At 38.6% G+C, this 72,089-nt stretch overlaps 2 pseudogenes; both read right to left on the bottom strand.

Moving 5' to 3' along the window:
• Window positions 1-5,121, bottom strand: part of LOC114091965 (transcription factor Sp2-like) — an 18,743-nt pseudogene extending 13,622 nt beyond the window's left edge.
• Window positions 5,122-26,139: 21,018 nt separating this feature from the next.
• LOC114091964 (small ribosomal subunit protein uS2-like) lies at window positions 26,140-52,416 on the bottom strand (annotated as a pseudogene).
• Between the last annotated feature and the right edge of the window lie 19,673 nt (window positions 52,417-72,089).

Raw genomic sequence — 72,089 nt, forward strand, 5'->3', positions numbered from 1 at the left:
CCTTTTCACTTCCAACTGCTTCAACTTCAGCCTCTTCCTCAGTTTCTACAAAACTCCATTCACGCAAAGCTTCAGTGAAATTTTAAGATTTGGGGAAGTAACTTCCAATTTACATGTCACACCCTGCTTTGCTTAAAACTCTATTTTCCCAAATTATCACCAGAGATTTCCCATTAGCCCTTTACTCAATGCATAACCAGCCTTGTCCTTGTCCCCTTGGCTTGTCTTTCCTATCCCCTCCTTGTTTGGCCTATCTCTTCTCAACACTCTATCTTCCTCTCTCTCAAGGCAAAAGATAAATTCCTCTCATATTCTCATGCAACGCAGTTTTTCTTGTGTTGCTAGGGCTTCTGCTCATAATCAATATTTTCATGGTCTCAATTGACACCCAAAACAAATTATGAGTGTATTTTTCCAAAAAGAACAGTTTTCTGCCCCCGAGGAATCCTGGTACTATTTATTTACTGAATTTCTTCCTAATGATACTCAATAGTGCATGCTTACTTATGCATAATTGTAAGCATTTACAAACTAATTTGTATTCTACTTTTCTCATGTTGTTTCACATGTATTTCCCCATTTATTAGTGTAACCCATTTTTGCTACTTTAATGTGTATCCTCCCAATAATTAGGTATCCTAGTAGTTTCCAGTTTTATTTTGTTTTTCATTATAAATAGTGTTGCTGGGGTTGGGGATGTGGCTCAAGTAGTAGCGTGCTCACCTGGCATGCATGAGGCACTGGGTCGATCCTCAGCACCACATAAAAATAAAATAAAGATATTGTGTCCACCTAAAAAAACTTAAAAAAAAGTCAATATTAAAAAAAATAGTGTTGCAATAAATAATGAATGAAAATTGATTTTCTAATTTGTATTATTTTGAGGGACTGTATTGTATTCTATATATAGATGATTGGATGAAAAGAAATGATTTCATAGATCTTGTACTTTGCTACAGCACTCTTGAAAATAGTTATTCTGTGAAACAATTTTATCAACTTATGGATTTAGCTATTTTTCCTAGCTCTATCAAGATTCTCTTTTGTAATTTTCAACTAGCATTGCAGCAAAGTCAATGATTTTTCCAAGATTTACTTTCTTGTATTTCTTCTTGTATGGACTATTTGCTTATATACTTTAACTCTTATCCAGTGAAGTCTGGGTATTCATTTTGTTTTAATTGAGATATAATTCATGTATACACAATTCCTCCATTATTATATACTTCAATGAATTTGAGTCTATTCACAGAGTTGTGTGACTATCACCACAATTTTAGAACATTTTAACACCCTCAAAGAAATTCTGTGCCCAAGCATCAATCTGGCCCCCAATTCCCAGCTCTGTGCAACCACTAATCTCCTTTTATGTTTCTATAGATTGACCTCTTGTCTATTTCATAGAAATGGAATTATATAGTATGTGATCCTTACTGACTGGCTTATTTGACTTAGCATAATGTTCTCAAGGTTCATTCATTTGAAGCATATCAGTACTTTGTTCCTTTTTATTGTGGAATAGTATTCCATTATATAGAATGGATATATATCTACATAATGACTATATCCCATTGCTTTATCCATTCATCAGTTGATAATCTTATAAGTTGTCACCACTTTTTGTCCATTATGAATAACATTGCTATGAATATTCAGTTTTTGTATGGGCACGATTCACTTCTCTTTAGTATGTGTGCAAGAATGCAATTGTTTGGTGTTATGGTTTAGATTTGAGATATCCCCCCAAAAGCTTATGTGTAAGACATTGCAAGGAAATTTAAAGGTGAAATGATTGGGTTATGAGAGCTTTAACCTAATCATTGCATTAATTCACTGATAGGGATTAGCCATAGGCAGGTAGGGTGTGGTTGGAGGAGGTGGGTCACTGGAGGTGTGCCTCTGGGGTATATATTTTGTACCTAGTAAGCCTAGCTTAGTCTCTCTCTGCTTCCTGATTGGCATGTCCTGAGCTGCTTTCCTATGCCACACCCTTCTTCTCTGATGTTGTACCTCATCTTGGGCCCAGAGCAATGGGGTTGGTCCTTTATGGCTGACACCTCTGAAACTGTGAGCCCCAAATAAACTTTTTCTCCGCTCTGTGTTATTCTTGTCAGTTCCTTTGGTCATAGCAATGAAAAACCTGACTGAAACAATGGATCAGATTATAACTCTTTGTTTAACTGTATGAATAACTACTGGACTGTCTTCCAAAGTGGCTGTACTATTTTACTTTTACAACAATAGTTTCTCTACATCCTTTCTGTATTAGTATTTTAGGGATACCAAAACAAAATACCCTAGACTCGGAGACTCAAACACCAGAAATTTCTTTTCTTATAGTTCTAGAGACTATAAGTTCAAGATCAAGGTGTTAGCAGGTTTGGTTTATCCCAAGATCTTCTTGGCTTACCAATGGATGTCTTTACCCTGGGCCGCTAGGCTGCTGGGCTGCTGTCTGTGTGCACACACCTCCTACAAGGACACCAGTCATATTGGATTAGGGCCTCAAGTAGAGTCGCACTTATGATCTCATTTAACCTTTATTACTGCTCTAAAGGGCCTATCACCAAATACATTCATATTGGGCACTAAAGTTTCCACATATGAATTGTAGGGGATGCAATTTGGTCCATGACACTCACAAACATTCGTTATTATCTTTTTGATTGTATATATTACATGTGATATATATTGTTATTATCTTTTTTTCTATATAAATATGTATTGGATTATATATAATCAAAGTACATATAAAAATATATATGCCTTTTTTATAATATCCATCTTGAAGTGGATATTATGAAGTGGAATCTCATTGTGGTTTTGATTTTCACTTCCTTGATGGCAATTAATGTTAAATATCTTTTCATGTGCTTATTGGCCTTTGTATATCATCTTTGGAGAACTATTTATTAATATCCTTTACCCTAATTTATTTCTTTGTCATAACATATATTATTCCTATTGTGGATTATCTGCATTATTGAACAACATATAGATATAAAACATACTAGGAGCAGTCACAGGAGAATTTTTCTAAATCTTTTATTAATCTAAAGAAAGATTAGAAACATTTAAAAATCAATTAAAATGTGTTTATATGAAAAATAAAAAAAATCATTGCAAAAAATACCATAAACATAGCCAAAAGACAGGTGGGTAAAAGATAAACTATTTATGGTGGATTAATTTACATATACGAAAATATTCCACAGCTTTCAAAAAGACCAACTAAATAGAAAAACAGACAAAGGGTATGAGCAGACCATTCACAGAAAAGGAAATTAAAAAATTAAGTTTGATAGCATGCTGTATAGAGATATGTGCTGAAACAGGCACTCTGAGACATTGCCATAGGAACATAACCTGAAACAAACTGTATGGAGAGGAATTTGGGAACATTCATCAGAATTTTAAACGTCCCCACCTTAAGATCTAGCATTTAACACCCAGATATTTACTCTAAACATACGTAGGCTCATATGCCAAGTAGCTATAGATAGGAGTATTGACGGTATTGCAGTACTTACTGACTGCAGTATTGTTTGTGTTGGGAAAAGTATAAGGGCAGCCGCACCCAGAAAAAAAACCCAACATGGCGCCTAAGGACCTTCTCTTCCTACTTTCCCCCCCCTTTTTTTTCACTGGCACAAAAAGTTCCCGCCGGCGCCAATTTCAAATCTCGCTGGCGGGGAACCTTAGCCCCAATAAGAACTAATTCCTGGGCTCCGGAGCTGATATCTGGAAGAACTTGCCAATAAATGGGTGGCCTGCCATTTATCTAAGCCCTGCCATCTCTCCTTAGATCTATATAAGCACACAGCCTTTTGCAATAAAATTGGAATTCTCCCCGACCAGTTGTCTTGCGTGGAGGATTCTTTCAGTTTGTAATAGCAAAAGCATAGAAACAAGTAGAAATAATTTGATGAAATACTAGGCCATCAATATAATGAATGAAAGGCATGGAGATACATTGTACGTATATAAAAGAAAAGTGGAAAACGGTATGTGTGTATGGCGGGGGACTGATTGGGGGAGAAGTATTGTGTGTGTGTGTATTTTTAACGGAGACTGTCTTTGAAGGAACATGCAAGAAATTTGATGGTAGCTTAAAAGAAAAGATTTCCAATCTGGGTGGGGGGCAATAGGCAGAGGCAGCGGAGGATGAAAACGCATTTCATTGAATAGATTTTTTCACATGATTGAAAATTTTAACCATATCACACATTGCCTAGTTGTAAGAAAAAATCAACGACGACGTGGTGTGGGTTGTTCTCCACTGTGAACCAAGGCCACTGGAATTTCAGAATTGGGTTTTCTTCCTGGCAAAAATCTCACCCTCCCCATATCAAAACTTGACTTTTGATATTGGATTGCGCCTTCTGTGGGCTCCTGCAAGTCCCTGTTTCCTGTATTTGCACACCCATCCTACGGATTACGAGATCCGAAAGTAAGGCTGTGGCTGGCCCGCAGAAGGTGTTCGGTAAGAAGCGAGCAAAGAAATACTTGTCTAAAACAGGAAAGAATCTGCAAAATCAGAAGCGTGTCCCTAACGTCTTAGACTGTTACAGAATGTGCTTCCCCCAATCTGGAAGCGTAGCTGGGCAGCTGCTGGGCAGCAGAGACACTTGGGCGGTTCAGCCTGCTCCGCCCCGCCCCCGGCTTCCCGCGCTCTGCGCCCATTGGCTGGCCTCGCCGGTGGGCGGGCCCCTCCGCGTGAAGCCGGGCGCCCCGGGGCTGATGCGGCGGCGTGCGAGGCGCGCGGGGAGCTGCGCGGGTGCTGCGCGCGCGCCGCCGGCGATGCCCCGGGACCGCGTTTCTGCCGGGACTGCACCCCGGCCGGCAGCCGGGGCTGCGACGGCTGGGTCGGTCTCGGCTACCGCCGGAGCGCCGCAAGTTTCGGACCCGTTGAAGCGGTGAGCGCTTCCTTTTCCCCTTATGCTCCCCGCCCTCGCCCGTGCCAAGGGGCAGTTGGCCGCGGGTGTGCAGGAAGGGGCGGGCCGACTGGGTGCTGCGCACCGGCGTCCCCGGGACCAGGTCCAGATTCACCCCGTGACTGTCAGTCCCTAAGATGCCTGTCGCGCTTAGTAAGTGGTGTGTGCAGATGTGCCAACTGGTCATCGAGCCGCCGCGGGCACTTGTCTTCGGCCTTTGGTCCAAGCAACTCTTATGTGGATCTGGATGGGTTCGGTGAACTAGACACGCAGTGCGAGGTCCAGAGAATACCTGGGTTAAGTGAAAGCCCCCCTCGCACTTAACGGTACCTGAGAGGCCGGGCTGAGGGGTCGCAGCTGCTTAGCTTCTGTGTGGGTGAAATAGCTCGGATGAGCTTGAGCTCTTTTAAGAAAAATTACATTGTAGAATTGCATAATTTGCTCTGTCTCATCCAAAAATAGCTTTTGATGCCAGGATAGTAATTTGAATGCAAAATTGACTCTTCCTCCCCATAGGAAGAAAGTTTTGAGTTTTTTTTTTTTTAAATAACAATAGATTTCTTGAAGGAAATTCTCGGAAAACAGAAAAATAAAAGGAGCCATACATAATGTTCTAAATGATCAATCTTGAAGAATTAGTTTTGTTTTCTCATTTTGCTTAGGTGTGCTTTCACCCACCTCTACATAGACAGGTTCCAGAGTTTGGAACGATGTAAATTGCATCCCCCAGCCCCATCCTACTTAGCCGAGGGCATATGTGCTGCACCTGGCAGCCGTGTTTGGCCGTGTTTGGCCGAGGACTCAGGGCTGACCCCAAGATCCGGAGAGGCTGTCCTGCTGGCCAGGTTGTTTATTGCAGCGATTTGGAGTCATAAGGGACACTGTTCTCGCTCCCGCCTTAGGGGCGTTTGATAGCAGCATCAGCTCTTTCTTTTCGCCCTTCTTGGCCTGAGGCTTCTCCAGTCCTCTGGATGGATCAGGCTGGATGGAGGCTTGAAGTAAATAAGTGAATTGTTCTTACTCAATACAATGGATATTAGTTCTATACACCCCCCTCCCAATCTTTGTGGTGTTTGTGGGAGTTGTTTGGAGCCGAAAGTGCAGAGATTGATAAGACGTTTTGGAAAAACGGAATGCTTTGGTATTGTCATCTTGGCACTTGAACCAAGTTCTGGTAGCATTTGTCTCAGCCTGTTTTGCCCCTTTCCAGCCCTCTGGATTGATTTGAGTTGAAAAGGGATGCCTGTTTCCTATCCTGTAAGGATTAGGGAAAGAGACTGCTGACTTTACAAAAAAAAAAAAAAAAAAAAAAGCTGCAATTTATTCCACTTTCTATGGACTAAATTACAATTTTTTTTTTTTAAAGGAGAGCATATGGAAGGTTGTGGAATACTGTAATTGTTCTTCACTAGGGGACTAGAAAGTACAAATTTTGCTTTGATTCACTAAGTAGGAAAAACTTAAATGCTTTGAATGCACCTTTTACAATTGCCAATGCTACCATTAATTTACTTGTAAAATCAGAAAGTATCCCTGATTTATCTTTTCTATAAATCTCCTTGGAATAAATTTAAAGAACTCATGTGTTATTTTGCTGTTCCTAGTTGTCATGATTCTTAGTGTTTTCTTTAAATTTTAAGTGTATTTTAGTGAGAGGGATAATAAAGTATAGTATTTCCTTACCTTTTGCCTCTAGGGACAGTTTATACTCGTAAGGAAAACTTAGTAACAATTTATAAAATAGAATGATTTGAAGAATATGTTGAAGATTGCTCTTTTTAAAAAATATGTGTGTTGTGATTTCTAGAATTATTTTTCTGCAAATTTTTTGATGTGGTATAATCATTTGAATGCAACATTGGTATTTTTGTTTACTAAATAGTCATGAGCTCTTTTTTATATTTATTTTTTAGTTGTAGTTGGACACAATACCTTTATTTTACTTATTTTTATGTGGTGCTGAAGATCAAACCCAGGGCCTCAAACGTGCTAGGCGAACAGTCTACCACTGAGTCACAACCCTAACCCATTCTTTTATGGGAATACATCATCTTCCATTAAATAAATTTTGCAAGATACAGAAAAAAAAAAAAAAAACATACCTAGTGTTTTCTGGCATCAATTTTGAAGGATTAGTTTTTCCAGTTAGTTTAGATCAGATACTACATGCCAATCTTCCAAATTTGAAATTGTGTCAGTAGTGTTGAATATGCAATTTTTGTGATGAGGGGGTGGGAAGACTTATAGTTTATATTAAAATTTAAATTTTTTCCATTGACATATCAGCAACATCAGACTATTATGACTTTTTCTCCTTTAAGAAATGAATGGGATAATAAAATGCTTTAGTAACTGACTATTAGGACTGCTAATGTTAAATGCTGTGGGTTTTTTTTTTTTTTTTTTTGGTACTAGGTATAGCTCAGCTAACCACTGAGCAACATTTCCAGCCCTTTTTATTTTTTATTATGAGACAGGGTATCTCTAAGTTGCTTACGAACTTTCAACCTGAGATCCTCCTGCCTCAGCCTCCTGAGCTGCTGGAATTAGAGGCTTTGATTGTTTTTAATGACATTAAGTTGAAAGGTTTTTGAGAACTCATTTCTCAGTGACTTTTTTACTAAAAGTTTTCTTCTTTTCTTTTTCTCTGAAACTTCAATCATTTCCTTGCAGCATTCATGTAAGATCTGTGGTTTTGTTATCAAGGTTCAATCCCCTCTTTTTTTATCTTACACATGTGAAATTTTGCAGTTTGAGATCCGTACCAAGATTCATTGGGGTAGCTGAGGACTCAAGAGCAATTCAGTAAAATATCCTATGTCATTTCCCCTAAGTACCTCATATTTACTTTTCTATTAAGAATTAATCAGGAGACCATTTGCCCATACCTGTTAAAATCCTTGAATTTTTAGAAGACATTTGACTCAGCAATTCCACTTTCAGAAATTTATACTAAGGAAAACAGAGTTTGTTACTAGAATGTTTGTTGCATTGTTCTTTATGATGATGAAGCTTTGAAAAACATTCTCTCTAAATAAAGAAATGAAAAAATAATTTATATAATAGAATATATATTATGTAATGGTTCCTATATTAATATAATGTAAAATTATGCAGCCATTAAAAATCATATTATGAAAGAAATGAGTAAAATGAAAAGATATTCACAATAACAAGATTAAAAAATAAATTCTTAAGACATATGAATGTTATATTATTTTTTATTAAAAAGAAATATGTGTAAAAGATTCTGAAATATAGTAAAGATTATACTTGTATAATATTCAGGCTTACTATTTTGAGAGAAATTCTCTTGCATAGTAACATTTAAAAGCCTTTGAGATTGGGAGGCTGAGGCAGGAGGATTGTAATTTTGAGGCCAGTACTGAGGGAAAATAAAAATCTGATATCGTTAAGTTTCTTGTTCCTTTAGATATGGATTGTTTTTCCTTCCTGAAAGATTTTCTGCATCTTTTCTGAGATTGTATGATAGTGTGCTCTTCCAGTGGTTCTTTTTTTTTTTTTTTCTCCATAAGGCCCTTTTAACCTGAGATCCCCTCTTTTTCCCTATTTGGTAAAATTTTGGTAATTTCTTCCTTTCCATCAATTCTGTTCTCCTTTTCTTAGTTGGACTTCTGCCGCAGTCTGGGTGGGCACAAAAATCACGAGCCACTCAAACAGGAACAAATTTTATTTTTGAAACTCCCGCCAATGCCCTGTAAGCTCCGGGGAAATATGCCGACCCACACATGTGGAGTTCTCCCCGACACCAACAGGAAATCCCTCCTCCGGAATTCCCTCCTACCGCACTTCCCCAACCAATGGGAACTCTCCAGGAGTCCCTTGGCAGACCGAGGTGGACAGCAGGGGTCTAATATCCATATGAATGCAGATCTTAACATAATCATATCATCTCAATGGCTTGCTGGGTCACCTTTCAACCAAAAATGCCATGCATCATACTACTTGGCTATGGCTCTTAGCAGACTTCAGACCTTCTGGTTCAAACTTTAAATTTATTATAATCTTTCTTATATTTTTTATATCTTCCTTTCTATTTTTTTCCAAATTCTCCAGGCAAAAATTTCAACTATATCTTCTAGTCCTTCTATTTAGTATTTTATTTTAATCATCATACTTTCAATTTTGTAGAGCTCTTTCATATTCTCTGATTGCTTCTTTTCATAATATCCTATTCTTATTTTAGGAGGGCAATGAGTTTTCTTTAAAAATAAGGATATTAAGTATGGGTTTTGCATTTAGAGTTTTCTTTTGCTTTCTTCATTGTTTCTGCCTTTGGAAGTTCTTTTTTTTTTTTTTCTCTTTGTGTGGCTTTTCCATTTCTTCAGGGAGAAGCTTTCAGTTCTTTGCAGTATAGGATGTAATTTGAGGAGCAGGCCCAGTGAAGGAGAGGGTGTCACAAGTCCCCAAGAACAACTCTAGGTTGAGTGATTAACTAGGAGGACTTCAGAATTCTGCATATACTTGTACTCACAGTTAAGATTTTATAGCAGCAAAAGGATACAAAGCAAAATTGGCAACGGGAAAATGTGTGTGGGGTGAAATCTGGAGAAAAAGAGGTGCAAGCTTCCAAGATTCCTTGTCCCAATGGTGTTCCATAGGATTGCTTGTTAGTTATGACTGCAGGGTGAAATGTTGTCTACCAGAGAAGCTCACTAGAGACTCAGAACCTGTGGTTTTCTTGGGGACTGGTCATGTAGGCACCTTCTGTCTAGCATGTACTGAAATTCTGGATTCCCAGAAGGAAAGCAGGTGTTCAGCATAAACTACATTGTACAATCAATATTTAGGTGCAACAAACCACTCATATCAGTTAGGAAACTGTGGGAGCCTTCCTGAAATCAAAGTTCCTAAGCATCAGCCAAGGGAAGACCTTGTAAGCAGGCCTTTCAAAGGTTAGCAATGTCAGGCCTGCTATATGAATTCTTCTGCATGGGGACCAAGGGTCTCATAGTTTCATATATAGTCTGACTCACTGTACTGCTTTCTGCTCCATACTTTATCCTTGCCCTCTATTGGTAACCTGGAGGTCAGTACCTCTTTCCTATGGAGCTGACAAAGTCACTAGGTTGCAAGAGAATGGGAGAATGGCCCTGGGAAAGGGTGCATTTAAACATTATGCATTGTAAACTATGATTAGATGAGGAGTTCACAAAGTAAAAGAGAATAGAATCAGAGACCACAAGGATTTCAATTAACTTTTAGATTATTGTATGTTGTCTTAGGACAGTGATTCCTGAGGCTTGGTAGAAGACTGTTAAGCTTCTACCAAATTCTGGATTCCCAGAAGGAAAGAAATGGGGAAGTGGGTGGGTTGTGTGAAAAGACTACTGTTTGCTTTACTTATTTTCTAAGAATATAGTTGGATGTTGGACTTAAATCTCAAGATGGATATTGAGTGGGAAGAGAGGGGAAGACATCTTAAGTTAATGGTCTGTGGACCATTTGTTTGACTCTCTCAGTATTTTACATGGTTTTGAATTAACTGTTAATACTTTAAAATAAAGCAGACACACACACACACACAGCCTGCCTGCATTTCCAGGGTTTAAAGATATGAGAACTCTGGGAAAGCTGAGACTGCTTTAGTTCATGGCTGCAATAGCTGGAGTTGGGGGCAGGTCTGTCCCCCTCTCCTTTTTTTTTTAAATGGTGCTGGAGATGCAACCCAGGGCTTGTCACATGCTACACAAGCTGTCTACCATTGAGCTACATTCCCCAGTCCACACCTGTCCCTTTTGGAGAGGATGTGCTTCCCATTTGCTCATGACACCAATTTGTGGGCTAAGTGTCAGTAAAAACTTATCCTTTATATTTGTGCTGTTATTTTACTGCTATAGCTTTAAGAAGGAAAGACAGTATATTTTGGGTCCTTTTTTCTTTCAAATATAGAAAAACAAAAAGGTCCTTTCATTAAAAAAAAAGGTAGGGGAAGAAAGAACATTTTTTTAATGTGTAGAAGTGAAGAGAATTCCTATACTTTAATATGTAAACAAAGAGTATTTGTGTCAAGAAAAGATGCCATTGCTGGATGTGATGCCACATGTCTGTTATCCCAGTGATTCTAGAGGCTGAGGCAGGAGGATTTCAAATTCAAGGTCAGCCTAAGCCATTTAGTGAGGCCCTAAGCAATTTAGCAAGACCCTATCTCAAAATCAAAAATAAAAAGGGCTGGGGATGTGGTTCAGCAGTTAAATATCCCTGGGTTCAATTGCTGGTACAAAAGAGAAAGAGAGAGAGGAGGTAGGGGAGAGGGAAGAAGGGAGGGAGGGAGAGAGAAGAAAAGATGTCATTATTTAGCAGTCAACCTTGGGGCTGGGAATGTAGCTTAGCAGTAGAGTGCTCACCCAGCACGCACAAGGCCTTGAGATCAATCCCAAGAATTGCTAAAAAATAAAATAAAATAAAAAATACAAATCAACCATACATAGTAAGCATGATACCTACTACAGTAGTTCCCCTTTTTTTGCTGGGGACATGTTCTAAGACCCCCCAGTGGAGTCCTGAAACTGCAGATAGTACTGAACCCTACATACAACCACTGCAGTGCCACCAATTGATCTGGTAACCAAGATGGACACTAAGTTACTGCCGGGTTTCTGTTTTCGCGACTAAAAGGCTCAGGGGTCACTCTAGTTAAACTGGGCTAACTGGGCTGCACGAAATAACCACACAAGAGACACAAATACCTTTTTCTTTGGGGTTGCTGTGACGGCTCCTCTGACCTTAAGGGTCCGCAGAAAGAGAGAGAGAGAGCATGCAGCGCTGACCCCTTTTATTGAGGAGAAGCTATTCAAATGAGGCAAGGGGTCAGGTTTCAGGGGGCTGAGTCTATCTTCATGATGTCCACTGTCAGCAGGTTGACTGACACCTGGGTAGGCCACACCCAAGGGCACAGTAAGAGGAGGAGACACACACAAGGCACTTCCATGGAAGATTCTATCCTAAACAGGGCAAGGGGTTAATTACAAAGGAACAGGTGAGCATAGCTTCACCCATGGGGCTGTAGCAAGACACACCCATTTCTGTGACTGAGCGCCTCAGCACCCAGCTGGGGAGTGTAACTCAGTCACCGGTAAGGTTGGCCTCCCACAAGTTACAAACAGGTGGGTGGCATATGCCATGTGACTATGTTGGACAGGTCCTGGGCAGGATAGAGCAGAAAAGTGCTCTTTTTATTTTTATTTTATGCTATTCAGAATGGTGTACAATTTTAAAACTTATGAATTGTTTATGTCTGGAATTTTTTATTTAATATTTATGGACTACTGGTAACCAAAACCACAGATAAGGAGGGAATATTGTATACAGAAGAGATATAAAAGTGTTGTTTTTGAATTGGTAATTAAATAAGGGAGATATATATATATAATTATGAGCCTGTGGGCATCAATACCTTATATAGATGATCGATTCCTAAAGCAGTGCCTTTTTTTTTGGCACTACTGGGGATTGAACCCAGGGGTGCTTTACCACTGAGCTATATTTCCAGCCCATTAATTTTGAGAGAGTCTCATTAAGTTGCCTGGGCTGGCCTGGCACTTGTGATCCTCCCACCTCAGACTCCTGAGTTGCTGGGATTATAGGTATTGCTCACCAGCCCAGTAGCAGAGCCATTTTTGGAGCAGAAATTTTGTTTCTCAAATAAATAAACATATAAAAATAAATATAATTAGAAATACTATTTCATAGCATATTGAAGACATTGCGAGGATTTAAAAGGCAAGCTACAAAATTAAATTATTTATATCATTTTTAATTTAAGCTCATGCAAACATATTTAGATAATGTCACACACTTAGCAATATTTGTGATATCTGAAGATTTTAATGGTTGACAAATTTTTGAACTTTTTTGCCCATGAGAATACCAGTATCAGAAGACTCACTGGGCCTGTTTGAAAAGTCTGTCAAAATTTAATGAAAATATGTAAAAATTTATTAGCTTATTAATTATATGTAGTGCTCCTGGGATAGTAAATAGTTGAGATTAACATTGGACATGCTGGTGACAACTTGTTTAAAGGAAATAGACACAAATTTAATTCTACGCAGATTTTACAAGGAATAATTTTTAGGCCAAAAGTTTAAAATTGGAACTAGTAGCTGAGTGTGGTGTAATCCCAGTAACTAGAAGCCTGAGGCAAGAAGATTGTGAATTCCACACCAGCCTCAGCAATTTACTGAGGCCCTAAGCAACTTAGAAATACCCTGTCTCAAAATAAAAACCAAAAGGGCTGGGGTGCCCCTGGGGGTTCGATTCCTAGTACTAAAACAAAAACAAAAAACCCAACCTGTGTAGTCATTAACACCATGAACTTGATACTGATACTTGAACTTCAGGTAGTTCAAGGCTTTACAGCACTAATAGTATGAACAATATATTAGTTTCCTATATGTAGTTTAGGACCAAAAATACTATTTGAACTGTTAAATCATACACATCATATAAGGTAAAATGTGTGCCTCAGTTTACCTATGAAGAATGGCTCAAAGATTTGGCTTGTTTGGTTGACATTATAGTCTTTCTAAATACTGCAGATATTTCTTTATAGGGACATTCACAAGGAGTACCATTATTTATTTGATCCAGTTTTCTCATTTTTAGTTAATTCTTTGTTGCTACCAGAAATTGAACCTAAGGGCCCTTAACCACTGAGTCACATACATAGCCCTTTTTTACTTATTTATTTTCAGACAGGATCTCACAAGTTGCTGAGGCTGACCTTGAACTGTTGATCTTCCTGTCGCAGCCACATGACAGGGGTTACAGGTGTGCGTCGCCATGCCCAGCAATAAATGTTTTTGGAAATTTTTTTCACTAAGGAATATTCTGGGTCACTTCAATATGTGCTGAACCTGGTTTCCAGAAATGAAAATTATGTCCTAAACTTCATTCTCAGAATTATAGAATTTAAGAGTGAATTCCAAGGCAGGCTCTTTGATTTTACACTTTATGGAAATGAACTCTCATTTCTGAGTAACATCATATAAATGGATAGCCACAAATCAAAGTATCAAAAAGGAAACAGAGGGGCTGGAGTTGTGGCTCAGTGGTAGAGTGCTCATCTAGCACATGCGAGGCCCTGGATTCGATCTTCAGTACCACATAAAAATAAATAAATACAATAGGTATACATATATAAAAAAGTAAACAGCATCAAATTTCTACAAATGTCTTTAATTCCCTAAGTTAAAAAAATCACTATGCCAAAATTTCATCTTTTAGTTCAACTTAGTCTGTTTTTCAGTTATTATTTTTTTTTTAAAGAGAGAGAGAGAGAAAATTTCAATATTTATTTTTTAATTTTCGGTGGACACAACATCTTTGTTTGTATGTGGTGCTGAGGATCGAACCTGGGCCGCACACATGCCAGGCGAGCGCGCTACCGCTTGAGCCACATCCCCAGCCCTCAGTTATTTAATTAGTGATTTTAAGTGTGTGAAAGATTGTGAAGTTTGTAGATTATAAAGATTGAGAAGTTCAGATTCATAAATGCAGAGTTGTGTGCAGTAAGCATGATTAATAATTTTAACATAAAAACTGTTAATTCTGGGATCTGGGATTGTGGCTCAGCTGTAGAGCGCTCACCTAGCACTGGTGGATTGCAGGTTCGATTCTCAGCACCACATAAAAATAAAGGCATTGTGTTAAAAAAAAAAAAAAAAAAAAAAAAACCCTGTTAATTCTGAATAAGCCAATTATAATAATAGGTGTTTCTGTGTAGGTAGAATGCACAGAGTATCTTAGCAAATCTCTGAACTATACACATAAAATTCATCTTTGTTTGAAAAAGAGCCTGTATTTCGGAGTTCTTTTATGATACTTAATTAAAAAAAAAAAGACTACTATTCACAAATACAGAGCAGAACTCCATATTACTCAATGGTCTATCTGGGTGGTAACTATAGACAGGTGAGGCACGGCTAGAGGAGGTGGGTCACTGGGGGCATGCCCTACTGTCTCTTTACCCTTTTTCCTCTCTCTGCTTCTTGGCTGCCATGATTGGAGCAGTCTCCTCCACTGTGTCCATCTGCCTCGATTTGCTATTTCATTTTGGGCCTTTTGGACCCGTTCACAATGGACCTGTTGGCCATGGACTAAACCTCTGGAACCATTAGCCAGAATGGACCTTTCCTCATGAAGTTGTTCTTGGTCATAGTGATGCAAAGCTGACTATCAGGGAAATGGTTCCATGTTTTTGGTTTTAAATCAAAGGTGTTTTGAGCTATATGAAAAACTTCATAATTAAATGTTCCTGTTTTTTAATTTGTATTTTTTTCAGTTGCAGATTTTATAGTCTTAAATAATAAAAGCTTGGGTCACGTTACATGCCTAAATCATAGTTTGTTAACAGTAATGTTTGATTCTTTTTCTGGCATTTGAATTTTTTTTATTATTTTGATCATTTCAATTATTTATGCTACCAAAATTTGTATGTGACCATTATTATCAGTGGGAGGTAAAAATCTCAGCTATGTAGTTGGACATGCTGCCTGTGAAAATATGGGTATGACATTATTTTAATTCATTTTTCATTGCTATCATTTTTTCCTTACATAGGCACCAAATGTACTTTTTGTGATGGTTTGTTTCACAGTGGTAGTTTTAGGAATTGAACATGGAAAATTCCTGCTCATTTATTTTAACATTGTAAATACATGTTTGACAATCTATGATACAGTGTGAGTTTCTTCACCCTTCTCTTACCCCCTGCTGAATCTTAAATGAGAATTCCTGGTAAAGCTTCAGGGCAAAATATTTAAAAATAATACCTATAACTTTGGTGGGATTGAGGTTCCACCCAAACTCCATTAACATATGTATTTTCTTTAGACATGGAGAGTTCAGGTGAGGTGTGAGATTCTGTATTGTATTTTGTAATAATGCCTGAGTTTCTGTTGTTACATCATTGAAATTCTTGGTTTTGAGACAGATGTCTGCGGCCTGTGAGAAGCTGCCTTGTCTCCCTCTTCCTGGCAGTGCTACCCTCACCCTGGCTCGGATGCAGATAGAGCACTGCCTTCTCAATTGCTTGCTGTGTGTTGCCTTTTCATAGAATTATAGACTTGAAAGACTTTAGTAAAGCTTTTGAACAGAGAGGAAATTCTTTTTTCTAAAGTTCTCAAACTAGCCCAAGAAAATAGAAAAAAAGAGGGACAATGGGAAATATTTTCCTAAATCTTCAGTTTGTAGATACTGAATTGGCACTGTTAATACATTTGCATTTCTCCTTGCTCCCATTTGGTCTTCCTTTGGGATCAGATGGGGGAGTGGGAGTTATGTTTCTGAATACTTTCTTCAGTGGTTCCCAAGTTTGGTCCCTGGGCCAGCAGCCATCTCCTGAGAACTTGCTGGAAATGCATGATCATGTTCTTATATTCTAGACCTACCAGATGAAAAACTCTATTGGGGAGTAGGGTGGATGACAACCTGTGTTTTAACAAACCTTCAGGTGATTCTGATATGTGCTGAAGTTTGAGAATCACTGTCCTATATAGCTTGACTGGTACCTATGTCGGAATTGCATGTAGAAACCTATATGAGTTCCCGAACTCCTTCAGCATCTTCTTGCTTTCTCCCACTGCTTTGGATTCTAGGATAAAGTATATATTATGTGGTAAATAAAGTATATATTAAGTGGTAAATTGTGGACATTTAAAAAATTATTTTTAGTTTTAGATGGACATAATACCTTTATTTTATTCATTCATTTTTATGGGGTGCTGAGAATTGAACCCAGTGCCTCACACATGCTAGGCAAGTGCTCTACCACCAAGCCACATCCCTAGCTCAAATTGTAAACTTTATCTCAGCTGACTGGGACTTTGTGATAGTTACAGTTAACTACTTCAAGTGACAGTTAATTGCCTCAATTAATTATTGAGGTAATGGATGAGACAGAGATGCCTTAAGCATTTCCAAAGAGAGTCAGTTAGCTCTGGCACCCTAGGAACTATTGATCAAACCGGAACCTAGGTTTTGAGATATGGCCAAGAGCAATTATTCTCATTTTGGTAACTTAAAGTGATCAATGGGAGAAAAGATGAATGTGTACCATTCAGGTCCAATTTTTAATTGTAAAATATACATAACATAAAAATTTACCACTTTAATTTTTTTTTTTTTAAATTTTGGCCAAGGCCACATGGGGCCAGTTAGATACCTTTCTCTCTTTCAGTTACAGTTAGATACCTTTCTCTCTCTCTGTCATTTGAACCACTTTAAAATATACAATTCAGGGGGACTAAGTACATTCATATTATTGTGCAACCATAGCCACTATACATTTCCAGAAATTTTATATCAATCAAAACTGAAGCTCGGTATTCATTAAATAATAACTTCCCATTCCCCATTTCCTCCAGCCTGGGAACCACAATTCTACTATATTTATGAATTTAATTATTCTAGATACTTCATATAACAGGAGTCAAATAAAGTTTGTGTCTGTCTTGTTTCATTTAGCACAATGCTTTCAAGGTTCATTCATACTATAACATGTATTAGAATTTTCTCCTTTTTTTTTTTTTTTGAGGTACTGGGGATTGAATACATGACATTATGCATGCGAGGCAAGTACTGTACCACTGAGCTAAGTCTCCAACTCTAGAATTTCATTTTTAAGGCTAAATAATATCTTATTGAATATTTTGACCACATTTTGCTTATTATCTTTCCATCAATGGACATTTGCGTTGTTTCTGCCTTTTGGCTGTTGTGAATGATGCTGCTGTGAACAGTGGTGTAACTATATCTGTTCAAATTCCTGCTTTCAACTCTTTTGGGTATATATCTAGAAGAGCAATTGCTAAATTATATGGTAATTCTACGTTTAGATTTTTACTAACTGCCATATTATTTTCCCACAGTGGCTATACCATTTTACATTCCCAACAGTAATGCATAATGTTCCACTTTTTCTTATACCCTTACCAACAGTTGTTATTTTCTATTTCTGAATTTTAAAAAAATAGCCATCCTAATGGGTATTAAGTGGTATTTCATTGTGGTTTTTATTTGCATTTTCCTAGTGATTGGTGATACTGAGCATCCTTTTCTGTGCTTGTTGGTCATCTGTATCTTCTGTGGGGAAATTTTCATTGAAATCCTTTGCTCATATTTAAAAGTTGGGGTGTTTTTTATTTTTGAGGGGTTCTATATATTTTTTTGGTATTAATCCATTATCAGATGTATTGTTTGCAAGTATTTTCTGCCATTTCATGAGTTGCCTTTTCACTGTCCTTTGAAGCTCAAAAATTTTAAATTTTGATGAAGTCTATTTATGTGTATTTTCTTTAGTTGCCTGGTAACTATTGAATATGATACTACTTTGGTGTTATATTTAAGAAATCATTGTCAAATCCAATGTTGAGAAACTTTCACACTATGTTTGCTTCTAAGAGTTTTATAGTCTTAACTCTTTTTTTCTGGGGATTGAAACCAGGGTAACTTACCATTGAGTTACATCCCTATCCTTTTCCATTTTTTTTTAATTGAGAGAGGGTCTCACTAAATTATTTGGGACCTCACGAAGTTGCTGAAGCTGACCTTAAACTTGTGATCCTTCTTGCCTCTATCTCTAGAGTTATTGGAATTACATGCATGTGCCCGCATGCCTGGCTTATAGTTTTGACTCTTAAATTGAATTAGCTTTTGTATATGACATAAGGTAAGGGTCCAACTTCGTTCTTTTGCATGTTGATATCCAGTTTTTCCAGCACCATTTGTTGAAAAGACTGTCCTTTTCCCATTGAATGATCTTTGTACCCTTGCTAAAAAGCATTTGAACATATATGTGAAGGTTTATTTCTGGGCTTTCTTGTCTATTTCATTGTTATTTATGTCTGTCTTTATGCCAATATCACATTCTTTTTACTGTACTTTGTAGTAGGTTTTGAAATCAGGAAGTGTCAATTCTTCAGCTTTGTTATTTTTTAAAAAACATTTATTTTTTTAGAAGTAGTTGGACACAGTTTATTTTTATGTGGTGCTGAGGATCGAACCCAGAGCCTTGCACGTGCTAGACGAGGGTCTATCGCTGAGCCACAATCCCAGTCCCCAACTTTGTTCTTTTTCAAAATTGTTTTAGCATTTCAGGATCCTTTGAGATTCCATATGAATTTTATACGGATTTTTTCTGTTTCTGCAAAGGTATGTTTTTTATTTTGATAGGGATTGCATTGAATCTGTAGATTGCTTTGGGTATTATTGCCATTGTAACATTATTAAATCTTCCAATTCATGAATATGGATGTCTCATTATTTTTTTTCCTCCTCCTCCTCCTCTTCCCTCCTCCTCCCTCCTCCTCCTCCTCCTCTTCCCTCTCCCTCCCTCCCTCCTCCTCCTCCTCCTCCTCCTCCTCCTCCTCCTCCATGGTGCTGGGAATCAAACACAGGGCAAGCACTCTACCAATCAAGCTACATCCCCAGCCCATTATTTGCCTTCTTTAATTTCTTTTAGCAGTATTTTGTAATTTTTAGTATATGTCTTTTACCTCCTTGGTTAGGTTTATTCCTGTAAAGTATTTTATTCTTTTATACTATTATAGGTGAAATAATTTTATTTTCATTGTTAGTATATAGAAACAATTAATTTTGTGTTTTGATTTTTTTCTTATAACTTTGCTGAATTTGCTTTTTTGATTCTGGTGTGTGCATGTGTGTGTGTGTATGTGTGTGTGTGTGTGTGTGTGTGTATTTAAAATTATTCAACAGAGGCAAGGGACTACCATTGTGCTTTTTTCCATTTTGTGTGTGGTTTGTCCTAAAACAGTCTAGGAAATAGTGTTTCAATAATTTTAAGGGTTTTTCTGACCACTTATAAAGAAGAATTGTGCATAATTGAGGAGGCCAGATAAGTGAATAGTATTGGATTTCTGACTGTGCAGAACAATTAAGACAGGGTCATACACATTGCAGAATTTTTATTTTGTATGGCCCTTGACCCTTAAATACCAGTAGCTCCTAGATTGTGGGTTCAGCCAAAGGATAGCCTCTACAGATTTTCATAAATCAGTGGGTAGGTAGGGTTTAGGAACATACTGACTTAGATTGAGAACATTAGAGAAAAATATATTCTTTTAAAGAATATAGGGTCATCAGGAAAGCTAAGTTGCTGGTCAAAGTGGTGCATACCTGAAATCCCAGTGACTGGAGACTGATGCAGGGGAATCATAAGTTCAAGGCCAGCCTCAGCAACTCAGCGAGGCCCAAAGCAATTTAGTGAGAGCCTGTCTCAAAATAAAAAATAAAAAGGGCTAGGGATATGGCTCAGGGGTAGAAAATCCCTGTGTTCAATCCCCAGTTTAAAAAAGAAAAGAAAGCTAAGTGAAAAATTAGAGGAAGAGACAAACTAGTCTTTAGAATGGGTTGCATAGAACTGTATATGCTATAGCTAAATAAGGAATTTAAGGTATATTTTCAAGGATTATTTTGATCAAAATCAAGGCAAAAACAGATTTCATTTAAGTTCTATCTGGAATTTGAATTCTTAGTTGCCAATACCAGGAAGCTACCAGCAAGTAGATCTGTACTTGAAAGACTCATAATTCTCAGCCTGTAGTATTGGCTTGGTATTGCAGTATACCCCAGTGCCAGCCTGTTCCTCCTTCCTCCCAAGGGAAGGGAAGAGACCCTTGAGAGGGGAGACCAGCCCTGCAGTGAGGAAATAAGATAGTGACTAACATAAGAATTATAATTTGATGTAATGTATTACTGGTTTAAGCTAAGGGAACCCAGAATGGATTCAGCATAGAGAACTGTCTTGAGGCTGGTCATGGTGGCATATGCCTATAATCCCAGTGGCTCAGAAGGCTGAGGCAGGAGGATCGAGAGTTCAAAGCCAGCCTCAGCAAAAGTGAGGTACTAATCAACTCAGTGAGACCCTATCTCTAAATAAAATACAAAGTAGGACTGGGGATGTGGCTCAGTGGTTGAGTGCCCCCAAGTTCAAACTCCAGTACCCAAAGCAAAGAACTATCTTGAGACTTGTAACTATAAAAAGTGACACAGTCTTCCCCTCAGGAGGGCTCAATGAGATGGTTTTCCTTAATTGTAAAGGTTTGGGGCATAGCTAGTCTGAATCTGGCATTAAATTAATAGACTGGATTGTGCCCAATTTTGGTTAATATGCTTTAAAAATGATGTAGATAGGCAGAAATTGTGGCACATGCCTGTAATCCCACCTACTTGGGAGGCTGAGGCAGGAAGATTAAAGTTCAAGTCCAGCCTGAGTGATTTACTGGGATGTAACTCAGTGATAGAGTGCTTTACTAAAATGTGCCAGGCCCTGGGATCAATTCCCAGTACCACACACAAAAAAAGTGGTGTAGATAAATTCAGAAGCCCAGGGTAGGTAATCAGAATTATCAAAAGCAGGCAAAGTAGCAGCCCTAAAATTGGTTTAAGCATTTTTCTTGGAGCCCAGTCCAGATTAAAGGTTTTTAGTAGCAATACTACAAAACACCACAAGATGGTGACAGAACTCTATTTTTTTTTTTTTTAAACACCAAAATTGGAAGAGATCAGGTATTCCTTGATGGAAATGAGGAAAAGAAAGATTAAAAATGTTTATATTTCAAAACTTTTGGAATGATTAGAATGCTTGTTCTGGCAAGATTTTACAATGCTTGCCCATGATTTATTTGAAGTATTTCATACATGTTGAAAAGCAATATTGATCCGTGTATTAGGCACCTTGCCTCTTGGGCTCTTGCAGACACTGGTATTGCCTCCTTAGCATTCTGTTCTCCTTTCCTCTTTTTTCTGACCTCTGTCCCACTGTCCTTTTCTACTAATACTTTGTAATATAAGGATTCTCCAGGACTGTTCCTGGGTTCAAATAGAGACTCCCAGTTATTAACCGTGTAACATTCAGCAAATCCCGTAACTTTGTGCCTCAGTTCTTTTTTTTCTACAAAACAGAGATAGCAATAGTGCCCACTTTGCAGGATTATTTTCAGGGTTAAATGAATTAATAAGTGTAAAAGCACTTAGAACAATGATGGCACATATAATGTTAAAATTATGTGGAATTAAAGTTTAAATTTCTGCTATTCATTGAGTTAATTTATCTGTCATTAGACAGATGAGTGAACTTCTTGAGGATTTTCCCTGATTAAAAAAAAAAAAAAAAAGAAAGAAAAATATGTCAAAATACATTCTACCATCAACTAACTAAAAAGAAAAAAAAAATCAAGGGCTGGAGATGTCCCCAGCACTGCAAAGTAAAAAAAAAAATAAATAAATAAATAAAAAATTAAAAAAAGAAAAGTCTAAGTCAGATTTACCAGTTTAGGTAGGATTTAATAGCTTTTCTTCCCCCTCCCCATCAGTCATCTTTCCCAATTTTACCTGTTTGTTTATTTTTTAAACTTTATTATTTATTTCTTTTTATTTTATTATTTTTATGTGTATTGGCTTGGTATTGCTTAGGATTGAACCCAGTGCCTCACACATGCTAAGCAAGCAGCTTTATCAATGAGCCATAACCCCAGCCTAATTTTACCTCTTTAAATTAGTCACTGAAGAGAAAATTACAGGCATTTTATTTATTTATATGAAGGATTTTTTATTAAAGGGTTGTGTTCTCAGAAAGTGAAACAAGGAAATATTAATGCAAGTTAGATTTTTGTTCTATAGATATTTTTTAATCTATTCAGAGGAAAAATCTTTGCAATAATCAAGATTTTTAAATGATACTCTGCCTTACTTTAGGATTATATTAAGATATGTGCTAGTGAAGTTAAAATTTGTACGTTCATTTTTAAAGAACTTTTAAAATGAAGCACTTTTAAAATGAAGTATCAAAAATATGAAATTGTTTTCTACAATAATCCCCCAAAGACCCGTACCATAATTAAGCTTTTCCAGCAACCCCACTACCATGATTAAGGTTCTTGTCAGCAAGATCTTACAGAGCTTTGACAGGATTTCGCAGGATTTCTGCAGAGAGCTCATTGTGATTTGAGGCTTCCTCTTTCATGTAAATGCCAGGTTTTCAGACAAAGGGTCTGATAGAGGCTGTCTGAAGAGAGCTCACTGTTATTATCTCTGTTTTCCGTGGTAAAAACTAGTGAAACCTCTGTTTGTCCTAAAATATGGGACAAAGAGTACCTGCTATGTAACCACTCCACTGAGTGTAAATCTAAAAGAATTTCCCCACCAAAGTTCCAGAGATTTTTAGGCATCAGCCCCTCTAGACCATTACAACTTAACCCTGCTGCCTGAAAATTCCTCAGGTGTCCAGTCTCATCTGTCCTATATCATTTCCACATTTTTTTAAATCAGTACATTATAGTTTTACATAATGGTGGGATTTGTTGTTACATATTGGTTATAGTTTTACATAATGGTAGGATTTGTTGTTACATATTGGTAGATGCACACAATGTAACAATATAATTTAGCCAGTATCATTCCCCAGTAAAAATATGAGATATTTAAAGATAAAATCTTAAAAATAATGCCCTGTACTTACCACTCATTTAAACAAATAGAATGTTAATAATATATTTGAAACTTTATGTACCCCTACTGATTCCACATTCCTTCCTGCACATCCCCCAGTCTGGCTGTGTGTGTGTGTGTGTGTGTGTGTGTGTGTGTTTGGGATTGAACCCCAAGGCCTTGCACATGGTAGGCAAGTGCTCTACACCCTCAGCCCTTTAGTTTTTTGATTTCTTATTTTCTTACCTTAAAATGAAACTTACCCACTTATGGATACATTTATAAACAATGTAGTGCTTAGATTTGTATTTTTAAAACTTTACACCAATGGATACATATTATAGGTATTCTTTTGCAAGTTACTTTAAAAAAAAAAGAGTCAACGTTTTGTTTCTGACACTCATTCAAGTAGATACATTTAGCTGGTGCATTTTTACTGCTGTATGGTATTCTGTTTTGTGAATATACCATTTATTTTGCTATTTATCTATTCAATGAAGAGAAGTATTTAATTCAAGAAAGCTTTAAACTTTGCTGTTAAACATTTTGTGAACATTTTGTGACATTCAAGCGTTTTTCTAGGCCACTCATCTAGGAGGGCTATGCTGGGAAACGGCACATAGTTTTCTACAGTGATGGTTGTCATGCACCTTCCTGTCAACAGTGTTAAGAGTTGGCATTACTCCCATCCTCACCAACATTTGGCTATTTGGTTTTAGCCTGGTGTGTGCAATATGGTCTGCTCCAGTCCCTCTAGACTCCTGAGTTTTCCTCATGACCTTTTCACATACTCTTTTCTCTGCCTAGAATGTTCTTTTCCCTGTGATTTGCACAGTTTGCTCTTTTACCTCCCTCAGGGTTTTACTCTCTTTTCCTGTTGTCTGTGAGGTCTTCCTGGCCAGCTGTGTGAAACCTGACATTCCTCTCCCTTCTTCCCAATCCTTTTGCTGCTTTATTTTTCTCTGAGCACTTATTACCATTGCTTTTCCCTTCTGGCAAGGGGAGGGAGTTTCTATGTCTTTGTGTGTGTGTGTGATAAATTAATAAAGTATTTTTTTGTGTGTGTGCGATTTGCTAAACTATTTATTTATTTATTTTCGTATGTCTTGTTCTCTCTTGTAGCCCTAGAGCAGTGCCTTGCCTGTAGTAGACTTTAATAATTATTTGTTGGCTGAATTGAATGAATTTCATTTGCATTGTCTTGGTTATTAATGAAGTAGAGCATATTTTTGTGGCCATTTGTGTTTCTTCATCTGGAAAATGCCTATTCAAACATTTTGTTCATTTTTCTTTTCTTTTTTTTTTTAAAGAGAGAGTGAGAGAGGGAGAGAGAGAAAGAAAGAATTTTAATGTTTATTTTTTAGTTATTGGCGGACACAACATCTTTGTACGTGGTGCTGAGGATTGAACCTGGGCCGCATGCATGCCAGGCAAGCGCGCTACCGCTTGAGCCACATCCTAGCCCTATTTTGTTCATTTTTCTATTGTGTTGTTTAATACTTTCTTATTGATTTTAAGGAGTTCTTTATAAATTCAGATTATAAAATCCTTCATTGAATCTGCTGGGGTCTTGTCAGAGTGCCGCAGCTCCTTCCTGGAGGCAGGAGGTACGCTGTGGCCTGCAGAGCCTAGAGCCACAGGAGCAGTGCCCAGATGAGGCCAGTGGTGCCCAGTGGCCCCAAGACCTGGGCATCCTCTGCCTTCTCTCCACTTCTTGCTTCTGCACAGCAGTGTCTCCTGGGAACCTAGGGCGCCGACATGGATCGCTCTTGCTGCAGAGGTGAGCCTGCCTTCACGACTGGGGGATCTGGGGCATGGAATCCAAAGGTGCGCTGAACACAGGAAATGGTGGCGAAAAACCCCAGCCCACTTTGGAGGAATTCCTGGATGTGGAAAATCAATGGTGTTGCCACATAAAAGCTTCCACAAGTGTTTTGAAAAATCTCTATTATAATGGAGTGGATATCATTGATTTGTCCAAGAAACACAAATCAGAGATACTTATCATGGGTTAGGGGGCTGCTGGAGATTGTGAATCCAGGACCTTGCACATACCAAGCAAGTACTCTACACTGAGCACAGGAGCTACACCTCCATCCAGGTTGAATGGCTTTCTAAATTTTCACAGTGCAATATGTACTATTTTTCCCCCAAAATAAAGCAAAGCTGTTCTCACTCTCTAGAGCGGGATCTATGACTTTTGGGGTCATGTTAGAAACATGACCAACATAAGAGAATTATGAGTCCCCCAAACAAAGTCACTAGTGGGAGATCAAGCAGAAAGGACAAAGCTTATTTGAAGATCATTTGCAGGACTTGGATTTAAGTGCTCATTTGGGCAAGGAATACTGAAATATGATATTTAATTAGATGTAAGACTGAACTTAACGTACCAGGTGGTTTCTGTCAGAGTCACCTTGGTGGCTGGCGGTGACAATATCAGAAAGTTTCCTGTCTCTGTTTTTTTTTTTTTCCAGAGTAGAAATTAGAAGTTTATTAAAGGACAGCAGAAAAGACGTCTCCCGGAGGAAGAAGGGGACACAAGAGGGGATAGGGGTATAGGCTTATGAAGAGCATTCTGAATCTGGAGGAACTCTTTGTTGTCCCTGGTAGGAGAGACACCCCTAGTCTGGCCTCCATGCCATCTCCCTTGGTCATCTTCACTTGCTGTGCGAATTTGCGCCTGTTTCAGGAGCATCATGTCTACCTGGATGAGCCCATCAGAATCCACCACTCAATGGCATGTTGTCAACCAGCACAGAATAATGCCATCTTTGATTGCAAAGTGCTGACAAGGAACCATGCTTTCCTCTGGTTGGATCACAAGACAGGCAAGGTCAGACTCCTGCAACGTCTCCCCACCTTGCTGCACTTGATACTGGCAGTCGGACATAATCAGTGGAATCAGGTCTTGCTCCACTTCGTAACTGATAACATGCAGGGAAGATGCAGGTGTGAGGGATACCACCTGGAATCAGGGAGAAGCTGCGAGCCCATCCTACCATCAGAGCAGTCTCGAGGCTGGAGGCCTGCACTCAAGCATGGCTTTGCCCACTGCATCACAAAGTGCCTTGTATTCATCCCCATGCACCAGGTATTGGTCCATCTGGCCTGTGTGGTCCTTCTGCAGCCCAGGAGAAGAGGGTTAGTCATGGTGGGGCAGGGTAGGGTGTTCTGCAAACTCCCTTCTCCATAGGCAAAGAAAGATAGCAGACACTGTTGGAGGTGAGAAGCAACTCAGCTGGAACTCCCTGCGAGGTCCAGCTATGACAATCCTGGAGGTATTCAGGAGCATGGCCTCCACAGGGATGGAGAGCCTGGGGAGAAGGGAGGCTGAACCTGGAGCTTCTTGCTTTCTCTATACACGGCAACACACCAAGCAAAGTGACAAAAACATGTCATCTTTGAGTCCCAGATAGTCATCTTAAAGATGCCAGGAGTTTCAGTGCCATTTTTTAACCCCAAGACAGTAAGAATTTGACAATTTCTGAGCACTGGGAATGGAGAAGCCGGAAAGCCAAACTCATTGCACCGTCTCTCAATTCTTACCCACCTCTGCCTGGCATAGAGCCCAAGACACAGCTTGCAAGCTGAGTAGCCTTTTACCTTGCTGGAAGCAAATATTAAAAGAAACATTCATTCACTTTTCCAGTGTAGAATTCAATTAGAAATTAAGCCTTGATAAAATGCAGGTGAACTACAAACCAGAAACATACCCAAATGTGCACACACAAACATGCCCATACCTACCTTTGCCCCATGGCAGGTGGCCTAAACCCACCCTGAAGCAGAGACCAAGGACCAGATACCTGCCTGTGTCCTGCCTATTATGAGGGATGGGAGAGTGAGGAGTGGTTCCCACAGCTTTCCTGCTCTGCCAGGGACCTGCGTCTCACCTGCTGTGCAATGACTCCCTTGGGAAACACCCACTGGCATCGATGGCCCTGCCTGAGAGGCTCTGCACAAATTCCATCCCTCGCAGGCTAGAGAGCCTCCGGACCAGGTACACGCGGTGCCAGTCGTTCCCTGCCTGGGTGCAGAACTGCCCGACACATCGCAGGTAGTACTGCTCCTCCACAGCCAGCTCTGACAGTGCAAGGAGAAAGCTGGTCAGTGACTGGGGACTAAGAGCCTACTTCTGAGGAACTCAGTAAAAAAAAAAAAAACATCCAGAACAGGGGAACATGGTAAGGGCAAGACCCTAAGGAGAGTTCCTGTTCTGAACTCGTAGCTAATTTCTCCAAGGTAGAGAAGACCTGCCTGAGCCCTCCTGAAGCTCCAAGAGGAGATCAGAAGCCCTGTCGAGACTCACAAGTGGGTCCTGGCCACCTCCCGAAGGTACTGACAAGACACTGTAGTGGCAGGTCCTTGGCCTTGTCTCCCTGAGGAGCAGGTCTGTAGGAAATGGCCTTCCTCCCTCAGGCAGTGGAGTTCACTCCTTGTGCAGTAAGCACTGGTCTTCTCCTGAATTGAATCCTAAGGAGCAAAGAACAAGAAAGAAAAGAATATTATACTTTTCAACAGGTGCTGGGAGCCATTAGCCAAGTAGGTATGACAATTTCCTTGCCAGCGTACCCCATGTTGCTGACATTTGCAGTGACATTGAATGTAGGTGACCTTGCTCAAGGACCAAGGCGGATTAGGGTGTTCCCGGTTTAAGATAATTGGGTTTAGGGCGTTCCAGGTTTAAGATTATTCCTCCTGGGAATAGGGCGTATCCTGCTGCCTAAGTTCCCCTTGAGTTTTCACGGGATTTAGACAGTATTTTTTGGAGACAGATGCCCAGTGGAGGTGGATTTGGGCAGAGAACGTGGATTTCCCCAGAACATGATTGTAGACGGCTGGTGTGAGTTCGGGAATAAAGAGTTGCTGTTTGAATCTACAAGCTGTGTGGTGGCTCGTGATTATGTGCCCAGCCAGACTGCGGCATTTGTGCACAGCCAGACTGTGGCATTTGGCGGCTCGTACGGGGAACATCTGAAACTTGGAGGTAAGTGAAATTGCTTGCCCCTGAGGGAAGGCGAGAGAATGGGTGATCAATTCAAAAAACAATGTGTTCCTGTTGTGATTTATTTTGTTTTTGTTTCAAGCTGCCTATCCCTAGAAATTTCTCAGGCAAACTGGGAAAAATGGTTGGCTAAAGGTTTGAAGTTTGTCAGCCCTGAGGAAGAGAAAATTGATACAACGATTTTTTATTCCGTTTTTGTTTCATTCAGTTTCGGTTTTGTTTTGTGTTATCTTATTGGGTTGCGTTATCTTTATAGTAGATTAGAAATTAGTAAAAAACAAACCGAAAAGATGTTAAGTAAATTGTTAGAGGTTCAGACCATGGAGAAAGACATTTTAGATCAAGCAAAAGAGAAGGTCTCTCGAGCTAGTCAGACAGAGGAAGAAAATGTAAAGGAAAAGGGGTTGTTAGGAAAAAGGCCACAACAGGAGGCTGTTAGTAACTCCGTTTTATCACAAGAGGGCGTAATTCAACCAACAGCCCCACCGATGGAGACAGCTGAGTGGCCCTCAAACCCTGTAGTTGATAAATGGGATCCTGAGACAGGACCTCAAAGATTAGCATGCCCTGTACTTGAACAGGCAGGAGGGCAGCGAATTCACCGTGCTTTAGATTTTAAAACAGTGAAGCAGTTAAAGGAGGCTGTAACAACCTATGGTCCCCAAGCTCCCTTCACGGTAAGCATGGTTGAGTCCATTACTAACTTGGACATGACGCCAGCAGATTGGGCTAGCATGTGTAAATCTGTACTAAATGGAGGACAATATTTGTTATGGAAGGTTGCCAATGAGGAATTTTGCACGGAGACAGCTAGGCGAAATGCAGCAGCCGGTTACCCTCAAAGAAATCTAGATATGTTGTTAGGAAAAGGACCTTATGAGGGTCAACGGCAACAAATTGAATATGATCCTGCTATATATGCACAAATTGCTGCAGACGCAGTTAGGGCATGGAAGACTTTACAAGGACATGGAGATTTACAAGGTCAGCTATCTAAGGTAATACAGAGAGCTAATGAACCTTACGCTGACTTTGTAGATAGGCTAATTCAAATGGCTGCCAAAATTTTTGGGGATACAGAACAAGCAATGCCATTAATAAAACAACTGGCTTATGACCAAGCAAATCGTTGCTGCAGAGAGGTTATTAGACCATGGAGACATGAAGATTTAAACACATATATTAAATTATGTAGAGATATTAATGAACAAGGGCAAGTCTTGGCAGCTGCAGTACAACAGGCTTTAGATGCCAGGCCAAAAACATGCTATGATTGTGAACAAACAGGACATTTTAAAAGGAATTGCCCCATAGGAGGAGGGTTTAACAAAAGTAGGTATCAAAGGAATAGAATACCGGGTATTTGCCCACGATGCCGTAGAGGGAGACATTGGGCTAATGAATGCCGTTCTCAAACCACCATAGAAGGTACTCCCTTATCAAAAAATGGACAAAGACCAGGTATTTATCCAAGATATCGTGGAGAAAGGCATCAGGCTCCATTGCCAAAAAACGGACAGGGGGGCCCAATGCCCCGGGGCCCATAACCACAAATCTGCGGGGCAGTGGAGGAACCCAGCAACACCATCAGGCTAGTGCCCAGGACACATTGTCCATTAAATCCCTCATCAGACAAACCCGAGGGAGTGCAGGGTTGGACATCTGCGCCTCTGCCAGAGCAGTATTAACTCCAGAGATGGGAGTTCAAATCATTCCCACAGGAGTAAAAGGACCTCTTCCCCAAGGAACAGTAGGCTTATTACTGGGACGTAGGTCATCTACATTAAAAGGACTTATGATAAGTCCTGGGGTAATTGATCCCGATTATGTAGGTGAAATAAAAATTATAGCTAGTTCTCCAAGAGGTATATCAGTAATTTCACCTGGAGATAGAATAGCACAGTTGTTAATAATACCCAGCCTACATAATAAATTTCCTAGTCATAGTGTAGAAAGAGGTTCCAGGGGATTAGGCTCCACAGGTGTAGATTGGGCTATGTTGTCTTTAAATTTAGATTCTCGCCCAATGCTAAAACTAAATATTCAAGGTCATGAGTTTAATGGACTACTGGACACAGGAGCTGACCTTAGCATCATATCTCGTCAAGAATGGCCAAAACATTGGCCATTACAACAAGCCACTCAAACGCTTCGAGGCCTAGGAGTGGCGACTAATCCCCATAGAAGTTCTATGATATTAGATTGGAAGGATCCTGAAGGATGTGAAGGAACTATACAGCCATATGTATTGGATCATCTTCCTATAAATTTATGGGGACGAGATGTCCTAGATCAATTAGGTTTGACGTTAACAAATAACATCAATCCTAATGCGCCCACTACTAGGGCTAGACAAGGCTTTAGGAAAGAAAAAAGATTAGGAAAACAAGGGCAAGGTATAGCAGCACCAATACAAATAGATCAAGGAACAGACAGACATGGGTTGGATTTTCAGAAAGGGCCACTGAGACAATCAAAATTACTTGGAAATCAGAAAGACCAGTGTGGGTTCCTCAGTGGCCCCTGACTAAAGAAAAGATACAAGTAGCCCATGATCTGGTCAAACAACAATTAGTGGAAGGACATATACAACCTTCCATATCTCCCCATAATACTCCCATTTTTGTCATCAAAAAGAAATCTGGTAAATGGAGATTATTGCAAGATTTAAGAGCCATTAATAATGAGATGGTTATTATGGGACCTGCTCAATCAGGGATTCCTCAATTGTCTGCTTTGCCAAAAACTTGGCATGTTTTAGCTATAGATATTAAAGATTGTTTTTTTTTCAATTCCAATTCATCCCGAGGATAGTCCACGTTTTGCATTTACTATCCCTGCATTAAATCATGAAGGTCCTGATCAGAGATATGAATGGAAAGTACTCCCTCAAGGGATGGCTAACAGTCCAACTATGTGTCAAATATATGTTAACAAAGCAATCCAGCCACTTAGAAATCAAAATCCTGAACTACAAATATTTCACTATATGGATGATGTATTATTGGCACATAAAGATAAAAACATATTGCTGGAATGTTATGCCACACTTACAAACTTATTAAAAAATTATAATCTAGAGATAGCAATAGATAAAGTACAATTAAATTTTCCAATTAATTATTTAGGAGTTCTATTATCCTCAACCATGGTCCGTCCACCAAAAATTCAAATACGAGTAGATCAACTCAAATCACTTAACGACTTTCAAAAGTTATTGCGAGACATAAATTGGATAAGGCCTTATCTAGGTATACCAACAGGAGAGTTGGGACCTTTATTTGATATTCTAAAAGGTCCATCAGGTCCAAATTCACCCCACATGTTAACTCCTAAAGCAAGAAAGGCATTAAAAATTATTGAAACATATATGCAAAATATGCATTTGGATAGAATTGATATAAGTTTGCCTTTATTATTTATTGTACTACCAACAAAAAATATTCCTACAGGAGTATTTTGGCAAGAAGGTCCATTATTGTGGATACATTTATCTTATTCTCCTAACACTATTCTTACTAGGTATCCTGAGGCTGTAGGACAATTAATACTCAAAGGAATAAAAGCAGCGAAGGGAGTGTTTGGAATTTCTCCCAATAAAATTATTACTCCATATACTATGGATCAAATTGATGAGTTAGCTAATGAGTTAAATACTTGGGCAATAATCATGTGTAAATCTAATGTTACATTTGATAATCATTTACCATCTAATCCTTTGTTGTCTTTTTGGTCTAAGCATCCTGTAGTTTTTCCTAAAATGACAAGAAAAACACCTATCATGAATGCTCCAAATATATTCACTGATGGGTCTAATAATGGTACAGCAGCAGTAGTTACCCCTGATCAAACTTTTACATTTTTAGTACCGAAACAATCAGCTCAAAAGGTAGAGCTTAATGCAGTTTTACAAGCTTTTTTGATGTTTAAAGATTCTGTATTTAATTTATTTTCTGATAGTCAGTATGTAGTTAATGCTATAGTATCTCTTGAAGATGCTGGTAGGATTTCCCCTTCTTCTACTGTTTTCTCTTTGTTTTCCACTATACAAAGTCTAATCTGGGACAGAAAAGATCCATTCTTCATAGGACATATTAGGGCACATACAGGATTGCCTGGAGCCCTTAGTTTAGGCAATGATTTAGCAGATAAAACTACACATGACATACATATTTTCTCTACATTTGAAGAAGCTACAAATTTTCATAAAAGGTTTCATGTTAATGCTAATACTTTACAAAAGCGTTTTAAAATAACTAAGGAACAAGCCAGACATATAATAAAACAATGTCAAAATTGTGTGACATTTTTACCACAAGTTAATCTTGGAGTCAATCCTAGAGGACTGATACCTAACCATATTTGGCAGATGGACGTCACACACTTGCCAGAATTTGGAAAATTAAAATATTTACACGTTACAGTCGATACTTCTTCCGGATTTTTGATGGGCTCCCTTCATGCCGGAGAAAAAACTAAAGATGTTATAGCTCATTGCTTACAAAATTTTGCCACTGTGGGCGTTCCTAAACAGTTAAAAACCGATAATGGTCCTGGCTATACCTCTACCTCTTTTAAACAATTTTGCTCATCATTTGGTATTACTCATATAACAGGAATCCCATACAATCCACAGGGACAAGGCATAGTTGAAAGAGCTCATCAAACTATTAAAACATACTTATTAAAGCAAAAAGAGGGAATTGGAAAGGGGTATATATCCCCCAAAGATAAACTTAAAATAATGCTTTTTACTCTAAACTTTTAAAATTTGGATTCATCAGGACTTAGTGCTGCGGAAAGGCACATGTATCCAAAAAATGTACATAAGCCTAAAGTACTTTGGAAAGATATTCTAACAGGACAATGGAAAGGTCCTGACCTAGTGATTGTCTGGAGTCGGGGCTCTGTTTGTGTTTTTCCACAGGGAGAACAGCAGCCGATTTGGATTCCAGAGAGATTAACTAAAACAATTTCTACAGATCGAAAAGAAGATGATTTGACTCAAATCCATAACAGCTGATATCCAGAACTCCAGCTTGGCCATTCTTACATCTGCGACAGTGATTAACCAGGATGCTTTTTTCAATAGCTATTTTATTATTGCATTTTTCTACATCATAAGGTTCTATTTTTATTTTTTGAGCTCATACAAACGTAGGTTACTGTTTTTCTGATCAGTTTTATTTTTTGACTGTGGAGTTTTTAAACATTGCAATGGAGATTTCACCTAGGTAAAGCTACAAGGCCTTTACTATTTTCTTATGTGTTGTACGTTTGTGTACACTCTTGTGTTTTGTGTTGTATGTCTGTATGTGCGTATGTCCATATTTCTTATATTAGGAGCGCTCATGAAAAAATGGATCCGAATTATTATTATTATTTTTATTCACGTGATTTAAATGGTTTAATTTAAATTAGGTAAACAGCTGTTAAGGATTGTTTTTAAAGTAGGTTAATAGATCTGTTTGTTTACTTTCACCTTTCCTTTTCATTATATTTAATAATTCTTTTCAGGATAATGTCTTTTTAGCATCATTGTCAGAATTCCTATCTTTATCCCAGTGCCGGTGAAGACAAAGATAAAACCAGACTACAGCTTCTATGATAGCTATCACAGTAAACTGTATAAACTGATGCATCAATGAATTTAACTCAGCAAGTAATGCTCAATCAAGGAGTCAACTTAACTTTGGGAGGAAACGGATTTTGGGAGGAAATGGACATATTGATAGATTCCTCCGCTTTGAACTGCTTGCAGAACTTGCCTGGACTATGTAACTATCGTTTGGTGCAGCGAATTGTGGTAATGCTGGCATATCTTTGCTGATGGTGTCACTAGTGATGCAATTTTTATTTCCTTGCCAGCACACCCCATGTTAATTGTGGTAGTGCTGACATATCTTTGCTGATGGTGTCACCAGTGATGCAATTTTTCCCAAGGAGCCGTCAATTGGCTTGGTGTCGTGGCATTTCTGTATCCTCCTCCCTTCTGCTAGTGATGGTCTAAAATTTGGGGGCCAATGGCTTATGCTGGACCGGTAGTCAGTGACGGGTATGATCCAATTGCAGTGGTATCAACCTAAGACAGGAGGCTGACGCCTAAAGGTCAGTTTTCCGATGACGGGTAAGAACCATATGTTGAATCGGACAACCTACCAGGCACGGTCCTTAAGCCACATTGCTTGTTGTTTAATTAATCAGAAGGGGGGAGATGCTGGGAGCCATTAGCCAAGTAGGTATGACAATTTCCTTGCCAGCGTACCCCATGTTGCTGACATTTGCAGTGACATTGAATGTAGGTGACCTTGCTCAAGGACCAAGGCGGATTAGGGTGTTCCCGGTTTAAGATAATTGGGTTTAGGGCGTTCCAGGTTTAAGATTATTCCTCCTGGGAATAGGGCGTATCCTGCTGCCTAAGTTCCCCTTGAGTTCTCACGGGATTTAGACAGTATTTTTTGGGAGACAGATGCCCAGTGGAGGTGGATTTGGGCAGAGAACGTGGATTTGGGCAGAGAACTTGGATTTCCCCAGAACGTGATTGTAGACGGCTGGTGTGAGTTCGGGAATAAAGAGTTGCTGTTTGAATCTACAAGCTGTGTGGTGGCTCGTGATTATGTGCCCAGCCAGACTGCGGCATTTGTGCCCAGCCAGACTGCGGCCAACAGGCAACTCCTCAACCTTCTAAAATTGCCAGTGATAATTAATGGGAAAATAAAGGGCTATCATTATAAAAAAAAAAAAAAAAAGACCCTTCATTAATTACTTCTATGGTGAATATTCTACTTTGTGGCTTACCTTTTAGTTTGCTTCTGTAATTTTTTGGGTTATCTTTTAATAAGCAGGTTTTTTTTTTTTTTTTCATATGGAAAGCCAATGTACTTCTACCACTCATTGACAAGTCTGTTCTTTCTCGGCTGATCTGCAATGCCAGCCTGCTGGGGACTGAATGTTTGTGACCTCCCTTCCCCCCACATTCATCTGTCAAGGCACTAATCCTTATTGTGATGGTTTTTGGAGGTGGAGACTTTTAGAAGATAATTAGGTCTAGATGAGGTCTTAAGGGTGGAGTTGCCATGCCCTTAGAAGAAGAGGAAGAGAACAGAGCCCTGTCTGTTACTGCCATGTGATACAGAAGAAGGTGGTAATCTTCAAGCCAGGAAGAGAGTCCTCACCAGACATTGAATCTGCCAGTGCCTTGATCCCTGACTTGCAGAACTCTAAGTAATAAGTTGTCTGTTATTTAAGCCACTCAGCCTATGGTGTTATGTTAAGCAGCCTAAGCTAAGATCCTGACTCTGATATATATCAAGTGTCCATAAATCTAGATCTTTTTCTGGGCTTTCTTGTCTTTCATTCATTTTTGTCTTTTTCTGAACAATGCCATATTTTCTTCTACATTATAACCTTGATATCTGGTAGGGCAATTCTTCTTCCATAGTAGAGTTTTTGTCTATTATTGGCTCATCATTCTTTTTCCCCCCAAAGGTATTTTGAAAATTTGTTCTTTTTAGATCTATATGACAGTAGAGTGTATTTTGACAGACTATTCATACATGGAGTATAACTTCCCATTCTTGTGGTTGTACATGATGTGTAGTTCCACTGGTGGTGCATTCATATAGGAACATAGGAAAGTTTTATCCAAGTCATTCTACTGTCTTTCCTGTCTTCATCTCCCCTCCCTTTCCTTCATTCTCCTTTGTCTAATCCACTGTTCAGTCTTCATCTATTCTTCTGTCCCCACTCCCCTTATTGTGTATTAGTATCTGCATATCAGAGGGAACATTTGGTTTTGGGGCATTGGCTTATTTCCCTTAGCATGATAGTCTCCAGTTCCATCCATTTACTGGCAAATGCCATAATTAATATTCTTCTTTATGGCTGAGTAATATTCCATTGTGTATATGTGCCATGTTTTCTTTATCCATTCATTTGTTGAAGGGCACCTAGGTTGGTTCCATAGTTTAGCTATTTTGAGTTGAGCTATTGAAAATATTGATGTGGCTGCGTCATTGTAGTATGCTGATTTTAAGTCCTTTGGATATAGAATGAGAAGTAGGATAGCTGGGTCAAATGGTGGTTCTATTCCAAGTTTTCTGAGGAATCTCCATACTGCTTTCCAGAGTAGTTGCACCAGTTTTCAGTCCCACCAACAATGTATGAGTGTACCTTTCCCCCCACCTCCTTTTATTGGCTCATCATTCTTTCATATAGATGGTAAATTATCTTATCAAATTCCAAAGTATGACTAGGAAAGGTTTTTGGTTGAAATTCTATTCAATTTAATTCTATTAATTCTTTTGAATGTATTTTGGGAAGAATTTATGTATTTATGATATTAAATTTCTTATCTATAAACACAGTATATAGCTTATATTTATTAAGTCTTTTTAGTATGTTTAAATAAAGTTTTTAAAAGTTTTCCATATAGAATCTTGCGTATAATTTTAAATATTTGCTCTTGGTATCTTAATTTTTATCACTACCATAAGTAGTTGTTTTAATATTTTCTGACTTTGTTAGTATGTAGAAATGTACTTCACTTGGTAATTTGATCTTATACTCAGATACTTTATTAAACTGTATTATTCTACTGATTTATCTGTAGGTTCTTTGGCATTTTCTTCTTCTTTTTTGGTACTGGGGATTGAACCCAGGGGTGCTTAAACACTGAGCCACATCCCCAGCCCTTTTTATTTTAAAAAAGAGACAGGGTCTTGCCAAGTTGCTTAGGTCCTCATAAGTTGCTGAGGCTGGCTTTGACCTTGTGATCCTCCTGCCTCAGCATCCTGAGCCTTTGGGATTATAGGCATGTACCACCGTGCCCAGCTGGTGTTTTCTATACAGACTGTTAAATCATCTGCAAATAAGACAATTCTGTTTCTAATCTTCAGTCTTTTTTACTCTTACTTTTTTTTTTTTTGGTCTTATCTCAATAGTTGGGACCACCAATGAAATGTCAAAAACAAAACAAAACAAAACAAACAAACAAACAAACAAACAAAAAAAACCATACAAAAAAACCCCAGTGATTATAGGTATCAGTGCATTGAATAGTATTGCTACAATTTGAGTTTAACCTAAAACTTCAGAATATAACTTTATTTGGAAATAGGGCCTTACAGTTGTAACTAAGGATGGAGATGAGATCCTACTAGACCTAAATGCAATGCAAATGTCCTGATAAGAGATAGAAAAGAACACACAGAACCCTGGCATGGTGGCTCATGCCTGTAATCCCACCTACTCAGGAGGCTGAGGCAGAAGGATAGTAAGTTCCAGGATAGCCTGGGGAACAAAGCCAGACCTTGTCCCAAAATATAAAAGGGCTTGGGATATAGCTCAGTGGTAGAGCTCCCCTGGGTTCAGTCTACAGTACTGCAAAGAAAAAGGACACATAGACACACAGGGAAGGTAGAGGCAGAGATTGGAGTAGTGTATCTGCAGTTCAGGAACACCGAGGATTGCCTGCAAGCACCATGGCACCTATGCCTTGGAGTTTCCAGAAAGAATCAATGCTAACATCTTGCTCTCAGCTTCTGGTCTTCTGAAATGGAAGAGAATGCATTTCTGTTGTTTTAAGCCACCAGTTTATGGTAATCTGTCATGGCAGCATAACGCAATGGACATCTTTGTCTTTTTTTTCCTGACATTTGTAATTTGTTTAATTTTGTTTATATGTGTGTGTCTGAGAGACAGACATAGGATAAGTTTGAAACTGAATCTTTAATTATAGTCATTATTTTAAAATAAATTTTTTTTTAATTATTATTTTTTTAATTTTTGTAGTTGTAGATGGAGAGCATGCCTTTATTTTATTTGTTTATTTTTATGTGGTGCTAGGGATCAAATCCAGTGCCTCACACATGCTAGGCAAGTGTTCTGCCACTGAGCTACAGCCCCAGCCCTAAAAATAAATTTTTAATTGGCAATGTATTCACATAGTTCAAAACAAAAAGGTATATACAAAAGGGTATACTCCAGCCACCCACCATAGTGTTCTTTATGTGTGTGTGTGTGTGTGTTGTTTTTTTTCATTAAATATAGCTCAGTGATCAGTCCTGACCATTATGCAAAACTGATTTCTTACTCATTTGTACAACTTCATAGTATTTTTATTGGTTGGGTATATAATTGTTTGTTAAACTAATTCATGTTTGTGGAATTTAGGATGTTCTTAATTTTTTGTAATTATAAATAGTGCTTTTATGAGTGTATCTATTGGATAAGTTTCTAGAAATAGATTGCTTTTTTTTTTTTTTTTTGAAAACAGGAAAAAGAAGGTTTATTGCTTTGCTAGCAAAGGAGAAACATAGGGGACTCCTGTCCCAAAGGCTATGAGCTGTTCATCTGCAGGAACAGGAGGCTTTTATACGGGTAATTCAGAGCAAATGAGAATAGGGAGAGATCAGGAAGGAGAAGATTAGGGAAGAGATCAGGAAGAAGGTTAGGGAAAAGAAGTTGGGGAAAAGAAAAAAAAAAAAAAAAAAACAAGGCTAAAGGGATATAGTCCAAGCATAAAATGAACCCTTGTTACAATCCCCCACTGTCAATTTCTACATTCCATTTCTATGGAAAGTGAGTGATGACATCTCCAAAGCTACTTCCTGCTGAAAGGGGGTAAAGTTTTGGGAAGTAACCCAAAATCCTTCTTCTCTATCCTGTGGGGCATGGACCGTTAAGAGCATTCAGCTTCAGAGCAGTCCAGGGGTCCACAGTGGCAGATGGCAGGTGACTGGACAAGGCATACATAGGGCAGGGATTATGCTAAGCCAACAATAAAGACAGCAAAGCATTACTTTTTTGTAAACAATTAGCACAAAACAATTACTATTTCAGCCAGTCTCCAAAAACTATGAGGACAGTAACTCATAATCTTCTCAGTGAAAAACGGCTCAAATTCAATCTAAGAGGTTAGGAAGATTTGTAAGCCTATGAAATCAGACTCAAATTAATTCAGGACAAATTTGTAACTCTTGTGATTAGTATTATTAGGCACACTCACACAAGAACCTTTCCTTCATAGCCTCCAGCTTTACTTACTGTTGGTAGGGCTGACACAAGTGTATATCTTAAGTTACATTAACAACAACAACAATATTGTTTTTTCCTTTTAAATGTCTACCCACATACGACTGTGCTTGAGCTACACTCTCCTGCCAGGTATTTAAGACCAAGTTGGTCAAAACTGACCTTGTTCTATCTATTCTTAAGAGTCAGCTAAGAGTCCTCAGAGATCACTCTTGGGGACATGTGTGAAGCCTCCTGGCTCCTTTAGCTTTCCTCTACCAGTGGTGCCACTTCCCAGGATTTTTTGGGGTCTGGCTGACCATAAATGGCTTCTTTTGGAAGCATTAGGGACATTTCCATCTCCAGTGACCCTCCTCATTGCAGAATGTGTACTGCTTGGCTTCCTATTCTCTGGGATCCTCTTAGATCTTCCTGATCCATAGATTGGGTGGCTCATCAGAGTTGCAGGGCTCAGAGAGGGGTCTCTGTCATTCCCTGGGTCCCAGCTGACCTTAGAGGGCAGGGGCCAAAGTGTTGGCTGCTTTTCCTTGGCCCTTGTACTTCCTTAACTTTGGTCTCCAAGTTTTTGGTTTCAAACGCCTAGCAAACCAGTTTCATTTAATTGGGGTTAGTATTTGTATTGGAAGTCAGCATTATATAATATCTACCCTGTAGGTGATGGCTCAAATTAGTCTCAAATATTGACCCAGGGTTGTGTTTTTTTATTTTTTAAGTATCTCTGCAAAACACTGCAGGCAACAGTTATAAAGTTTATAAGGAAAATACAAAACAAAATTAACACAGCAAAAACATTCAGTTTGTGTAATAGCTATGAACCAAAAAAAAAAGACTTTTATAATCTTGAATCTTTGCTTAGTTATGTTATATTATATCCCCTCTTTGAGATCACAGTAATCTTTACAACAAAATCAATCTTTTGATCACAACTTTAAATGAGCTGAAGTCTAGCCTATTTTGGAGCCATTTTAACATGGAGTAAGGTGGAAGGCAGAGGCTTAACAAAAATCAAAGGATAGCCTTAAATCTCTTGGAACTTTTAGCAAACAGTGTTAATCATCAGAAATTGACTTAGCGAAAACCACGGTAAGGCAGGACTCTTCACAAATAACACAAAACAACATTACATCTGAAACATGAGTCACAGAAAGGCTAAGAGAGCTTTAACTTTCTTTTTGTGGAAAAAGTAGCAGGGTGATTCTGTGTTTTAACATGCCATCTTTAAACAGATCAGACTCTCCTTAATACCTTCTAAAAATACCTTTAAATTCCAATTCGAGTGTGCAGAGTAACACAAAAAATTGTACATATAACTTTTTTACAACAGGTTACTTTATCTAGCTATAAAACATCAAATATATGAATAAATACCAACCAAATTTATTTCAAACCTGAGACTTTTGCTACACCTAATTTTATTTTGGAGAACACCAACTTGGCAAAGTGCTCTCCAAAGCTTTACATTTATCTAAGCTTAAATTTAAAAAAAAATTTTTTTAGATGTTGATAGACCTTTATTATTATTATTTTTTAATGTATTTGTATGCAGTGCTGAGGATAGAATCCAGGGCCTCACACATGCCAGGCAGGTGCTCTACCGCTGAACCCCAGCCCAGCCCCAAAGCTTAAATTTTAAAGTGCAATTTAGAATCTAGAGTGTATGGTAACAATAAATACAGGTCTGCATGGATTAAAAAAAATCAAAGGAATAGCCTTAAATCTCTTGTAACTTTTAGCAAACAGTGTTAATCATCAGAAATCGACTTAGTGAAAGCCAACAGATAAGACAGGTCTTGTCAGACACAATGTATAAAAAAGAGCACTTATTGGTTATCCTGCTAGTAAACTTATATATACTTTCATTTTAAGCTTTTACATAACACTTAGACATGGCTTAGACAGTTCTCAGATGCATACATATCCTATTCATATATATTTTGGGTGTCAACTATATTGTTTTAACCTAAATAACAATTGTTTGTTTAGTTACAAAGTAATCATTTAAGATTTTAAAACAGGTACAAACCTCAATTCCTTTAAGACTTGATTTCCCCAAGTAATAAACCTGACAAATACAATAAAATTATCCATAGATAAGAGCAGATCAATGTTTCAGACTTTGCTTCATATTAGTATGTTAAAGTTCAAATAACTTTGACTCTGCTAATTATAGCCAATTTAATCAAACACAAACTTTCTGAAATTTACCTTCTGCTCACCTTCTGTGACTGACTTAAACATTCACAACTTCTTTACATCCTTAGTTTTGCCCACTTTCATCTTGGACTTTAGCCTAAGAATACTACTTTACCAGATAATACTTTCTCCTCCAGAAACATTTCTTTTACCTTCTAATTTTTCATACTAAAATATATTTTCATACCTGTAGCTTTCTTTTATCTTGTCTAGTTTTGGACCCTTTCTTAAATTCATATTCTGAAACAGACCTTATGAATATTATCTGTGCATTTAATTTACAGGATGATTCTATTCCAGGAGAGAGTTGGACAATCCAGCACATACAAAGACTGTGTCTTAATCTTTTGAATTTAAGGGGTTAGATGCTCAATCAATTTAGAATCCAGAATGTTGAATTTAAGGGGTTGGAGCACAGGATATTTTTGAGCCTGACCTGTCTCCCTTATCGTTATCACAATGTCACCAACTTTAAATGAGTTCCCCACAGTCAATTGTACCCAGGGGCTCCTTTGGGGCCTTTTTCTTACACTAGGCATATTGATATACAATGGCGGAGGCCCTTTCCGTCCTTTTCTTTAGGCTTCCTTGAAGATCCTCTTTCAGAGGCTGCCTACAAAACACAGGTGGGCCTTATTTTCTACCTTTTTCTTTTCTGTATTCGGTTATTTATTCTGCGGGTTTCCCCAGGCATTTAGTTTGATGGGATGCTATTCTAGCAAGAATTGCTTTGCCCCAGTGATGAATATTCCCTGGCTAAATAGGGTCTCCTGTCAGATCTTCAAAGGGGAGACTTCTTGTCCCCAGGTCATAACCTGACAGTGCTGGAACCTACTGCCACATCCCATGTGGCCAGCAACCTCCACCTCAACCCAGGGGGAAAAGGGGCTGAAAGGCAGGGCAAAGCCCAGAACCTCTTTGGCCCATTTTTCTACAGCCTAGGTGGCTTTTTTGGGGATTATTTTCCCCCCCAGTTTAGGGCCAGTGTCCTTGACCACAATGAAATGATCTGTGGCTGATTGGGGCCAGGCTGAGAAACAGTGCTGGGAATACCGGCACTGGGTTTAAAAGATTTAAATCTTTTCAACCCTTTCTTCTGGATTCCTGCTATCCTTACACAGAAGAGGCAGTCAGTGCCTTTTGGCACCTTCAATTTAGTTCCTGACGGTTCAGACCCCTTATCATGCAACAGCATAAATGCCCGTACATATACTTTACCCCTGACATACCAACTTCAGCATCAGTCAGAATTGTATAATAATCCAGAAAAACCATTCAAAGGCCAGATTGTATTACAGCAAACCATCTTTCTCTTAGGCTTATACCTATAGGTGGCCAGTTCAGCCAAGATCTCTCTGCTCAAGATCAATGCAGCATAGTCCATGTCTTAAAGGCCAGTAACAGACAAAACAAAACAAAACAAAGGGGCTGGGGATGTGGCTCAAGCGGTAGCGCGCTCGCCTGGCATGCGTGTGGCCCGGGTTCGATCCTCAGCACCACATACAAACAAAGATGTTGTGTCCGCCGAAAACTAAAAAATAAAATATAAAAAACAAAACAAAACAAAAACAAACAAAACAAAACAAAAAAACCCACAGCTGAGAGAGGATCACCTAAACCAGGGCTGACAGATAGGAACCTTTAAAAACAGACAGACCTGCATGTACAAATTTCTTTTACTTACTTTACCTTTGACCAACCACAACTACAAGATTGTACAATAATCTAGAAAGCTATTAAAAAGCCAGATCTTTACATATAAAACATTATCTTAGATAGTCTTATAGGTGGCCCTTTCTTCAACTCACTTTACCTCCGACAAATCAATTCTAATTGCAAGATTGTACAAAAAGAAACACAGACAACCAGAAAGAAGTGCCAAAACTATGGCTGATAGATAGGAACCTTTAAATTGACCAGCCAAGAACTTTTTCCCAAGAGACTATCTGTAGAAACAATGCAGTACTGGCCATGTATTAAAAGGGGCAGCAGCAGATACAAATAAAACAGATAAGTGGAGGGAATTCTCAAGCCCAAGGCCAACAAACAGATGAGAACCTAGAACAGATCAGAAGGGACTACATATCCCTAAGTCCCACTTAACCGTGACTCTTAAACCAGTGGTGCCACAAATGTCCCCAGAAAGAGGGACCAGCTGTTCCCACAAATAGGAACTAGGTGTATGGAATCAAGGGTCTCCGCATGCACACTGAGGAATTTACAAAATGGCCAAGGGTGTGTGAATTTCCTCAGTTCAGTTTCCTTTTTCTCAAAGTAGAGCAACTGATGGAGCAACTTGTGCAGTTCAAAGAGAAGGTGGGAATTTCCAGAAAGAGCTTTGGGAGCTGCTGGGATGGTCCCTCAGTTCCTCCCTTTACTCACAGGAGGCAAACTCACAGGTCTCTCAATTTCTCCAATAGTCAGCTCTGAACAAACTCACCAGCACCATGAATCCCTGGCATGGAAATTTTGGGGTTCCTTGGAGAGCCAGGCCTGCCCAAGAAAGCTGGAGCAGGGGCTGCTCTTGGCTCCTGGCTTGGCTTGCCAAATTTGTAACCGAATGCTGGGTCCTCGTCCTCAATGCCAATCCAATAACAAAGGCAAGGTCTTGAGTAAAAGGAAAAAGGTTTATTGCTTTGCTAGCAAAGGAGAAACAGGGGACTCCTGTCCCAAAGGCTGTGATTCTCTAGAATTGCTATTTTAGGTATGTGTTTTTGTTGATTGATATTACCAAATTGCTTTTGTTAGAAAGATTATAATTTACACTGCAGATAGGAATCAGTGAGAATGCTCATCACCTATACTCTAATCAACAGTCTTTTTTTTTTTTTTTTTCCTAGTAGCGTTGAGAATCAAACCCAGGGCTTAAAATGTGTGAGAAAAGTGCTGTACCACTGAGCTTATGCCCAGACCTTTTAATTTTATCTTGAAACAGGATCTGGCTGAGTTACTGAGGCTGGCCTTGAATTTGCTATCCTCCTGCCTCAGCTTATAGAATAGATGGATCATAGGTCTGTGTCATCACCTCTGTCAACATAGTCAAAATTTTGGATGTGTGCTAATCCAATATGAAGCTATGGAAACTCCACATAGTTTCAGTTTACATTTTCTTCTCAGTAAAATGAAGTGTCTTTTTAGATGTTAAATAGCCATTTGTGATTCATTTTTTTTTCTTATCCTTTGCCCACTTTCCTGTTGAGTTACTTTTATTCTTATTTATTTATAGGTGCTTTAGGAGGGCACTAGTTCTTTGTAATGTGAGTTATGGACATTTTCCTGGGTTCATTTACTCCGTAATAATGCTTTCCACACTTTTCTGATTTTCTGAATTTATAGGTTGTTTCTTTCCTTAGAACTAATAATATTGTTTAGATAGGGGCAGGGCCCACCCCCAAAAAGTAAAATTTAGCATGCTGAAAAGATGGCATTTTCAAAGAATCCTAACAACCCTGCGACTTTGCTATACTTTGGTCAAAACTTAAGGGATTTTATTTTCTATATTTCCTTTGTTTCAGAAAAAATTTAAAATCTAAGAACTGTCTCCTTGACTACACTTAAATTTTTGAAAGTTTGCTTTTGCCACATAGAAAAAAAATGTAATGTAGAAAAATGAGATAGTAGAAATAAAAATAAGGGGGAAAATTCCCTCAATTTCCCTAATTGTTAACGCCATACTTTTAATGATATGTACTTTGAGATATATGTACATATATGTCTCAATATTGTTGTTTGAAAATGAGACATACTTTAAACTTGTCAGGTCATCTTACAAATCTAAAAAATGTTAGTAATATTTGTTGTATGGATATAAACCAATTTTGTGGTTTATCTTCAGTTGTTTCTGCAAATTCACTCTTTTCTTCATAGTCATTAGCTTTTGCTTATTCCTAGCATTTGGCCTTGACCTTCTTCTCTTCCAGGTATTATCTCCTAGGTATTTGTATTGATGGCTTGCAATTTCAACTGCTAGATAACATGCCTGCAACTCACAACTGATATGTCTAGCTTATAAAACTCTGCTGAGCCCCAACCTATATATCAGACCTACTACGTAGCATTTCCACTTGCTGGCATCCAGATACCTCAAATTCTATGTACCCAAGCAAGTGAGAACTATGAAATTCTTCCATCACAAACCTGACATCCTGCCAATGTTCCTTATTAAGTGAACGGCACAGTAATCTGTCTACCAAATAAGGCATAAACACAGGAATCATCATTAATGCACCCTTCTGCCTTCCCCCGTGTCTATCGTATTACCAGATCATTGCTCATTTTCTTTTTCTTTCTTCCTTTTTTTTTTTTTTAACCTCATTGCCAGACATGCTTTGTTCAGTTCTGGAGGGGCACATCTTGTGGGGAAAATGGTGGTGGGCCACCTTGAGGGTCTGGCTTTTATATGGCCTTAACAGAGCCAGGTCATTGGAGGAGCTGGTAACCTTTGGCAAGCCCTCTTGGTGGGCATGGCCAGGTAATGGGAGGAGTTTCATTGCCCATTTTTCTCAAGTCTTTCCATTTCTTAGTGTCTTTACTGCCAACATTTCAGTCTATGATATGACCTTTGGCCAACCAACAGGTCTCTGTGTTCCCCATTGGACCCCATCTCAAATTCTCTATAGCAATGCCTCTTGAAGTATCTGTGGTGAAGGACCATTATTTAAAAAATTTTCCAATCTGTTACATTTTGTCACATTTGTAAAGATAGTAAAAATAAATTAATAGAAAAATGAAATAAAGGACTGGGATTGTGGCTTGGTGGTAGAACGCTTGCCTCGCATGTGTGAGGTATTGGATTCGATCCCTAGCACCACATTAAAAAACTAAATGAACAAAATAAAGGTATTGTGTTCAGATACAACTAAAAATATTTTTAAAAAGAAAAATGAAATAAAAACAAAGCCAAAATATAAGCTTCAATTTTTTTATTATCAGACACAACAGATATAAATCTTCTCTCTCATAGTGATATAAAAGTTTCCAAATACTTACTCTGAGATTTTGCATTTACCTTGATGTGTACTGGTTGCAAACAACACACCATATCTGATTTGGCCTACTATTGAATCCTCAATGCTGAGGGCATTGCCTGGCATACAAAAGACACCTAATAAGTATTTGTGAAATTAAAAATATAACTTTGCCAATTTGGGGGCAAGTTGTTTCCAATGATTGGTCACTTTAAATATCACATTGAGCATGTCTATAATTAAGTCTTCATTTCTTCAGGCTCAATTCCTAGCCATAGAATTACTACATCCAGGGTAGAGATATTTAAAAAAGGTTTTGTTAAGCTAAATTGCCTTTTAGAAAGATTGTGATCCCATCAATGTTGAATATGAGTGCCATTTTTGTTCCTTTGCAATAGTTCTCTGTTTAGCTCCTTCTCCTAATTTAACTACTTCAGTCTTGGCCTATGTCTTGGATCATCTTTGAGCTGGGGAGAAATAGCTTTTCTGCCCCTTGTCCCCATTCTGCTTTTCCAGGGAATGGTTCATTACCAGGTGGTATTTACCTTTATCTGAATAGAGTAGTTTGGGACGGTTGGAGGGGGCAGGAAGGACCATTGCTCTTTAGGATATTCTAGTTCTTTGAGTCTTCCTAGGTCTGGATTTTTTTTCCCGTGGTGTCTCCTTTAATTTAGTTTGGCACAAATTTTGACTTTTGCAGCCAAGCAAAACTAGTGGTTATCTGACTCATATCTGTGTTAGTCTGTGGGCATGAAAGTATCTCTTTGTAAGACCCTATGGCCTTTTTTTTAAAAACTTTACTGAAAATTTATTCAATAAAATAATAGCAGAATTTTTCAAGTATATATTTATTATTTTTTTCTTTATATATGGCAGAGGAATGCATTACAATTCTTATTACACATATAGAGCACAATTTTTCATATCTCTGGTTGTATACAAAGTACATGTACATTTTCATACATATACTTTGGATAAGAATGATCATCACATTCCACCATCATTTTTAACCCCATGCCCTCTCCCTTCCCCTCCCACCCCTCTTCCCTATCTAGAGTTTGTCTATTCCTCCCATGCTCCGTCTTCCCACCCCACTATGAATCAGCCTCCTTACATCAGAGAAAACATTGGCATTTGTTTTTTTTGGATTGGCTAACTTCACGTGGCATTATCTTCTCTAACTCCATCCATTTACTTGCAAATGACCTGATTTTATTCTCTTCTATTGCTGAGTAAAATTCCATTGTGTATATATGCCACATTTTTTAATCCATTCATCTATTGAAGGGCATCTAGTTTGGTTCCACAATTTAGCTATTGTGATTTGTGCTGCTATAAACATTGATGTGGCTATGTCCCTGTAGTATGCTCTTTTTAACTCCCCAGGAGAGGGATAGCTGGGTCAAATGGTGGTTCCATTCCCAATTTTCCAAGGATTCTCCATACTGCTTTCCATATTGGCTGCACCAGTTTGTAGTCCCACCAGCAGTGTATGAGTGTCCCTTTTCCCCCACATCCTTGCCAACACTTATTGTTGTTTGTCTTCATAATAGCTGCCATTCTGACTGGAGTGAGATGAAATCTTAAAGTAGTTTTGATTTGCATTTCTCTAATTGCTAGTAATGATGAACATTTTTTCATATATTTGTTGATTGATTGTATATCCTCTTCTGAGAAGTGTCGACCCTACGGTCTTTTCTTGTTGGCTTTCAGATAGGCTGACTTAAACTGAAACTTGGACTTTCTTATGAGAATTAGATGTCCAAAATAATCAATACCTGAGTGAGGATACTTTTTATTACAAGTTGCAGAAAATCCTAATACAAACAGATACATTTATTATCTTCCATAATGGGAAGTCCAGAGGTAGGGTGAGCTTTAGACTAGTCAAGATCAGCAATGCCTCAATTATGTCATTAGAGACCCAAGTTTATTCTTTTCTTTGTTCTGCTATTCTCAACAGATGCTTCCTCCTAAGATTGGCTTCTTATGTTGCAAGGTAGCTGCCAATAGACAAAAAGGACATAGACTTCCTTGGTGATTCTTGATATAGAGAGGGGGAGGGGGTTTTTATTAAAATGAATCAAGATTTTCCTTTTATGTGACTGGATCAACTTAAATTATGTGTTCCCATCTAAAATGTTTCTAAAAGCCTTTAAAAATGTAGGTTTGGGGGCTGGGGCTGTAGCTCAGTGGCAGAGTACTTGCCTAGCATGTGAGAGGCACTGGATTTGATTCTCAGCAGCACATAAAAAAATAAATTAAATAAAGGCATGCTGTTCATCTAGAACTATAAATTTTTTTTAAATGTAGGTTTGGTGGGTAGAAAGTTAGTGTTCCAAGTTATAATTTAACTAGCTCCTTTGTAATCACAGACCAAGGTTAGTTACTTCATAGCTAGGGCATAGAAGAATCTGCATGACACTCCATATTTTATGGTTTATCGTTTCTAATCCTTTTATGTTATCAATTTGTAATTTGTCAGGATTCTGGTTTTCAAATAACAAATACTCAGTTCAATTTGATTTAAACAAAAAAAGTTTAGGGCTGGAGATATGGCTCAGTGGTAGAGCATTTGTCTGGCATGTGTGAAGCCCTGAGTTCAGTCCCTAGCACTGCCAAAAAAAGGCGAGGGGAAGGAGGATTTTATTGATTCATGGAACTGGAAAGGGTATGGGATAGTCTGATTTTGGACGTGGCTGAATGTAAAGCCTGAAATGTCATCCAGGTCCTTCTTTCCTAGTAAGTTTTCTCAATTTGGTAATCATGAGGGCCATCAAAAGCCTAAGACTCAAATCTTATTAGCCTTAGCAATCTCAGCAGAAAGAGTATCTTCTCTGATCACTCTGGCAGAAAAATCCCAGGAAGCATTCTGATTGGTTACCTTCTTATTTCTGAATCAATTACTGTGGCCATGGGAATAGAATATTCTGATTGGTTAGGACTGAGTCATGTGTCTCATGTGTTCCAGGTTGGCAGTTCAGCCATATCTAAACTTGGAAATCCTTCCCCTCTGGAAAAATGGATTGGTTATGGGAAGAAGGGGGTAGGGGTGAATGTTGGGAAGGCAAAAATAACAGCTGCTTACTAATTTAGCAGTTCAAAAGAGTCCAAATTTGCTACAGCAGTAATTCTCAAATTGTGTTCCCCAGACATACTAAATCAGAAATTCTGAACTAAATAGGCATGGCATCACATACCTGTAATACCAGCTACTTTGGAGGCTGAGACTAGAGGATCATGAGTTGGAGCCCAGCATGGAACACAGTGAGCCCCCAATTAAAAAAGAAGAAGAAGAGGAGGAGGAGGAGGAGGAGGAGGAGGAGAAGGGGGAGGGGAGGGAGAGGAGGAGGAAGAAGAGGAAGAGGAGGAGGAAGAGGAGGAAGAAGAGGAAGAAGAAGAGGAGGAGGAGAAATGAAAAATTCTGGTAGTACAGCCAGAAATCATTTCTCCTTCTTTGTTGATACTCTCGTACTTTTTTGTAAAAAACTTAATCATGGTTTCTTTTAGGTCTTTCGATGTGTTTGTAATTGCTACTATGAAGTCTTTGCCTGTTAAATCCAATATCTGGGCCCCTTCACAGGGGGTTTCTTTTGCCTATCTGTTTTCCTCTGTACAGGTTACCCTTTTTACAGGTTTATTTTCGTGTCTCACAGTGTTTGTTGTTGAAAACTGTAGTATCTTGGGTAATATATTGCAGCAACTCTGGATACTGACTCTCCCCCTCCCCAGGCTTATTTTGTTATTGTTTGTTTAGTGACTTAGCTGAACTATTCTAGTGAAGTCTATTTCCCTTTCCCTTGAAATGCACAGCCTCTATTTTAGCTCTACAGAGGCTGAAGTCTTAGAATGTATACATGGTTCCTGGGATAAGCATTTTATCAGGACTCTTTTTTCCCCTCAATCCCATTAATGGGATTGAACCCAGGACTTTATTTGCTCATGCTGGGTAAACATTCTATCACTGAGCTACATCCCCAGTCCTTTTAAAAATTTTAGTTTGAGACAGGGTATCACTGAGGCTGGCCTTGCATTTGTGATCTTCCTGTTTCAGTGTTCTTTTTGACTTCCAAATTCTTCCTTGATCTCTCTGTTGTACTCCACCTGTCATTATCGTATCATATCCAGCTTTTATTTATTTATTTTGGTACTAGGGACTGAACCCAGGGGTACTTTACCACTGAGCCACATCCTAGACCTTTTTTTATTATTATTTTAATTTTGAGACAGGGCCTCTCTAAGTTGCAGAGGCTAGCCTCGAACTTGTGATCTTTCTAACTCAGCCTCCTGAATGCTGGGATTACAGATGTGCACCATCACGCCCATCCAGCTTTAAGCCTTCATTAATTGCATGCTGATTTTCCTGTTGTTTCTGACCATGCCCTGAGTTATAAATTTCTCCAAGTCTGATTGAATTAAACTTATGTTCCTTTGCAGAGATAGTTTTTGAGAATAATTCCTGATGTTTGTGCTGTTCCCAGGAGGCTTTCTCTTTCCCTAGTTCTCTCTTGCAAATTTGCTGACCTACATTTTTGCTTATCGATCTTGTGAAACTGTCAGCTTCCTTTTAATTTCTTATCTAATTTCTCTATTGTCTCTGAGACTGCCCCTAAACTTGAACTTGTACTCTGTTCTAAATTAAGCCATTTCCCCTGAGGAGAACTTGTCTGCTCATAGCCTGCCTCTTCCTCTGAGCAAAATCTCTGAGCCACTGCTCCAGAGTTGAAGTTTGGAATAGTGGGCCACTTCTGTGGAAAGACAACCCTAGTTTAAGAGCAGAACTCTGGATAGGGGCAGTAGCCTTTGATCGTCTCAGCTTACCTCTCTTGGAGTGGGATTCTGACCTAAAAACATGTTGGGAGGAGGCCCAGTATTATTATTTTTGAAACTAATGTTTGTTTTCCAGGAACTTTATTTCCATTTTGCTTAAGAGCTGTGGAAGAAGAGCTCAAAACCACTCTTATTCCTGCCCATTCAGTGGCCTTAACAGTGGGTCCTACAGACCAGTCTTCAGTGGCTAGCTGGGCCCTCCATCTTCAGTAGGGAACTGCTAGATAGACATAAAGGCCACTTGCCCATCTGCAGACCAGTCTGCATCCTCAGGTCGAGTTCCTTCAGGAGCCGGCACAGTTCTTTCACCCTGAAATGCCTCCTTGGTCATGGGCTTTTCAGTGGCAGCCTCTTCAGTGTCTCTAGAATTAAAGATCAGGCACGACCTGCAAGGAATGTTCAGAGGAGATGATGCCATGTGTGTTCAAAACTTCCTGGGCCAGCACCTGGGAAGATTCACCACATCAGCCCCACGGGGTGAGTTCCCTTGTTGTCTCATGGTAAAGCAATGTCCACACAGTGCAGAGGAGAATCTGTGTTGCACATGGTGATGGCAGGCAGGTTGAATAAAATGCCTCTGTAAGAAGCTGGTGGTCAGACCTGGGATCAGTAACCACCAGATGATGTGGCTCCTGGAAGGTTGTCTGGATCTTGTTGGTGAAGATTCCAGAAGTAAAGTGGCCAGTAAAAGGAGTGGCTCTAGTGGAGCAGCAAACTTCAACACAGCCACTGGTCAGGATTCCTAGGGTAGGACACTGACCTCAGCAGGGCTTTCAGTGGCTACAGTGGCACAAGTTGTTAGGAGAAGCTTCTCCCAGTTCTGCTTCAAATTAATGATATAGATACCATTGCTTTCCCTTTTGTAGATGTACTGTTCCATCTGGAAATCAAGATTGGTACCACCTAAGTGGGTCTCTGCTAAAAGGAATTTGAAGACATCTTTCTTCTTCATTTGGAGGGCATCAAGGGTTTTGGACATTGTGGAAGTTTCCCATGAAGTTATCACAGGAATTCAGAACACTGTTGTATGAACCCCTCTCTAGGTAGCACAGAAAAGCAGGGCCCTGTTTCATCTGGGTAGAGCCTCCCTCTTGTAAATGTGGGCTAGGCATAATAAGGGCCCCAGACCTTTCTGCTAATCTAGACTGAAGAGAGATGCTGATGGCTTGTTCCTCTGGAGAGAGATTGTATCTCTTGGGGGGTAGAGTAAGAGGAGGCCCATCTTCTCTACACCAACTAGAGTGAGATTTCATCACACTGAGCTTTGAGATGACAAATGAGTGGGTTATTCAAATGCCAGAGACTCCCACTGTTCTTACCAAGATTTGGTAGATTTCTTTCTTTAGTAAGTCTATTTCGTCATTCACTATTTGTTGTTAGAACAATTTATAGAACTTTAAGTGGCTATTTTTTTAATAGTAATTTTCACCAGTTGTGGTTAATTCACTCACTGTGAAGCATGTCCATGAAACTCTTCCTGCATCCATTTTGAAAAATCCTTCCTTCCTTCCTTCCTTCCTTCCGATTGAACCCAGGCCTCATTCATGCTAGACAAGTGTCTACTACTGAGCTATACCCTCAGCACCCTTTAAATTTTTTATTTTGATATAGGGTCTCACTGAATTTCCTAGACTGGGCTTGAACTTGTGATCCTCCTGCGTCAGCCTCCAGAGTAACTGAGATTCCAGATGAGTGATGCCAAACCCACCTTCTTTCTTTTCTTTCCTTTCCCTCTCCTCTCCCCTCCCCTCTATTTCTTTTATATCAGGAATTGAACCCAGGGGCACTTAACAACTGAGCCACACCCTCAGCCCTTTTTACTTTTCATTTTGAAACAGGGTCTCTCTAAGTTTCTCAGGGCTTTGCTACATTGCTGAAGCTGGCTTTGAACTGGTGATCTTCCTGCCTCAGCCTTCTGAGCTGCTGGGATTACAGGTAGGCACCATGATGCCCATCTGGCTAGATCTTTCTTAAATTGCTTTTGTAGGTAATGTGTACACTGTACACAGTGTTATCAGGGTAAAGGGCTCATAAGATGATCATCCTTCAGGTAAAGGATTATTTTCATTTGAGAAAACTAATTATTAATATTGCTTAAATTAGAGCTTAGATTAAAATTCTGTTGTTTCTAAAGCCCAATTCATTGCCCACTGATTGATTATGATTTTGACTCATGTTTTCAATGAATTGATTCCCTCATTTTCAGATAAGAATATTAGGTATATACTGCTGTATAGACAGTTTATCCCCAAACTTAATAAAAAAATAATATTTTTTATCTTAATTATTTCTGGGGGTCAGGAATTGAAGATTAACTTAGTTAGGCAGTTCTTATGATGTTGCTTTCAGGATGTCAGTTTACGATGTAGTTTGTGTGTGTGTGTGTGTGTGTTTGTGTACATAAATGTATATATTTCTTTTTTTTTTTTTGGTACTGGGGATTGGACTCAAGGACACTTGACCACTGAGCCACATTCCCAGCCCTATTTTATTTAGAGATAGGGTCTCACTGAATTGCTTAGTGCCTAACTTTTTGCTGAGGCTGGCTCGAACTTGCAGTCCTCCTGCCTCAGCCTCCTGAGTCACTGTGATTGCCGGTGTGTGCCACAGAAGTTCAGCCCCTGTGGGCCTCTTAACAGCCTACTTGGATGTCCTCACAACATGGAAGCTGGCTTTCCCTAGGATAAGTAATCCAAGAGAAAGTGGGTAGTCGACTGCTCTCCTTTTTTATGCCATAACCTTGAAAGTCACATAGTATCACTTCTGCCACATTTTCTTCATTAAAAACAAATGAACTAAGTCTCTCACATTCAAGGGGAAGGGAACTAGGTTTCATCTCTTGAAGAGAAGTATATCATATAAATTAACAAACATATTTAAAAATCATTTAACAAGAAGAGACAAACTGATTTCTTCTCACCATTGCATTAGCTTTGATAAAACTCCAGAAAAGAAACTGCTAATTTTCTTGAGTTAGTTTTTGAACTTCTATATATATTATGCCTTGGTGTACTTTATAATCTCCAAAATTCAAGGATCAGTAAGAATCAAGTTTTCTTTCTTTTTTTGGTACTGAGGATTGAATCCAGGGCTACTCTACCACTGAGCCACATCCCTTTTTATTTTTTGAGATAGGGTTTCGCTAAGTTGCTTAGGATCTTGCTAAGTTGCTGAGGCTATTCTCAAACTTGCAATCCTCCTTTCTCAGCCTTTAGATGTTTATGTTCTTTTGAAGGACAGGAAAGGATTCTGGGATTTCTCAGACTTTTCATCATGGCCTTCTGTCTATGTCAGGACTTAGATTTAGAAACTAAAGACAGAAGAAGGGCAAGTAGTTGCCCCAAATGGTATTTATTAGAATATTTGCACTTGAACTGAAATAGTGATGAGATGCTTTATGTCATTGAGACAAAGCCCCATTTAGTTAACAGATCATGGGAGAAAGTTCATGATGACTCTTCTTTTTTTCTAATACTTTTGGGCTTTGAGCTGTGACAGAGCTGAGCAGGCAGAAACAGGGCTGGATAGAGCTGCTCAATTCTTGTTGTCTGGCCAATCAGAAAACAGGGTGGATGAAAGAAGAGGGTAGGGATTTGTGGATAAGAGTTATGGTAAAGAGGCAGTGATGCTGGGATTGGTGGGGGTTGGGGATTTAGCTCAGTGGTAGTAGAAGGCTTGCCTAGCACACACAAGGCCCTGAGTTCTGTCCTCAGCCCTGAAAAAGGAAAAAGAAAAAAAAATATATAAAGACAATGATGAGTAGAATATCTTTTCCCCCCTATAAAGAATACTGACACTTCTAGCTGGGAATGAGAATTTATGGAAGCCTTTCAAGGTGACTAGAAAGCGTAGAAACCTACAGTATCATGGGTCTAGCAGACTATGATAAAGAGTATTTTTCTTAGAAATGCCATAGGTCTTGATGAGTAGCTTTTGGTGCACAAGAGATTTCCAGATACATCTTATGGACAAGCTAATCTAATTTCTCCTTCTTTTACCTTTTACATGTAATAAAACTGAAATCTGGTGAGTTTTGTATCAAAGTAGGAGCCAGAGAGATGACTCTTGTAATTCCTAATCCAGTGTCTTGTGCAGAGTTACATATTGCTGTGTCTGTCAGACTTTGCATAATCTGGTCCCTCACCTTTTTCTCCATTCTCATCTTGTCCTCTTTCAGTCACTCTTCCTCACCTGAGCTGGCCTTCTTGTTAGTACCAGGGCCTTTGCGCTTGATGTTTCCTTTGGTCCCAAAGTTCTTCCAGGTATCTGCATGGCTTCCCTTGTCTTCCTTTGTATTTCTGCTCAGATGTTGTCTCATCAGAAAAGACTCCCCTGACTCCCCTATCTAAAGTATTTCCTAGTTCCCACCTCATCATTTTCCCCTTTACCTGTTGTATTTTTTAAACTTTTATGTTATCACATTATGTATTTATTTATTTTTTCTACTGAAGTATAAATCTGTGAGGTCAGGACTTGAGTTTTAATCACTGAAATATCTTCTAGTACCTAGCAAAGTGACATAGAAGAAGTATTCAATGTGTTGCAGGTCAAATTATGTTACTTCTTTGCTCAAAACCTTTCTCTCATTCGCAATAAAAACCAAAGCCCCTAAAATGGCCTTTGTCGTGGACCAAATTGTGTGTCCTCTATCCCAGTTCACATGTTGAGGCCTCAATTCCCAGTGTACCTCAGAAAGTGGCCACATTGGGAGATTGGCCTTTTAAAGAGTGGTTAAGGTTAAATGAGGTCATAATGGTGGAGCTCTCATCCAATGTGACTGGTCTCCTTATGAGAAGAGGAAGAGACGGAAAGGAGCATGTGCACAGAGAAAAAGCCTCGTGAGAACACAGTAAGAAGGTGCTCAACTGCAAGCCAAGGAGAGAGATCTCGGGAGAAACTAAACCTCCTGATACCGTGACCTGGGATCTGCAGCCTCTAAGGAATGAGAAAATCATGTCATTAATTATGAGGATAGCTGGGCGTGGTGGCACATGCTGTCATCACGGTGGCTCTGGAGGCTAAGGCAGGAGAATTGAGAATTCAAAGCCAGCCTCAGCAAAATTGAGGCACAAAGCAACTCAGTGAGACCCTGACTCTAAATGAAATACCAAAAAGGATTGGGGATGTGGTTCAGTTGTCAGGTGCCCCTGAGTTCAGTCCTGGTACTCCACCGCTCCAAAAAATGATGGGGATAATTCTGAGAAATGCATCTTGAAGGATTTAGCTATTTATGAACATCGTGGAACATACTGACACAAACCTAGATGGTATAGGTCAATCACTTGATGTGGCCCTTCGATGTAGCCAAGAACCATGGTAAACCTGAGGTTGCTGCTGGCATCCATAGCATACTGTTACACAATAAACTTTATAAAATAATGATAACTAGTATGGGAAAGTAAATACATAATCCAGTTGCAGAGTCATTTACTATCATCACATATTGTACTCTATAGATAGTTTGTTTGGGCTATATTTTTATACAACTGGCAGCATCATCACAACACGTGAATAGTGTGTTGTGCTACAATATCACAACAGCTTTATGTCACTAGACAGCAGGAAGTTTTCAGTTTTCTGTGGTGAATAGCATAATTTCTGCCAGAGCAGACCCTCAAGTAATATTTTTTTATATGTTCTTTTGGAAGATAGCCAGGCATAGCCACAACAAGAGGAGACATAGGAGTCTCAGGAAAACAGAATTTATCATACTCACAGGTGCTGGAGGCTGGAGGCATGGCAGGCCATGCAGGTCTGTAGGAGGAAACACCAAGGTCAGTCAGGAAGAAGAAGGGGCAGGATGGAGGGCAAAGCATAGTGTTACCGATGTTGACTGGTGACGAGTCCTTGCTTCTCCAATGTTGAAGAATAACACCAGAGAGCACGCCGAGGCAAGGTCAGAGTAGAAATTAGAAGTTTATTAAAGGACAGCAGAAAAGACTTCTCCCTGAGGAAGAAGGGGACCCAAGAGGTGCGGTTGTCTCACCTTTTTATAGTTTTGGTGATGGAATGTAGGAGAAGGGTTGGGACACAGGTAATCTGGGCAGGAAGGACTTCATTAACACTTCTTCAAATCTGCTGGGGCTGTTCCCTGGGTTCCATTAACATTTCTTTGGGGTGGACTTTGGCCTAGGGCCTTTCCATTCCTTGAGTTGTCCTGCGAGCCCCGGAATCATTCTCAGCATGGCCTCCATTTTAGATTTCACTGATATTAGACCCGATTTACCTAACTACACTGACTACCTAACTTTAAATCTGGCTTCAATAGGACAGGCTTTCATTAGTGTTTCTGAAGGAAAAGCAAGATGGGGCAAGGTGAACAGCTAAGAATTGGCTAGTTTGAGTAATTGAGGCAAGTGCTAAGAGATAAGCATGGTTCTTAGTTCCTGACAACTGACATTGGGATTATCCTGGCAGAAGAATAGGGGCCTCCTTCAGTCTAGGGACCAAGGGAGAAAGTAGGGCTCTGGATTTGTTAGTTTGCATAACAAAGGTATGTTCTTGTTGAGCCCTTGGTGGTCTTCAAAGAGTAGACTACTCTGGTTTTTAAAGTGTCAAACATCATAGCCTAGAAAATTAAAAATGTATACAATACACTTTGTTGGATCAGTTAATGAGTGACCAAATGGCACTGATCCATGGGTAAACAAGTAAATCATTAAGCCAGAAGGTCCATAAACACCCTCCCATCAACCTAGTGGCACACTGCCTGAACTATATCCCCAGTCCTTGCCGCTGGCCAGCGGCAGCAAAATAACCAGGGGGTGACGAACAACTTGTGTACGTTGATACAGCAGGAGTGGGAGCCGTTTATTGCAGGACAGGAGCAGTATTTATACATTCCACACAGCTTATCTAATTAGCATAAACTAGATACATCAGTCAACCAATAAGGAATCTCCACACTTAATGGCTTGTTTTTGTTACTTCTCAAACCACTCCCTCTGGCATTTTGCCAGGCACCATCCAGACTTGTTTACGAACTCTAACATTCCCCTGGCAAAATGCCAGGTGTTATTTTTGACTTGTTTACAGACTCTAACAAGTCCTTTTAATTTTTGAGACAGGGTCTCTCTAAGTTGCTCAAGCTGTCCTTGAACTTGCTATCCTCTTGCCTCAGCCTCCTTGCCTCAGCCTCCTCAGGCAAGGGTCATATATCCATTTTTATATATAGGGATGAAATAGTTCTTCATTTTTTGGAAAGGTATGGCATATTTTGAATACAGGAAAAGGATAATTTACTTAATATCTGGAATCTTCATGATTGACTTTATTCATTTCAAAGAAAATAAAGCTAGATTTCCACCTCATGTCATAAAATTAATGTTAGATGAATTAAACATCTAAATATGAAAAATTATGAAGTTGCAAACAAATTCAGAAAGCTTTGGGAGAATTATTTTATATAATTTCTGGGTATGTATCTTCTTGGGAGTAGGAGGAGGCTTTCTAGTCTAAAAAAGAAAACTTAGAATTCATAAAGGAAAAAGTTCATAGATTTGATTGCATGAAGATTGAAAGTTTATAATACCAAAAGAAACAAAACATTAATGGAGAAAAACCAATTATAATGTGGTTGAAAAGAATTAATATTCCTTATGTAGTAAGAACTACCTTATAATAAGAGATTATCTACTTATTAGAAATATAAGGATATGAAAAGGAGTTTTTAAAATAAAGAAATGTACATGGCTGTATGAAATTGTATTCCATAATTACATGCAATTTTTCACCCATCAGAGTCATTTATGTGTGTGTATGGTACTAGGGGTTGAACCCAGGGGTGCTTATCACTGAAGTACATCACCAGCCTTTTTATTTTTGATTTTGAGACAGGGTCTTGCTAAGTAATTTAGGGTTTCACTAAGTTGCTGAGGCTGACCATGCCTTGTGATCATCCTGCCTCAGGCTCCTAAATCACTGGGATTACAGGCATGTGCCACTGTGCCTGGCTTTCATTTGTTCTTTAAATAAATATTTACTGGTTTTTCTACTCTGTGTTAAGTATCATTCTTGGAATGCAATGAAGAAAACGGACAAATATCCCTGACTTCATGGAGCTTATATTCTGATGGAGGAAGATACATAAGAAAAAGTAGAATTTTTATGCTAAGTGAAGCTAGCCAATCCTTAAAAAACAAATTCCAAATGTCTTCTTTGATATAATGAGAGCAACTAAGAACAGAGCAGGGAGGAAGAGCAGGAGGAGAAGATTAACATTAAACAGAGACATGAGGTGGGAGGGAAAAGGAGAGAAAAGGGAAATTGCATGGAAATGGAAGGAGACCCTCATTGTTACACAAAATTACATATAAGAGGTTGTGAGGGGAATGGGAAAAAAAACAAGGAGAGAAATGAATTATAGTAGACGGGGTAGAGAGAGAAGATGGGAGGGGAGGGGAGGGGGGATAGTAGAGGATAGGAAAGGTAGCAGAATACAACAGTTACTAATATGGCATTATGTAAAAATGTGGATGTGTAACCGATGTGATTCTGCACTCTGTATTTGGGGTAAAAATGGGAGTTCATAACCCACTTGAATCTAATGTATGAAATATGATATGTCAAGAGCTTTGTAATGTTTTGAGCAACCAATAAAAAAAAAAAAAAAAAAAGAAAAAGATAAACCAGGTGTGGTGGGGCACAGAATCCCAGGTACTTGGGAGACTGGGCTGGGGCAGGAGGGTCCCAAGTTCAAGGGCAGCCTGGGCAAGTGGATAAGACCCTGTCTCAAAGTAAAAATTTAAAAGGATTGGGGTGCCCCAGGGCTCAGTCCCCAGTAGCACAAGAAAAAAAAATTTTTTTTGATGTGTTGGAAGGTGGCAAATGTAGAAATAAATAAAACCACAGGTGAAGTCTACCTGAAGGGAATGAAAGAAAATTTAAGAGATTACTTTGATCAATAGTAGAAAACTTAATTGGAAAACCTAGATTCAATGAATGCTTTTCAGAAAGTGTAATTGTTAACCAAATTATGGAGGAGAGAAATTCTTATCAAATTAAATGTTGTAAAATATCTAGATAAAATTGTTGAAGAATAGCTCTCATAAATAAAGCACCAGACAAGATATTTCCAAGATGAATTTTATCAAACATTAAAAGAACAGACAAGCCAATGATATTTAAAGTATTGCAGGTTTTAGAGAAAGAAATGAGTTTGTGGGTAAATTATTATTCTCCTGCATATTTAGTGTAAGTGGAAATTTGTATAAGCTTTTTGGGAAATATTCTGGCAACTATTAAAATTATATATTTTAATATATTACACATATATTATATAAATATTTGTATAATATTTATATAATAGTCCCACTCTTGGGATTCTAGCCTTTAGAAATTAAAGCATCATTTGGTAAGTCAATTTGTATATGGTAATACTTTTAGTAGCAAAAAAGACTGGGAGCAACTTCAGTGTACCACAATAGGTTGAATAATTGATGGTGCAACTATATACTACACATATTATACAACTATTAAAGAGAGAATCTACATGGCTTACCTGGAGAAATGTCAGTAATCAGAAAAGCAAATATCAAGCTAATGTGTACATTTTGGGGGGAAAAAAAGAATAACGAACATTTTTTTTTGTTCCATGTTAATCACACATTGTGTGAATATAAAGAAACATATGGAATTAAACTCATCAGATAAGTTTTTACTATTGGTTACCCAGGGTTTAGGGAGAACTGGTTGGCTGTTTATTTCTTGGTTTTGTCTTGTTGCCCCAAGCAGGATTTTTCATTTGAAGTGAAAAATCCAATTAGATGTTTTTTTTTTTTTTTTTTAAAAAAGATTTGTCTTTTAGCCTTTCCTCTGCTTATTTCAATATGAGTGTGGGTGCCAGCTAAAACTTATGTGTGAGCCTCAAAGTGGGTGCTGTGATTTGCGTGGTATCTGGAAGGTAGGGGTTTACCATATTTTGTTTAATGATTGAGTTTTTATACTGATATAATAGAGTCATCTTGAAAAGATAAAGCACTGAAAAAAATTAATTTCTCTCAGAGCAAGGTTTTTAATGGCATTATGAACGCCTACCGCAGAGGCATTAGTGTGAAATGGTGTATAATAGGATTTCCAGAGTTAAGCTTTTAGCTCAGTATCTAATTTCCTGGCATTTTGAGTGGCCACGATATACATCATGTGATTGCTATAGGAATGAAGAAAAAAAAAGAGTGCAAGGTGAAACGGTAAAGATAGGAGGAATAAACTTTATTTGTACAAAGCATCTTGATATTAAGTGCCAGGCATTACTTGTTTTAATGTTATTACTGAAGGGGAAATGATCATGGGAAACTTCATGGAGGAAGTGAGACACTATACGTCTTCAAAGAGGGAGTATGGTTTATGGGCTCACAACAGGCAAAGGCATTGACTAACACTATGCTCGAGTCGGCAGAGGGCGCCGCAGCACGCCACACCACCGCAGCGCCCCCTTCCGGAAGCAGGCTGCCCCTGGTCCTCTCTGGTTCTTCGGGCGAGCGCGGTGCTGGAGGTACGCAGGCGCCAGGAGCCGCTTAGGACTCTTTGGTGCTGGACGGGCGCGCATGCGTGCAGCTCGCTGGAGGCGGTAGCTTCTTCGGCGTCGCGACTGAACGCTGAGTGCTAGACTGTGTGGGGCGCAAATGGGATCCGGCTGTTAGTCGGTAGGCATAGGTAGGACTGCTGCCTTGTGGGGAGCAGGGGGCTGGAAGGCGGAGGCTCGAAGCGTGGGGGTCCTGCGCCTTTCCTGTGGTGTCCGGGCCGACTATTGTATGTGTGTCGCAGCGGCTGCGCACAAAATGGCGGCGGGCAGACGGCGGGGGCGGGAGGAGCTGGGGGACCCCCGGGATGGCAAGAGAAGGGGTGCTGGGCTGCTCCGCTCGCGCGTTTGCTCGCCTCGCTGCCCAGGCGCGCTCTATCGGGCGCCGGAGCCTGCGTCGGAAAGAGCCGCTGACGCCGCTGCACGGGCCGAGGAACGAGAAGAGCCCTTTGGCAAGGCCGGGCGGCCCCTTCCCCTTGGGCGCAGGGCCTGCCGAGGCCCGCGCCAGGCCTGACAGCCGTGGAAGCGGTGGTGAGGGAGCCCGAGGAGGGAGGAGCCATGCCCCTCCGCCCAAGGAGGCGGCGGAGTTTGAGCCGAGTCCTCTGGCCAGCGACGTTGTGCAAGAAGCATGCGGAGAAGAGCGTGTTTGCGTTTGGGGCTGGGGGATTTGGGGTGGAGGGGAATGATGCGATCCAGCGCCTTTTGCCGGCCACTGTTCCCTGTGCTTCCTTGTGCGGAGAAAAACGTCACCTCTGTGTGGGATACGGAGGGCTCGTAAATGGCGGTGATACTTATTTCCACATTTCTTGGAGGAATCGCGAATACAGAACGTCAGTGATTAGTTTTTGTGTGATTCCTAGCTTTGGAGGGGGCGATCTGTTGGGGAAAATGTATCTACCCCATGCTGTAATCCTTGAGGAGGTTTGAAACATCTTTTGTTGTTTGAGTTAATTGTGAAGGTGGGAGAGTTAACAATCTTACAAAATTTTCAATTAAGCTAGACAATGAGGGCCACCGCCAGCTAATTTTTCTTAACCTTAAAATTTGCCTTTAGGCGAAATTTGGAAGGAGGGGAGGAAATACGACGAATGTGAAGGAGTGTGAAGGAGTTCGGAAGAAAAATTGTCACCGGCTTATATTGATTGAGATTCTTTTCCTAACCAGCTTTGGAATTAATGACCCCCACTCCCAATCCTCTTTCGTCATTTGTTGCAAAAGGTTAACTCATTTTTCAGGGATGTTGTGTTTGCTGGTTCAGATTAGCAATTTAAAATAACCTGGAAAAAGAAATTTACAAAATGCAGATGAATTTAAGGACGTTTACACAGAAAAATAAACTTGCATGTTACATTACTAAAAGATTGCTTTAAATGTTAATGATTTGCATTCTAGATTTAATGGGCTTATGTTGTATTTTTTTAATGAAATTTATTTGACAGCATTTCACATACACTTTGTGTCCTTATGTTCTGTTATATGTACTTAAAAATAATTGTGTGGAATCCACCATATTAATATGCTAAAATGTGCTGGGCCATTCCTTCCTTGGACCAAGTAGGGGTAAAGATAAAACAGTTGGAAGAAACCACAAAATCTAATTTGCTTTTTATTAACTGGTTTTCAGAAAATGTTTGTCACATATATTTGTCACCTTATATATTGGTTATATTTAAGTTTCATAATTTTTTTCTTTGTATTTTGTTATGGAGGGTTGTATGGTAGAAACTAGTGTGTAAAATATTTTCATAATCAGTTGTCACTTTATGGCTGTCTTAAAGGTTTTTTTCTTTCTTTTTGGTGGTGCTCTTAAGGTGATTTCAGAAAGTTTTGTTTTAATGTAATGGAAAAAAATGAGAGACAGCTTCATGGGAAGAATAGACTTTGAAGATCTGGATTCAGATCCCTATTTTCCTTTTAACTGTGTGAGACTTGGGACAAGTTATTTTTGTCTTTATGAAATTTTGTTTCTTTATTTGTAAAGTGGTGATACTAACTGCTTTCTCCTTGAGTTTTTTTTGGTCACTATTGAGACAAAATATGGAAAGCTCCTATCCCTTGATACATATTAGTCTCTTAATAAGTTTTAGTTGTTAATTTTAATCCAGATTTTAAAGTTCTTAGGCAACATTTTTTGATAGAAAATTACAGTTTGGGAATGTTGCTTTTTAATTAAGAAGAGGCTTAAAAGAATTTAGATTCAATTAATAGAATTTTAGAGTTCAGAGATAATCTTTCATTTAAATATTTTGGGCTTCTATAAACTTTATGCTTCTCTTGCACTTTTCAAAACATGGGAATAATGTATTACATGATTGTGTTAGTCTTTGTGTCTGTTTGCATGATTGGTACATATTGGATACCCAGAAGTTGGGTGAATGAACTCAGTAGTTGCTAGAGCCTGGACGATATTCCCTTTCCATTGTGCCTTAATGTATATTGATCAAGGTTTGCATAGATCTGGCCAAAATCTGGCCATTCTTACATGTGTTACATACTGAGAAACAGTGCTTCTTGTAAAGGTATTCATTAATAAAGTTTAGGCTGTTTTGCAAGGTAACAAGAGTTAATGAATATTGAAATGTGGTTCAGAGATTCTCCACCTTGAAAGTATTTGTTTTTGGCTAAAGCTAATAAGCTCCCCACTTGTATCCAACTTATTTACTCTTTTCATTGCTTCAACTTTGTGTAGTCTGAATTTGGTGGTTGGAAGTGGAAGGAAAATAAGTATATGGAAAACAAGAATAATAGAAAGAAAGAATGGTGAAGAAAAATGTAGAAATAAAACCCACAGGTATAATAATGATCAGTGAGGATCAAGAATAAAAGCATTTTGGAATGAAAATAAGAAAGTTCAGGGAGAAGGAGAGATAGCTTTAAGGTGCATATATTATCTTAGTAGTTATCTTGGGGTTACGTATATTTTGGATTGTTTTTCAACTCTTTTTAAAGACCAACATGTACTTATTTTTCCAGTCTGTATTAAATTTTTGTACTTTTCACCTGTCTTATTTCTATTGTCTATCTTTCATAACCTAAGTATTTAAGTCTGCAAGCTCCCTACCTAAAGCATAGGTAAAAACTTTCAACTAATTTTTCTGTTGTCTTGCTGAGTGAAAGTTGCCAACCTTCTGAAAAATTTTTTTAAACATTTTATTATGGAAATTTTAAATATATGCAAAAAAGAGAATTACATAATGATTCATCCAAGTACCTGTCATCCAGCTTCAATAATTATAAGCTAACAGTCTGGGGCTAGGGTATAGCCCAGTGGTAGAACACTTGGATATCATGCCCTACTTTGATCCCCGGTACTGCAAAAAATAAAAAATGAATAAATAAAAGTAAACAAGCTAATATTCAATCTCGTCTAATCTCTACCCTTACCCTTCACCCTTAGGGTTTTTTTGGTACTGGGGATTGAACCCAGGAGTACTTAACCACTGAGCCCAGCAGCCCTTTTTAAAAATTTTATTTAGGGACTGTCTCACTGAGTTGCTTAGGGCCTCACAAAGTTGCTGAGGCTGGCTTTGAACTCATGATCCTCCTGCCTTAGCCTACCAAACTGCTAGGATTACAGGTGTGTGCCACTGCACCCAGATCTTCACCCTGTTTTTAAGCAAATCCTATGTCTCTGATCAGTTCTTTAATATATAGTTCAAAATATTTTCTAAAATGTTTAGGAAAATTGCTTATCACATCTAAAATAGCCATTACCAATTTTTAATGATGACATAATTGTTAATAATTTTAAAATATAATAATATCAGATATTAAGGCAGTTTTTAGATTTCCTACTTGTAATGTGTCACACACGTGCATATATAAAGTTTGTTGGAGTCAGGATCTGTGTGAGATTCATAATCGGAGCAGTTGCTTATAATTGGTTGCAGTTGGTTGATACATCTTTTAGGCCTATTTATAAACTCCCCACCTACCTGTTCTTTCTTGTTGAAGAAAAACCTTGCTTTTTATGCATTAAATGATACATTTATATAACGGTTTTGCTTTATCTGAATTAGTGAATTTTGATATGACTTTAAAATGTAGTTAGTAATGCTAAATCTGAATTTAGGAATGACTGCAAGAAAGGTGGAAATAAGCAATTAATTCCTATTTCTATTTCTAATATATTGTAATTTTTAGAATTTACCCAGTCTTAATAAAAGGAACAGATATCTACCTGCTTCTTACTTACGTAAAGCATTTTATTTACTTATCTAGCATTTTTTTGAGCTCCAGTTATAATTTTAATCTGCATGACAACATTCTGAGTGTTCTGTTTTTATTTGGATTTTCAAATGATGAGACTTGGGTTAATCTGTGTGCTCAAGGTCCCATTGTTATTAAGTAGCAGGACCAGAATTATAACACTGAATATAAGGTCTAAATTTTTAAACATTGGGCTAGAGTATCTCTCTAAATCTGAATTAATAGTGTTAATTTTTGCTTATGGGAGTAAACCAATTTTGTATGAAGTCATTCACTGGCACCTCTCCTTGCAGGGGTGGATATCTTTGGATCAGTGCAAATTTCCCCAAAGATTGGATTATTACAGATTTCGTAATGGACTGACTAACAGTAGTTGGGGAGGGAACATGATGTAGAAAAAGAAGGGCCAAATTAAAAAATGAGTTTTGGGGCTGCTGACCTTTTTTATGTCTCTTGTCATATTTGCTTATAATCTTTTTGACCTAGTGTACAATTAAGTTATAAAGTCCAGTGTTGTACATAAAATGTTGGATAATTTAACCATTTTTTAATGAATTTAAGCTTTGGGTGACAGGGAATGAATTCCTTTTCTCCCTTCTGTGCATGGTGCATGTGTACACACACACATACACACACACAAAACTTACTTTTTATCTGAACAATTTGATAGTAAGTTGCCTATGTTGTGCTTTTTTATCTCTACATACTTTAGTGTATATTTCTTAAGAACAAGATGTTTTGTAATATTATAGTTAACAACTTTAGTAAATTTAAAATTGTTAAAATTCTTAAATCTGAATTTGTATTCTGGTTTTCCTCATATGATCCAATAAAGTTGATTATAGCATTTTTTTCCCTTCTAGTACAGGATCATCTAGGCTGGGATACTGCATCTAGTTGTTGTTATATCTCTTTTTTTTTTAAAGAGGGGGGAGAGAGAGAGACAGAGAGAATTTTAATATTTATTTTTTAGTTCTCGGCAGACACAACATCTTTGTTTGTATGTGGTGCTGCGGATCGAACCCGGGCTGCACGCATGCCAGGCGAGCACGCTACTGCTTGAGCCACATCCCCAGCCCTTTCCTTTAATTTTTATTGTTGGTTGTTCAAAACATTACATAGTTCTTGACATATCATATTATTAGTCTTCTTTAATCTAGAACATTTCTGTAGCTACCTTTATTTTTTGTGAAGTTGACATTTGGGGGTATACAGTCGTCTTTGCTCTTCTTTTTTGGGGGGTATACTGGGGAGTGAACTCAGGGGCACTAGGCTACTGAGTCACATCCCCAGCCCTGATTTGTATTTTATTTAGAGACAGGGTCTCACTGAGTTGCTTAGCACGCGTCGCTTTTGCTGAGGCTGTCTTTGAACTCTCGATCCTCCTGCCTCAGCTTCCTGAGTGCTGGGTTTACAGGTGTGCGCCACCAATGCCCGGCTTTGCTCTTCTTTTTAACAGAACATTTCTCACTTTGAATTTTGTCTGATATTTTCTCTTGATTAATCAAATTTCAAATTATGCGTCCCTGGGTGGAAAAATTGCGTAAATAATGGTATGTCCTCAGGATATCAGATCTGGAGGTGTGTGATGTCCATCTGCCCTTCATAGTATGACTTCATGGGTCATACTGTGTTGGACATGTTTTATGTAACGTGTTTGCTAGGAAAGACAGTTTAAGACCATGTATATGTCCCACTCATCAAAATTTGCTTCTGGATGTAACATTTGCTAATGATTCTTGCCTGAGCCATTCTTTACTGATAGTTTAAAAGTGATTTTCCAACTCTACTTGTTCTCTAAATTTACTAGTGGAAGGTCAGCGCTCAGTAAGAGTCTTCCCTTCTCCTCCATTAATTGATTTATTGATATGGACTTATGGACTCTTGTTGGTTTTCTCAGTGTTTTGTAATTTTTTACTGTTCAGATCTTTCTTGCTTTCTCCCATTTCACATTTGTATGTCTTGCTTTCCACATTGTGAGAGCACTGGTTCCCAACACCATCAAAACATTTACTTATTTGCTCATTCCTAGGATATAATCTAGAGTAGTTTTAGCATGACTTCATCCATATTACTATCCAAAAACATAAAACAAAAAACAAAACTCCCAAACCTATTAAATGAGTGAAGAATTGTTCTCATTCCCTCAGCTCTATCAGAACTGAGGTATATAAATTGAATAGTGAGTTATAAGTTACTGAATTTTTCTTTTTCCTCTTCAGTGGGTTGTAGTATTCATTTAAAATATGATTAAATTAGTTTGCTTTCAGTTTGAGGTATTTCTCTCCTTCCCAACCTTGTTGATTTAATATTTTTTAAAAGTATGTAGGTTCTTAACATGCTTCCGAAATTCAAAACTATATTATAAAAGCTAACTAACTCAGTTGTAGAGAGAACTTTTCTCCGGTGTGTTAGGAACAAAACAAACAAACAAACAGAAAACAACATAAGGTGTATTCCAGGGCTGGGCATGGTGGCATGCACCTATGATGCCAGCCCTTGGTGCTTTGTTTGGCGGGCGGTGGGAGGATTGCAAATTTGAGTCCAGCCTCTGCAATTTAGCAAGGCCTTAAGCAACTTAAATGAAAATAAAAAAGGGCCAAGGATGTAGCTCAGTGGTAAAGTGCCCCTAGGTTCAGTTGCCGTACACCCCACCCTCCAAAAAAGGATTTATTTACTCCATGAAATATCATTTTCATATCCCTTAAGTCCTTGCTGTCCATTACCTTTTATAAATAACCCACTTCATTGTGTTCTGTGCTGTTTTATTTTGTACCCATAAGCAGATATGTGTATATTTTCTTATTTCCCTTTTTTGACAAATATGGTATACTATATATGTTCTTTTGTACTTTGTAAAGACGTTAAGGCTTTTGTTATTTTAAGGCATTCATTCAGTCAAGTACTTTAAGTATGTTTACTTGGTGATTTTTGAACCTACTTTAAGCTGAATGGGAATATTTTTTGGCCTGTGTTATCCATGAAAGAAGCAAGTAACCAAATGTCGGGGAAGGCAAGGATGTGATTAGGCCTCAGAAACAGTTGGAACTGGGTATTGAATGCCTTCACTATTCTGTTTACTTGTTGGTCCTATTTGCCTTTGTTATGGTATCTTTATTTTGTTGTAGTGCTTGTGCTTTCTGAGGCAGTGACTATAGTTGTCAAAGCATTTCGAGTTTTATGAACATCTACTACATTCTCATTTCTAGTTTTAAAAACAATAATCCCAGGGAAGATTATTTATTTCAACTTGGATCAGGTGGTTTCTTTTGAAATAATCTATTATGCTTTTTAGGAGAGTTAAGGTAGTATCACCAATGCATATATATGCTCAGAGGAGCAACATTTAAGATGAAAACATTTGTGGTCTAGAGACCCATTTATGTATGCAGTGTACATGCTCCTAAAAAATAAAAATAAATGTTAGCTCATGTATTTTTCTGGAAATAATAACAATATTAAATTATTGGTATATGGGGTTGTTAGTGCCTGGTTCTCATGGTGATCTGTTCTTAGCATTGTGCTTTGACAATGGATCTTCCCTTGTTCTTCAATTTTGAACTCATGATGTTTATACATCCTTTGAGGTAGCAGTGCAGTTTGTGATGCTCTTCCTGATGCCAACTTAAGTTTTTAATTGTTTTTGCTTTCTTTTACTGCTTCTTTGAAAGCACTATGTTTTAGCATTTTAATGCCCAACATGATATTCTCTATTCACCGTCTTGGCACCTTCAGAATTATGGCACGTGTATCTTAACATAAGGGAACAAAATAATGGTAGAAAAGAATTGACTGAATGGGTATAGCTCTACATGGTAAGGGAAATTAGAGTGTAGTTTAACTGAGAAAAGCACAGAATGAACAGCTGGACTCCTGTATTAACTAGCTATTATAATAACTGCATTCTTAAGTGCCAAAGCAAATGTATAATATTCTGAGACAGTGCTCTGACAAAGTGGCTTCAAATGAGGTATGTGGGTGAATACCTAGAAAAATAATTTTAAAATACTATTCTTTCCTTTATAGTAAATTGGTGGAAAACTTTTCTGCATGTCAGCATGTCATAAAGGTGGTCCCCCCACTTTTTTCTTTTTGGTAAGGAGGTAAGACAGGTAAAGAACATGAATTATTTTAATAATTAGAAAAAAGAAAGCTATAGAATAAATTTACAATTAAGATAACAGGATGAAAAGAACACCAAGGAGAGATGTAGATTCTCTCATGGTCTTGTTTCCTTGCTGTGTTCTAAGGCTTCACTTAATCTATACAGTTTACAAACACTGGGATTTGTTTGCTCTTGGTTATGAAGTTCAAATGAGATAATTTAATGGTATTAAAGTGTTTGTAAACCATGAAGTGCTACAAAGTTCAAGTATGAGATTTTTATGTAAATCTTTTTATTATAAATCTGGGGGAGCCATCGGCTAATTTTTGATGCTGCTTTTGGATTCTAAAAAGTTTTTAGGTCTTTTAATACCTCTAAAAAAATTTAGGGCTTCCTTTCCTCTGAAAGACAGTATCAAAATAATAGGCAGTTGTTGATTGTCCATAATAGTAGAAATCTCAGAAATTCCTCATGGGATTTAATGGTGATACCTTTTTTTAATATGTCAGGTCATTTCTTCATGCTTCCCTGAAGAACCCAGCTTCTGCTACATGGTTCTAAAAGAATTTTTATGATTGACATACTGAATTCTTATTTTAGAGTGGTAGTTAAGAACGTTCTTGAGAGTTTTTAGCTGCTATTTGTCAAAATAAATGTTTTGTGATCATTAAATAGCCTGTTTTTGAAAAATAATATAGGAAAAATAAAATGTCAATTAAAAATAATATATAGGCTGGGGATATATAGCTCATTGGTAGAGTACTGGTCTATCATGTTCTAGTTCCTGGGTTTTATCCTCAATATCACAAAATAAATAAGAAAGAAAACAGCATACTTCTGAGTTGTAAAATTGTGTTTAGCATAAACTGTTCTTAAACTCTTCTCTATCACATGTGCATATGCATATGCAAGACTAGAAGAATTGTATCAGAATATTAGTTTACTCTAGGTGATGGTTTTATTTATTTATTTTTGAAAGGGAGTATTTCTGTGTTGCCCAGGCTGGCCTCACATTCCTGGGCTCAAGATGTTCCTGCTAGCCTCCTGTGTAGTTGGTCCTATAGACAGATGCCACTGTGACCAGTTTTGGGTTTTACTGAAAGATTTTGTTGCTTTTAATTTTCTATAACAAGCATATATAATATTATAGGAATAAAAGTTTTAAAGGATTAATACTGTTTAATTGCAGTCATTTTCAAAGGAGTTAATAATCCATAGCTCAGATCTCAACTTGGTTTAATGATTTCATAAGTTGGCTATCTGTAAATTCCTCTGGGTGAACTCTTTAGGACTAGGGCTCCTGGGGTTAGAGGTCTGTCTTAATTTGTTTTGTTGTTTTCCAGGTGTTAATGACAAATATATCCTTGTCTTTGGTTCCTGTTTCTTGTAACATTGTTTTCTGGTTTCATCCAGTATCATTCTTACAAGGCAGAGGAGTTGTTTTCTTTGTTATGGTATAACGTAATTCTTAATGAGAGGTTTCTACAGAATAGTTTGTAAATAAAAGACTGCTCTCTTAAATCATGTAAATGTATAACTTTTAACATCTAGAAGTATACAAAGAGCTCAAAAAATTAGACAATAAGAGAACAAACAACCCAATCAACAAATGGGCCAAGGACCTGAACAGACACTTCTCAGAGGAGGACATACAGTCAATCAACAAGTACATGAAAAAATGCTCACCATCTCTAGCAGTCAGAGAAATGCAAATCAAAACCACCCTAAGATACCATCTCACTCCAGTTAGATTGGCAGCCATTATGAAGTCAAACAACAACAAGTGCTGGCGAGGATGTGGGGAAAAGGGTACACTTGT

Source organism: Marmota flaviventris, chromosome 14 (genome assembly GCF_047511675.1).
Source record: "Marmota flaviventris isolate mMarFla1 chromosome 14, mMarFla1.hap1, whole genome shotgun sequence".
NCBI classification, from domain to species: Eukaryota; Metazoa; Chordata; class Mammalia; order Rodentia; family Sciuridae; genus Marmota; species Marmota flaviventris.